The 72,089-nt window shown below is 32.2% G+C and overlaps 2 protein-coding genes across 4 annotated transcripts in view; both read left to right on the top strand.

Moving 5' to 3' along the window:
- Positions 1–10,103, top strand: part of LOC124357676 (heart- and neural crest derivatives-expressed protein 2-like) — a 16,679-nt gene extending 6,576 nt beyond the window's left edge. Inside the window, exons 2-4 of one of the 2 annotated variants that reach the window (XM_046809663.1) lie at positions 2,818–3,070; positions 4,311–4,530; positions 9,921–10,103. In XM_046809663.1, the coding sequence (XP_046665619.1) occupies positions 2,818–3,070; positions 4,311–4,530; positions 9,921–10,001 (554 nt within the window). In that variant the 3' untranslated portion in view covers positions 10,002–10,103. Of the gene's footprint in view, positions 1–2,817; positions 3,071–4,295; positions 4,531–9,920 lie in introns of both variants that reach the window. The other variant, XM_046809662.1, reaches the window with a different exon arrangement.
- A 13,767-nt stretch (positions 10,104–23,870) lies between these two features.
- LOC124357675 (ethanolamine kinase 1) lies at positions 23,871–70,426 on the top strand. 2 transcript variants are annotated; one of them, XM_046809661.1, is made up of 7 exons: positions 23,871–24,079; positions 41,355–41,580; positions 53,070–53,207; positions 53,638–53,897; positions 56,191–56,414; positions 60,972–61,191; positions 62,191–70,426. In XM_046809661.1, exons 2-7 carry the CDS (start codon positions 41,467–41,469, stop codon positions 62,261–62,263), a joined length of 1,029 nt encoding a protein of 342 aa, XP_046665617.1. In that variant the 5' UTR covers positions 23,871–24,079; positions 41,355–41,466; the 3' UTR covers positions 62,264–70,426. The 2 variants fall into 2 exon arrangements, with proteins under 2 accessions (XP_046665617.1, XP_046665616.1); XM_046809660.1 differs by having other exon boundaries at positions 41,350–41,580.
- The last annotated feature ends 1,663 nt before the right edge of the window (positions 70,427–72,089 follow it).

Raw genomic sequence — 72,089 nt, 5'->3', positions numbered from 1 at the left:
GCACTGTTCAACCACACTTTACCTTTTTTCCTTCCAATTAGGAGAAATACATTTTTTTTAAGTAATTTATTACGAATTGAAAAGTTATCCTATTATTTATGAGAAACGGCTAAATACGAATTTCCGGTTTCTCTCCAACAGAGAATTAACAAATGTAGGTATCATTTTTTAAGTAGAATCTTGACTCCTTGAAAACCTTGGGATTGGAATTTAGATGTTTGAGTTGGCGGGGGAGAAGTGGTTTATAATGGAAACATTACTTTTCAGCAGAAAACATAGGGAATGAAATATTATTTGAAAGAGGACCATTAGTTTGAAGTGATATTCACCTCTACAAAAAAGGGGTTGGAGGATCCAAAGATCAGAAGAACCCAGGTTATGGAGTTTTCTGTAGGGCCGTGAAGATTTTAGGCTTAAGACTTGGAGCATACCTCGCCCTCATTACTTTATTTAGTTCCATATATTTACGTAAATATCTAAGTTCAGACTAAATTACTCGTTGTTATGGAAATAAGTAAACGTATTCGTATATCTTTTAGCAGAATTTGTTACTCTGGAAAAGGGTTGCCGTCAGGGTTTTGGGCCACAATTGATAGTATCAATATGCTTGCCAAATACTACTATGGTTATTTCTGGAAGATTTTTGGAGGCAATTAAAATTAATCTTTACTTAACATTAAACTATAATACCATCTTTTACCACATTTCAAAAAGCTTAAACATAACAAATTTGGATTACACTGAAGTAAATAAAATTGTTTGTTTTTGTATTCTTAAAGGGGGGGGGAATAGATTATTCTACCTACAAGCTTTCTAATTTAGGCATTGTACTTAACATTTGTAATTAGGCCTAGTCCTTAAGATATCAAAGCTGGTTGTGCAAGAGGTAGTTATCGTACACACCATAGTCCTTGTAGAGCACCAAAATCTTGTTGAAATCGGTAAATAACTACAAATATGGTTTTTTATCCGATTGCCTATTTCAGAAATTTGACGAACAGTTTGCACACCAATGTCTCCATAAGAACCCCGTAAAATTGATTTCGATCTGTACGAAACTGTCTATCTGGTTTCCTCAGGTAGTTAGAGAATTAAAGTGATAGGTGTATTAAACGCTATGTGTGTGCCAAAAATCAAAAGTGCATGCCTTATCTTTTAGTTAGCATAAATAATTGAATTATAAGGTTTATTTTGCGTACAGTCACATTCTCCAAATCCTGGATTTAGGCACTCAAAAATGTATTACATTAAAAAAAGATTACTTTCTCTTGTCTTCTCTCTGATGTTGATATGACGAAAATTATCGTACGTATAAAATAAGCGCATACCCTCACACATCCACACTGAAAGCTAGAAGGATTTAAAAATCATATCAAGGTTTTAAGAATCAATTCAAGCTTTGACATTAATTCAAGCTTAAAAGCAAATAAATCGAGACGATTTATTTTTTAATTTCAACTATAACTACAGAACAATATTTATAACTAAAATACTTCAGCAACCGTTAAGAATTATACTAACTCTATTCGATTTTTTAGCTTGGTCCTACAGTACGGTTAAAAAACATTGGAACTTTCGCTGTGACGAACGAAAAATTGACATTCCATCAAGATGGCGTGCGGCGTGTAGTAAGTTTTTGGCTCAGCGCCTTCAGAACACGAACTTAATCGTTGCTGAGAATGTCACAGTCATAAGTTATCTCTTATTTTGGATGAGAAGATGAAATAGCATTTGCATCACCTTGCTATTTACGTGTCGTGAAGGCGTTTAGTAACGAGGACTACTTTTCTTCTCTTAAACATTATAAAAGTTTCGAGAGTACAAGGCAAGTTTTTACGAAAGGAAACCGTTGCTAAGTTAAGAGCAAGTGCGTGATAAGTTAGTGATTAATGTGGTGTTAGTCAGAGAGATCTGCATTCATGAACTGTACTTTTCCTTATTGTGGTTGATATAAGTAACGGTCTAAGTTTACAGCCTTTGAGATTGAGAGTTAGTTCTTCTCATGCTTTTTTCTTATTTTGCTCAATAAAATTTGATTTAATGGAGAAGGTGAAGTGCAGGATTTTATAAGTGAAATTATTTATCTATTTTAGTGGCCGAAAAAATGTTAAACAACCGAGTTACATCTATAGCTCCCAAGCCCACCTTCGGAGAAGGTGCATTTGTTACCCAAGGAGTGTATTACAAAATTGAGCCAGATGTAAGGAAGGTGGGTGGAAATATGGACTTGTTTCCTGTCAGATTTCTTGCTTCGAAATTACAGTAGTATTTATAAATTTTATGCTTCTGTGGTAACAAAAAGAAATGCCGCCATTATTTGGGAAGTTGTGTTACATCAGCATAAATTCGTAAATTCAAGTTGAGATAATGGGTGGATTATTTAACTTCTAGTTTGATCATCTAACAAAATTATACTTTTGGCATGTATGAAATTATTTCGCTCGTGTTTCTTTCCCCATTAGTATTATTATCGTATGACTGTTAAAGTTCTAATTTTAAGATCGCTCTCAGATGTTCGGTTTGGTGACATATACAGAGTGACCTAAAGGTTTGTTTGCGGGATATTTTCATAATCTACCATATATGACGAGGACGGCTATGCCAACTCTAGCCCATGTGCTCTAGCCATGTGGTGTGATTGTACTTGTTACATTTACACGTAATTGTTACAGAGGTGATAGAGCGTGGTGGGTCCGAGTACTGGTCAGACGGGGCCCGCAGCTTGTTCTGTGACGAAGACGACTACTGCAACTACAGCTTGGGCTCTATGTGTTTTGGCCTGACTATACTTGCTATATATACTCGTTATTGTTACAGAGGTGATAGAGCGTGGTGGGCCCGAGTACTGGTCAGATGGGGCCCGCAGCGTGTCCTGTGACGAGGACGGCTACGCCAGCGGTAGTCCTGGGTCCAGGTACCTCAACCTCGACACTCCGCAAGGTTGGGACCCAGGATACGGCCTGTACCCCGGGGACCTCGACTGTGGACCCAGTTACGAACTGCAGGACAACGGGTCCCCGGTCATCAGGGTGGTCAAGCGACGCAACACAGCCAATAAGAAGGAGCGAAGGTAGACACCTTTGTTAGCATACATGAACTTGTAGCATTTATACTCTGTTTATACCGTCTATCTTGTTTTATCTTAAATCCGTTGATCCACACTTCACCAGACTGAGGGTTAACTTCAAGGTCTTACCCGAAGTTTTGTTACCTACGAATTAATCGACGTGTCGTTGTGACTCGGCTTGAATTTGTTTGTGTCTATTTGCTTTTGAAATGTGTTTATTAAATTTGGTACTTAAGGATTTGATAGGTTTGTGGACCTTTAATTTTGACTATTTTATGTCGTACTGTTGCACTGTAATATTTAGATACTGAAGCTGATTTACACAAAGTACACATAATATGTAATCTAACCTAACTGTGAAAAACCTCCGACAAAACCGGTGTGTTGCAGTAGCGGATTACTCGATTGTTACTAATCAAAACGTTATTGTAAAAACTTGCTGTTAGGCGTTTCATAAAATGCTTCACTATTTACTTTTTTCACATTCGGAAATAAATAATGTTCACGTATATGAAATATTACAGATCTCCTCCTCATGGGAATTGAATTACTTTTTAACTAAATTTGACGTTGCTGAAACTCGTAGTTTAGGAGCCGAGAGTCACTTTTCACTGTATAAGTGTATAACTGATTTCTGGGTTTTCTTGAAATCGACATAGGATTTTTTGTAAGGAAGAATTGATCATCAGCCTTGCTAGTTTTGGTAAAGGTCGCAATGGGAGGGTATCAAAAGGTATAATAATATTAAAAGGTAATATTAAAACCGACCGGCAAACGCAGAAATAATACATTGTTATATCATCATGAGACAACTAGATAAAGATGCTAAAAATCATCACTTTAAGGATATGTATATCATCAGTTGACGCTGATTTAATTTAAGTTTCTGACGATTGGTTTTCAATTTGTTAAGCTAAGGCAAGTATGGTTTCAGAAAAATATTATCGTTCATGTGTTTAACCCTTTTAATGCCCCTCCCCCCAATTTCGGCCTCCTTAAAAATTAGCTGACGACCAATTTCTTTCTTAAGAAAAATTTTAACTATCGATTTAAAGAAAACCCAGATACCAGGCTTGTACAGTGCAAATTGGCTATTTTGCACATAGACTGTATGTTCATGCCCACCTGTGCAGGGCTCTAGAATATAAACTAATGGTACACTAGATATTTACCAATAGTTGACGAGTGTCTAGTGTCTATTGTCCTTACAATATTATTGTACCTACGGCTGGCCTGGCCGCAGGAGAACGCAGAGTATCAACAATGCCTTCGCGGACCTCAGGGACTGCATTCCCAACGTCCCCGCGGACACCAAGCTCAGCAAGATCAAGACCCTGAGGCTGGCGACTTCTTACATCGGCTACCTCATGGGTGTTCTGGAGAGTGATGACTGCGGTGACGGCTTCAAGGCAGACCTGAGCAGTCATCGGCGAGGTGAACGGCAGACCAGGCCACAGTCGCAGGTGGGCTCTGTTCTTACTTGGATCTTTTTGAGATTTTGGATCATTCCAAATAAGTACTTTGTGAATTATAAACGTAGGAGTTATGGAGAAGAGTGACACTTTTTTGTGTTGCACCGACAGCAAGAGTACAATGGAAATACAAATATAGAAAGGAGTTTTTGCAGGGCTGGATTTGTATATGGGCTATAGCCCAGGGCGGTAAATTTTGGGGAAGTGTGGAATTAAAAAATTAAAACTTAAAGTTCAAAACAAATTGTAAAATGTATTGCAAAGAATCTTTTAAAAGATAGCTTTTAACACGATAGCCAAAAAGGCAGGCTCTTCTAATATCGTGTCTAGAATTTAAAATAGGCTGTTTTTGTGGTTCAATATCATCCTCCTGCTGGCTAATGTACATTATATACTTACTATTACATCGGACCACTGATTAACAACTAATTAACTGGACACTGCGATTATAGTGCAGATTTGGTGAAGATGTTATAGAGAAAGATTTAAATGTTCTTGCGATGTGCGGCCATCGAAACTGTATCTGCTCAAGCGTCACAATCCCCTGCACAATATGCGATTTCCCCACAGATTTCAGAATTGTGCTGAATCTGTGCTGCAATCTCTACGCAATACGACGCATACAGTAGGCCTAGTATATGAGCCCTTGACTAATGCCGCTATCGCAATAGCACATGGGCGGCAGACTTTCAAATCCGGCTATGAGTTCTTGAGGACTCTAAATCTCCTCCGGCTAAGTAGGAGGTATGGTTGCTAGTTTTTTCAATGACAAAAACAAAGATTTTTTCTGATTTAAAAGGCACATTAATAATAAACTATAAGTTTTTGCAGTATCGTAACAGTTGTATTCTTATAAGTTCACACTTCTAAATCATATGTTGCGAAATATCTCCACCAAAAGTAAAAAAATAAAACCGATATAATTTTAATAACCGTATTATGGATTAACTTCAATGAAACCAACAAAACTTAGGTTAAATTTTTGATCAAAATTTCAGATTTGTTCGTACTGTAAAAAATAACTCTTGACTGATAAATTACTAAATTTAATTAATTTTTAAATTGGGAGCCATAATTACTAATATATTTTTTACGTCTAATAAACAAAAATGTTCACTTAAAAAAATGCATAGATAAGATTTGTATTGACTTTAATTTAATTTAATAAGATTCGTTAAACTTAATAAGAGATGTAAACCATAATAATTCATTTTTATTGTATTTCTTTTTGATCATCTTAATTGGACTTATACTGTGCTTGTAAATATATCCGTGTATACTAATTTTTCCAATAAAATAAGTTGTATCTAGTATTTTTTACATTTATTTCATTTTATGGTACATACATTTTACATGATTTCTGGGTATAAGGAGGAAGAATAAAACATTTGAAATTATTAACAAATGAACCTTGTAACTTCCACGATGTATAAGTATGCTATAGCTGCCATACCGTCAGGTCCATACAACATTACGTCAGCAGACCCTACAGTAGAAACCCTTAACCAATCATTCAGAAGACCATAACTCCCCAAATTTTATTAGGTTGTTGGTTTGTTAAATAAAAGCAACATAAAGTCAAAATCTAATTATCTGTTAATTTATTACCAAACGTCGTCCAGCCCCAACACCACACGCCTGGTTATTGGAAGGGTCGGCGTGACCCTTAATGGTGGGCTAACTGCCCCAATTGGGACAAAGCACTTTACTTAATAGTTCCCTCGTGTTATGGTTACATTTGTCAACTTAAGTGAATTGTGTATTCACAAACTATTGCTTCTATATTCTAAATAAAGGAGAACATAAGTCATAATAAAGAACCGGCTTACAGAGGCTTGCACACAAGCCTAACAATATGCTCAAATAAATAGTTGACCATTCGTTAAAATGTAAATATTATAGAATTCAGCTTCAATTGATGGAAGTACTGGTTCAAATAGGGTTTTCACATTCAGTACAGTCGATCAGTCGTTCATTGATTGTAAACAAATACTAACATCGACGACTGATTATGCTCATTTTCCATTCGGACAATTTTAGTACAAGCCATTAAGAACTCTTATAAAACCATAGTAAAACCAAGTTTTTCCAAATAATAAGTCGTTGTTATTCTTAATTCTTTGTAAAGAAATGGAAGATTAATGAAATAAACAAATAAAAGTTTACAATTTTTTAACTATTCTTTGAGTACTGATATCAATCAGCCAGTCATACTTCCTGATATTTTAGAAACCCAACTTTTATTAATTTTTGTCTACAAATAAATCATTTGCTATACATTTTTATTTTAGGTGTAAGGATTATTTGCGTTAGGGAGAGTATTTATTAGTAAATTTAGGTTTTGTGTTTGCATGATCAAAAACTTAACATGATTAAACGATCTACTCAAGTGCGATTTTCGTGTTATATTTTTCAAACATAGTTTTACTTTTTTGATTACTGGAACTAACTTATGCAAATTCAAAAACTTAAAATTAACAAATTATTTATTTTACTTCTGTCTCGGCCCAACTCATTACAGTATTGACAATCACAAAGTGTGTGTTAATTTATTATAAACTGAAACGTATATTTATTTATATATGTACAAATGCATACAAACACGCATTTTTGTACATATTATAGTGAAAATTACCCATCCTAATGCATTTCTTCAATGCATGGCATTTATATAGATCAATTCAGTTATTATTTTTAACTAACATGTAATTTTCTTAAATTGTTTATGTGTGTTTTTTTATCATCGAGTATTTAGTTCATGATGTTTTAAATCTCATGGGTCTCGCTTCGTTCTTCAACTATATATCTCACCAGTTACAATACGAGAACAAGTTGGATAAAAATAAATCAACGGTTTTGTTTTCTTGAAGTAAATCACGTTGGCATATCCTTATTTTACTGCAATAGTAAATGCATGCAAAGCACAAAAATAACACATTACTGTAACATAACAATTTCTCAAATTTATAAAATAATGAATTCAATTACTGGCATTAGAGTTAGTCATCTAAGTGTTGGCAACTTAGAGCCCAACAATATGAGAGTCAAGTAGCCAGATGTTGCGTAACTCGATTGTGTAAGGGGGAGGATGGCACGTGAAGTGATAAGGGGGTGACAGGACTACTCAATCCCGTAATATTATTATTTGGTCATTTATACCCTACGCCTAATTAATGGTGTTCATTTATGGTGGTGGTTATTCAGTTTTGGGTTGGAATAATGCTTTTTATTATTTAATGAAAAATTTGGTCTCTGCATTTTAAAATTGAATTTCTCAAGGCAGAAAAAAAACGTTTTATTATTCCACCAGAAGTAATTTGAATAAGAATTTTGAGACACATTACAATCTCATCCAAATAACCCTGTTAAATTTCATTACGTACATGGAAGATAACTGGAGGGCGTTAGATAATTTGCATTTACAAATTGAATTTCCGAAAGAAAGATTTTACATTTTCTTAAGTTATATTTAATTACAAAACTTTACATACAGTATCAATTTCACATGTTTTATCTTCACAGCCGGATTTATTTGTGCCTGATTAAGAAATTTCCTAAAATACCTTCTTCAAAAATGTATATTGAAAGGCTATAAATTTAAAAAAATTCTCGACAAAAAATAGATTCCACGTTCAGGTACCGGTATACAATTATTTTTTACAAAGATATTAAATTATTAATGAGCGTTATTAGGTTTTTTATAAGCTAGAACTTTTTGGGTGCCGACATCCTTTGAATAAAGGACCGCCCTCTTTAGACACAACAAACATTTGGCAAGTATATTCTACGACTTTTGTGGGTTTAAAATGACATTGATGGACACATTCCTAATGTTGTGCCGAAAGCGCTAAAACAAACTGGAGCCTTCGATTCCCCGAGGGGCGCAAGTCGAAATCAGTCCCGGTTTTGGGTGTCAGGAGCCCGGGGGGCGGACAGGGCAATCCTTTATGGGCGTTTTTGTGTCATCCGTGAGCGAAAGTGCGCCATGTGTTGACCGGGACGATCCAGGGTCACTATGTCTTGTCAGGATCACGTGGCTGCATCCAATAAATATGCCCTCAAGAGTCTTCGTCCAGGAACCTAAAGAGTGCTGCAGTTTTCCCTCACTTCGATGTCTAGGTTCTCCAGTTCATTTATATCGAACTATAAGTTCCTTATTTGTAAAAATGTCTAAATTAAAGGGTTTTCAGTCAAAAGTGGTTAGTTCAGGGAATATATAATAGGAACTATAACTTGAACGTACATACTGTAACAATTTCAAATTTTTATCTTCACAGCTGTGAATATAAAATGATGCCTCGTGGAATAATCAAACTATTTTTTTCTATTATTCTTCAGAAAGTTATTTAAAGGGCTATAAATTATGAATTAATTATCGATGAGATTAGTTTTAAAACAATATTAAATTATTAATGGTCTTCTTTAGATCACTTGCATATGACATTATTGTCACGTTTGGCACACTATTTTATGTCTGTCTCACCTGATATCCTGAGATAGCCATTGCCTACATAATTTTTACTTATTCAGTTTAAAAAAATAGGTGTTTAATAACTAAAGAAATAAAAATTAAATATTCAAGGTGAGCGATGCCGATTCAAGTGATCGATATTGCTGATTATATTACTGCTGGAAGTTCATAATTTTAAAGTAAATTGAGCATTTAATATTGAAATTACAGCTACGAAATCTAGTTGTTTAATATTGTGAAAATTCTTATAATTCTTATTGTAAAAGCTTGATAATTCGATATTCTTATTGACTAGATTGGTACATACAAGTAAGCCTTTTTGAAGTCCGGCAGTCGATAAAGTGCAATTTAGAATTAGTAGGACATTTTACCGAACTAAAATAGGATTTCTCACAAACAAAATGTCAACAAACTATCTGTTACTAATTACCTTAATTTAACGCAGAGATATTTCATCAAAGTTTGGAGGAATACTGTGGTACCTAGAGGTTATATTTTCGTATTCATGTGACAAAAAGGGTTTTTTAGCCACAAAAATATGCCCCGACCGTCCTTGACATAAATTTTGGAACACTCAGCATATATGCGATCCCAATGGAAATATAGTATAGGATAAGAGAAACATGCTGCAAGTATAATATTATATTAACGAGGTCTTATTCCATTTTATTAGATCTAGAAAACGAAATATACATTACAAACCGAATGTTCAATGACCCTCTCCTCAAGTACTATCGAGTACCTCGCATTTGTAACTGTAGAACACTAGAACACTAGAACTTCAAAATCTTAATGTTTCTTACTAGAGAATGTGTTATAGACGAAGCTAGTTAATTACCTTACCAACAATTTTCAACTTCCCTCATCTCCAATTTTCCACAACCTTGCTCAATATACCTGTATGTTGCAGGTGGACCCAGGAAAGGCCAAAGGACGCACAGGATGGCCTCAACACGTCTGGGCATTGGAGCTGAAACCGGAGACCGTCTAATTCTCCCGAATTACTTTAAGTTTTGTATAAATATTGTAATATATATATATCTTGTTATACGGATTTAATATTGTATGTGTTAATAAAAATATCTGTGTCTTATTGTTGTCATTACTTTAGAATCCTATGCACAATATTTGTATCATTATTACATTGCAAAAGCTAATTTTTTAAACTCTGAAGGTAGTTAGTACATTATAAAGAAAGAACTCTGAATCATTTCCTTAATCTAATTGACGTCTTTTTAAGTTTATAACAAAATATATTTAAATATTTGAGTAAAAGCTACTAACAAATATTAATTCATAATAATTGTCATGTTACTTTTGTTAAATTACAAAAAAGAAATTACAAACACAATCCTAATATTTTTTAAGCTCCAGATCACGGAATTTGGGGATATTTTTGCTATATTGTGTCAAACATTTAAGGTATGTCAGTCCAAAAGACGCTAAAATAATCAAGAAATTCTTCAAATATTTAACAAGGCCATTCATTTTGCCTGTTTGATCATTTGTTATATATTTTGATGTCCTTAATACATATTTGATAGTTATATACAAATGTTATTCACCATAATAATAATATACATGCTTATAATAATCTTTATACTATCAAGAAAAACTAACAAAACTTTGTTGGAATAAAAAAACAAACTTTTATTTTGAGATACGTAATGTACAGATAAAATGTGAATAAATCCTGCAATGGCATTGAGCCTGTAAACAAGGTCATCCACATGACTGAGTGAAAAATATTAGGATATGCATTGTAATAAATCAATAAAAGAGTGGACTAGGTTACAATTAATTTTAAATTATGAAAACTTAATAAAAAAAGTCATGAATATTTGTTGACAGATAACCATCAAGAATTTATGTGTGATTTGGTTTAAACTTTATATGGTAAAAACACTTAGAGTTTGGACTAAAGATGAATCATATGTACATTACATAAGTGTTAATTCTGCAGCAGGGTTTCAAATACCCTCTGTAATGCTTTTATTTACGAATCTAAGTCCGCCATTATGGATGTGTAACAGGAAGATCAATTCTGCATAACGATATTATTTTAACGGGAATTAAAGCAATTTTGGACACATCAAGTCTGATCAGTGAATCAAGATTATTGTTCAAGTATACTTCAAGTAGGTATGTTGTATCACGAGTTATATATTAAAACCTATTTTTCTTGTACGATAATTTATCACAAGAAATAAAATTTAAACATTAAAAGTTAACTTCCTTATATGTCAATCTTGTTTGTAAATTTAACGTTAGTCCTGCTACTAATGTGTTTTATAACACACAAAATATTTTGGAAATTAATTGATAAACCATCTCGCTTGGACCTGCACGGTTATATTGAAATGCAAAATAGTCGCTTAAATTTACAAAAATAGGAGAGCCATCGATATTGTACCAAAAGGAGTGTATAAAGTAAGGTGTTTAGATCATTAGTTTGTTGTTGTATAATGTGTGCGCTGCCGTGTGTGTCTGGTTTGTTTCTACTTTTGTTTACACCTTCCCCCCCCCCCCTCCTACACAGCTCTCCAAGCACAACTAGACAGAGGTTTTTGTGGTCACTGATTTCTTCGCAAAAAAGCATTCCAAGTGTAGGCCAATATTCCATGACTATGGTCCCTGAGTATTTTACTTATTGTCGTGAATACTAAATCAATTCTTGTTGCACTGCCTTAAAATAATATTTTATCTTCTATATTAAGGGTCCGATATGTCTTGATGTATCGTCCTGTATTGGACATGTTCAACCATACCACTGTCTGTTTGTGCGGTGAAAGAAACTCTTGAAAGAAATGTCCTATAAACTTGACTTTGGTACATAGAACCCTTTTGGTTCAAGGTCAATAGATGTTATTGATTTAGAGGTCAAAAGATAAAAAAAACCCGAGAAATCACTAACCCAAAGAAGATCAAAATGAAAGGTAAAATAAAAATTCTTACATTGGTTTTATGCGTAACCATTATCGCAACGAGAAAATCACAGATTACACAAATTTGAAGACAAACTGAGTACAATCGTTTGATCATGTGACATAGCACAAACAAACGATTATATATAGGTTTGTTTGTCTGTGGACATAGTAACACATACACGATGAAGTTATTTTGTTGTATAGGTTGGTAAGACTTACGTTACGTTCTGTCAGTTCCTTCAATACTGCATTGTATCCATATTTTTTTCTAAAAAATATTTAAGGTCTAAAAGATTTAAAAACAATTTATTTCAGTTAAAATTAATGTTAAGTGATACATTATGTAATTTTATTTTATACTATCGTCTTTATGTTGAAGAAAAACCATTCACCAGTTATCCGTTTAGGGTTTAAGGAAGGACCTTTCCTTTTTTACTACAACCTTTGATTGTTTTAATTACATACAATCAAAGCTACAACTAGTCAGAGATATCAGACACTGGTCAGATACATAATGACGATCATTAGATATAGTGTCATACAAAGAACAGGTATGACCTGTACTCTAGGGAAGTTATAGCATGACCGGTGGGATGCGCGTGAGGAGTGGAGGAGTTGAGCGCGTGGGGGCACAATCTAAAGTAGGGGAGGGAATACGGTGCTACTAACCCTACTGAGAGTTTTCGGCTCCCGGCTCATAGTGGTGGCGGGAGCCGAATATTGTAGTGTTTACCAACATTTCTAGACCCTTATGTTCTTACCACGGTGGTCTTTTATGATGAGCAATTTAGTATAGGAAACCTTGAGAATATTTGAACATTTCTAGACTCTTTTGAAGTTACGGTGACGGACTTTTATGATGGGGAATTCAATACAGGAAATCTTGGAAATATTGGGACCGGATGTACGTGATCTTAACAATGACTATGTTCTGCCGAAATTGTGTTCATAGCTCACCCTCCTTAATGAGCTCGCAGTAGAGATACCTGGTGGTAAGAAAGGGTTCTCATAAATTGGGAAAGGGTAGGAATTTATATTATTCTTGATCTCCAACGACGACAACAGTTCAGAATTGTAATTGTTACGCTTTGTTAGCCATTAAAATTCAATTTATCATATACTAACCGTGTAAGCTTCAGGATTTACGATAGTAGATACAATTATACACTACAAAATTTTCAACTGACATAGCCTAGCTGCTAAATTAAAAAATAATATAAACCTGGTTAAACTAATTTGTCAATATACACAGTAGAATAAGAAAAAAACTCAGTTTTATCTACCAACTTGTATCAAGTTAATTTAATGATGTATACTTTAAATAACAATAACGCCAACGATACACACGCAATAGTTAACATAATAAAACCCCGTTGTCAATGAAAATTATTTATTGTTCTTCGAACTATACCCAAATCAAAATTGTCCAGATTACTTTTAGTATGTTTGCGTTTTCTTACTTTGTTGGGCGTACTAAAAAAATTGCCAATTGGACTTATTTTTTTCCTCCTTCAAAATTCGTCTCAGCGTACTTTCAGAAATTCCAGTTGCCTCTACGACACGCTGTTGAACTTTCTTCAAATTTAGAAGTGTGTTGGTTTCTGCTTCCCGTTTCATAAAATGGGAAGCACTTCTCTTGCTTGGCCGTGTATAACCTTTCTACCTCCAATTTTACTTTTTACATTATGATCCATCTCAAACTCTTTACAACGTAATGAGCACAACGCAATTAATTCACAAATTGTATTACAACTCGTGAATTGGCACAAGCGAATGTTTTTTGGGCGGCGCGTATAGAAGACTGGAGACCGAAGTTCACAAGGCTAAATACGGCAACACACTGAGCCGCTCCACCCCCCACCACTTTAGTTCCGTCTTTGCCTACGGCGCATCTCGAAGTCACCGGTCATGCTATAAATTCTCTACTATACAAAGTTATGAACGTTGAGTTTAGCTCCAGTTCAGCTTCCTCTTAGTGTAGCATCTTAGAATCTGACGCTCTCACATACTTGACTCTTGGAAAAGTGTCATGTTCGTCTGCAGAGATAAAAAAAAACGGTGACGAAGAAGCTCAAAACGAACTCTATTCATCGTTTCGACATCAGAGACACCTAGAATACGAAATGTAAAAATGTAATGAAATCTAGGTGAAGAGGCATTCTCATCAGGTCACACTGTCTTAGTTTTGGAGCTGGAACTGGAGCTAAACTGAATATTCACAATGAACCAACGCTTCCCATGTTATGTGTTGCTCCACCCAGTGGCGAACCCACAAATCTTCTCTGGGGGGTTGTCCGGAACACCGCCTAGTCGAGGGTATGGAAAACCCTCTTGATCAGTCGGGGGGTTCGGAAACCCCATTGAAATAATAAGTACTAAGGTCATAGTACTTCTGAACTGATAAAAAGAGGGCAAGGATCATGGCAGAGTGTAGTTTACAGTCAAACCGCTCTATCACCAATCATGAAGTTTATACAAGGATAATTAATATCTTATGTAACAAATATAGTTTATATGAAGTATATTTAACTAAAAAAATTAAAATATAACATCATCAAAATGTTTAACAAAATATTTAAGCTTAAATCAAATTGGTCATATTTAAGACCAAAGCCAAATCTTAATTTCTACTCTCGGATCAAAAAGTACAGGTATCCGAATTCGAAAGATGGCCACAAACTAACTAATAGAGGTACATTGACGGGAGTTTTTAGAATGTAGCTTGCTTATTTCTGCGTTTCGAAAAAATTGTTTACTAACAATAAATTTCAGTTTTATGTCGTTAACAACCGGTTTTGGGAGCTGTTCAATAATAATAAAAAATCAATTCATAACTCGCAAACTTGTAATGTGATTAAGACCAAATGTTTATACAAGTGAACTGTAATTTGAGTATGTAATTTTAGAATTACAGAACAGCATGAAAATACAGTTGTTATTAAACTCGTAGCATGTTTGGAGTTCAGTCGTAGGTGGTTGGTAGACGAATTCAGACGTATTTTGACCTGTATTCTGTGGTTCAGTTTTAATGATTAGAGTTGTGTATAGTTTTTTATTAAGTGCATGTTTAAGAGATACTGAAGTTGACACACAACATGGTGGTTGTGATTCCCGACTTAGGTATGTTACAACGATTTGGTATGATTTTTTTATTTTTAACCTAGTTTGTAATAATTATGTATTACGTTAGCAATTTACCTGAAGAAGAGATCAGATTGCAGATCTCGAAACGTGGTGTTACTGATTTTTTTTGTTTCACTGAACGATGGCAAATGACCGGAAAATCCTGTTTCCTTCATCTATCGTCTTAACTTTTATTCTTAACCGGGTGGACCACAAGATTTGGCATAGTTCACCGTTATGGAGTGTTTACTCTTTCTGAGCATGTAACTTTGTAAACCAATATTTAAAGCGTTTAATTTTTAACACAGATTAAATTAAGTAAGTTTTGTTAATTTTCTATAACCAGCAACTGTTCCTTTAACGCGGTAGGGTGGTGTTGCTTCGTAGTGGCAATGAATGACACAAACTAACGAAGTACAGTACTGCTCAGAGCTCGGCAGCTCACTCACTACTATGGCAACTAGTCACGTCGGGACAGCTGTTACAGATATTTTATATCAGGTACTCGTCTGACTGCAAACCGAAAGTACCAGGAACAGGTTACTGTTGCAGGTACTTTTACGATGCAAGTACTTCACACGACTACCGCCGTTCCCGGTACAAATTACACGGATTCATTTAGCAGTAACATTAACTGGAACATGTAACTGTAATATTTTAGGAGTATTTAATTCTAAATCAGTACATTTTGTTCTCAGTTATTGAAAGTACCCGGTAAAGGTAGAAACCACAAGAAATAGTGAGAACTAACCTCACTTTCGTAGTTGCTGCGTGGCGTTGAAATTAAAATATTTAGCACTTTGAACAAAATTGAATTATTATATGTCCAGAGCCGCGTATTTCGTAAATTAAAATATTTATAGTTTGAATTTATGTATTACATTATGATTGATATCAAAGTTCAAACATACATATTATTTTTAGTCAAAAATACACTACTAGGCAATAGATTATTTTGAAATAAAAAGCTCTTGGGGGTGAACAGTTCCCGTTCGTCATCTCCCCCCCCCCGTGCACCCCTGGCTCCACCGTGCTTAGAGATCGTGCCAGTCAAAAACATCGTAGTAGGCTCAGTTGTGCACCTGTTGAGACAATGAGAATAACTCTTCACCTAGGTTACAGTATATTGTGTATTTTATGTGTCTCTGATTCCAAAACGATGTATAAGTTCGTTTTTGGCACCGATTTTATGTGGAATCTTTAGACGAACATACACCATATTCCAGGCTCATGTCTGTGGCATCGTCAAGAGGAAGCTGAATTGGAGCTAGCTTCAAAGTTCACATAGAATCAACCCTTCCCACTATAGCCATGTTATTGTACAAAGTGTGTATTAAAACTGATGAAGCAATACATGAACCATTACATATTAAAGAAATGCTCTGTAATAATTCGCACAATGTGTACAATCCACAATATTTAAATACTACTGCATGTAGAAAATGACTTAATTTTATATTTACAAATTCAACACGAGCCAAATTCTTTTATTCCTCTCTGTTTTGTTTCATTTTTGTTTATACCTTAAAATTAATTGACAGTTTACACGAACAACTTATTCATGCATTACAACAACAAAAATACATACAATGACTATATAAAGACTTTTATTATATGCTATATATGTAGAACAACACAATGCAATGCAAACGCTGTGCTCACCCCAGTCCTTCACACGGTGTCAGTATAGTATATTGTCTATTGTTGATACCTGCGATCTTCTCAGACCCACCTCAAGTGTCCGCGATTGTCACATATCCGTCAACAGATACGGGAGAGTACTCAGTAACTAGTGATCCGATTAAGACCTAATGTTTATACAATATAGTTACAGTGTACAGTTAGTTTTTGATACGAAATTTTATAATTATAAAATAATTTTCATTAAATTACCATCTTAAGAACCGGCAGTAGAGAAATCACATTTATTTTTTCCATAAGAATATCAAACCTCGTGCAGTGTTATTCCCTTATTTTAATAAGGTAGCGTTATAGGCGATGTTTCATGTAAAATATATAATTAATACGCGTTCAATAAGTTTTTCTTTTTTTAATGTATAGATTTTTATTATTTGAATGGAATTAAAACAAAGTTTAGATTTGTATTCTGAATAACCTATAAAAATATGGAAAATCTAAACTCGTTTTTAAGCAAGACGTCTTCTATATAAAAAATATATCCCAACATTTTATGACTAAAAATCAAACCGTGAATAGCTCTTTTTTTAACTGGATGGTTTCAAAAGTTTGGCATTGATCTCGTTATGGATTAAGAGCTCCATATTATAGTAGTCATTATGGTAGTGTAATTTTGTAAACCACTATTGAAAACCTTTAACTTTTAACTCCCATATAATTGAGCATGTTTAGGTAATATACCTCGGCTGACGCCTGCTCGTTTGAAAGCGCAAACCGCAAGACTAACCATGGAAAAGTTGCTCTGGCATTCTGTTGGTTTATTTCAGTGATATATTACGTAAGTATTTAATTTTAAGCAATAAATAAGGCAAGAACCACCTATAATAACTAATGAACTATTTTTATATTAATTATATTTTTCTATTTATCTAGAAATACTAATGTCGAAAATTAAGGAGAATTCTTGGTGTTGATTAAAGTAAATGTAGAATACTTTCCAACTCATTGTTTGTGTTTATCACGGTCATGATCGCTATCGACCTTCTGTAGCGAAAACAGAAATGTTCGTGTTAACCACGAAATAGCACCCAACAATGGTGAGCACCCAACACCCAATTAAGCAGTCCCACCTTAACTGGAAAAAAACTCGTCATCACTATATATAGTTCTAGGGATGCTAAAATTTATTTTATACAAGTTCCAACCACTTTGAGGGATGGAGCATTTTTTACAGAATTTGAAAAATTGTTGACAAAATGAATTCTTGCTTACGACGGATGTGTTCATAAACTGTTGTCCTCTATCTCCCAGTGCGATAGTTATCCCTGCATCTAGTTTCATACTCGTACATGTCATACCCCCTTGTGGAGACACATTTAGACAGACAGTAAAGTGTTGTTTGAAAAACATAAAGGCAAGGTAAAGTCAAGAGTCGCATTTTTTTTAACGTTGGTTTGGATGAGTCTATATCCCTGATATAAATGTCTGGGAATAAATTTGAACATACAGAACTGATATGAACACCCCAGGTCAAATCTCGATCAAGGTTTATTTCTAAAATTTAGCTTAATGGATTTCCTCAACCATGGTGCTATCCAACATCGCATAGCTGCTACACAGTCAGGTACACAGAGTGCAGAAGAAAACTGATAAAGTTTGTTTTTTGCAGTGTTGGTTTTTGGTATCAGTGAGATATAGATGGTATCCTTCAGGGTTCAGTAGATATACTGGTTCAAGCCGAAATATTCCATCATTGACTTCGTTTGGAAATGGTTTAGTGTTCGAAATCATACATTCTAAGATGAACCAATTGACACGGGCACTCTTCTATCTAAACCAAAATATTCGTGATAAGTACTGTGTTTTATAAAGGAAATAGAATTTTCCGGACATTTTTCCACAGTTCAGTGATACTGGACGAATCACTGAACGATGGCAAGTATCTGGAAAATCCTATTCCATTCACAATCTTTCCATCGTCAAAAACAAACTTCAAACTGTGTTTTAGTTCATCAAAATTGTATGACTTTAGGCTAGTGAGAGAACCAAATGAGCGAATGAATGGTTTTGAGTAACTCTTTTGCGAAATATCTAAGAAGTCAAAAAGTAGTTCAAGGTATTGTATAAATTACCATGTAAATTATCATTGAAGTATCATTATTTAAAATTAAACAAATATTTTAATAGTTGAACAACACCATATACAAAAGTTTAAATACATTTTATAAGCTTTTATTCGTATTTGCTCTAGAATATTTCACTTTTCTCTTTTTATTTCTATTAGTAACATAAAGATACTTGTTGGTACCAGATGGAGAATCCAGAAGACGCTCCCTAGAGACACTTTTTAAATACAACCTCGAGTCAAACCTAATGGTGCTAACTCTCTTAATTTTAAATTTAGGATCAAACATTTGACTCTCATTTAAATCCGCTAAAAAGTGTTCCGCTCCAGCTCTCAGCTTCCATCTGTCTTGTTTATAACCTCTTCTCTTTCCAGCTTCCTTTGAAACTACTTCTTTGACATCACTCTTTACAGTGCTCTTTTGAAGGTTGTTTTTTACATCTGAACCACCAGGTTGTATGACACTCTCCTGTTCTACTTTTTGTGGTGAGCGAGAATGATCTTTTGGTCTGTAATAGAAATTACTTATCATTTTCCCATTTCTTTTCCCTTTCGCTTTTTTAACATCTTCGATAGGTTCTTCGTCTTCAGATTCTTCTTCATCATCTTCGAAGTCATTTTCTGTTATATCTTCTTCTTTCGCTTTTTGGGTTTCGATTACAGACTTTTCCTTCTCTTCTGACCAAGAAACTGTCTTCCTTAAGGGACCGCCTAAAGTAGTTTGAGTTTGTTTAGCTACAGACTGTATGACGTCTCCCCCTTTAGCCATGTATAACACGTACGTCACCTTCTCGAAATCTCGGCCAGAGATGTCCGGCTTCTCATGATACTGACTAAGGTGTGGGAAAGAACCATCGCCCACCTGACTCTTTCCTAAGACTACCCAAAGGAAGTGGTTGCTCAGGGTGGGCTTCTGCGATGGTGACAACCCGGCTTCGTACTCCAGCTCATTGTCAGACACAGATGTCAAATTGAATTGCTTTTTCAGCTTCTGGCGACGCCTTAATCTCGCCTCCTCGTTCCGTAAACCCATAATTTTGAATACTTACATAAATTTTAAATTTATTAAACTGGTATTTTGATTGTAAAAATGACGTGAAATGCAACATGTGATTTTGTAAATAAACAAAATATTACAAAACATCTGGTACTAAAAAATCGGCTGCACACTACTTAATACCGCGACAGAAATATAATTTCCGCATGCGCAATCTTTTTATGTAACACTTTTCTACATTAATTGTTTCGTTCTGCTATATCACAATTTCTGCCAAAAGCCTACGTCTTCCTAAAACATTGTAAAATGTTTTAAAATCCAACAGTACCCCTGCAGTTTAGGTTAAATTGATATGTTTTAGTTGAACTTATCTAACTATCCTCATGTTAGTATTGAAATACACCAAATTCACCTGAAACCCTAAATCGCCAGTTTCAAGCCAATATTGGGCAATATATTGGTTTTCCAGCTTCAGAGCGGAATACACTATGTACTACAGCAATCCTAACTCACCATCCTCAAGCCACTATAAAAATGTACCTTTCCCCAATCTAGATCTCCTTTTAGTTGTAGACTTGGTAATATGAACGACGCCCTTGGTGCGACCTTTGATAGATATTGTAATACCAAAGCTTCAAAAGAGAGAATAAAACAAAGTGATGACAATGGTAAGCTTGGTGTTCTGTTAATTTCCGGACTTTTATATGTGGAACATATCTGTGAATATATCAATCTAGGGTGTGAAAGTTGAGAAAAAGTTATGATGGGAAAGCTCAGACATGAAAGTTCATAAATGTAACGTTGAGAAATTATTCTATTTCTAATATGGTACCATCTGTGAACACTAAATAGGGAATAATGAAGACAGAAAACACGAAGAGCGAGGAATATGAGTCATATCGAGACAAAGGGATATGGTTTGGAAAGCGTTGGTGCAGCATAAGAAAATATAGATTGCATCTTCTTCAAAGATGTGTCGATCAAACAAACCAGTCATCTTTCAGTCTTAGCAAAGCTAAATATAGATTAGACGTCCTTCTTTTAGACATCTCAGAATACTCTGAAATCTTCACTGGCTAACCTAAACGTGAACAGCTTGCCCAATGTGTCTTTGTATGAAAACATCGTTTACAAGTTTTCTTAATAGAGCGTCATTCTCTTTATCAGTTCGGCGAACGAAGATGTAAACACAATCTACATTATATTGTATATCGGGCTGTTAGAGTATCTTGCACTAGTATATACCAAAAGCCTTTTAGTTGTGCATTAGCCTTACTTTGTGCTTTTGTCAGAATTTACAATTTCTTGCATGTGTGGAAACATCTCTGTAGAATCTCGGTCAATAGTAATTCACGACTCTTCCTTATTCATGTTTTCCTTATTCCACAATGGCCAACGGTAGGTCGATCGTAATTCTCTTCGAGGACTAGTTCTTGTTGTTCATTTGGTACATAAGGCTTTCAACTTTTATTTCATCGTTATCTACCAGTCTGTACACTCTCAAATTTCTGACAGTGAATTCAACGTTTTTTCTTTTATCGTATAGTATCTGGTACCATAAGACTTTAGCGTTACTTATTCCAAGTAGTTCGAAGCTCCTTGCTTTGAGATGTCTTCGATACGAGGTGAGTGTATGGTTTACTAGAACTCGCTGTAGTATTTATGTTTGGAACATTGCTGCTTGTTATATCCTGGAAAGAGCCTCGATTACTAGTCTATATTTACTACTCCCTTCCTATGCATTATTATATAATGCATGCATATATATAATGGGGAAATGGGGTGTCTTATTTAAAAAGACATTTGAAATCCTGGTGATTAGTCTTTGCTATGTGATCCTAGGTTTGAACGGAACCTTTTGACGGCTCATACGAGATCATCTCAGTCGCCGAAATCTTTGGTTTGTTTAGAGAATAAGAACGGTTATTGCATAAACTATGCAATAACCTGCAATGGAAACCTTATTCCTTTTCATTTTCTTTTTTGTGTGTTTGAAATGTCCTAAAACGCAGCTCGAAGAGAAAACAAATTCGAAGTAAGCCAATGCAGGTGCGGTTGTCAGTCTCCGTTTCAGTTTCTTGAATGTGTTTTTCCTGGGATACAGTCCACTTCTAGCGGGTTTTCTAACAGTTTCATTAGAGGAAAAGTAACAGGAACAAGGTTATAGAAACAAACAGTCGGCACCTACACAAATACCAGAAAGCATCTCAAATTAGTTATGCTGGTAATTCTTGAATATTCTAATATGGTTCTTATTTTATCTAGATCGGGTTTTATTCTCTGTTCAATCAATATGTGCATAAATATTCCATTTCAGTCCAGTATAATTTGTACTTTTTCAGTTTTAATTTCAAACCACATTCCTCAAGCAGTTAAACACTTTCTGGAGCGTTCCAGCTCGTAATAACGAGTCTCTGAAAAGTTGCACAACCGCTCTGGAGCCATAGTGGTATATCTGTAAATTGTTACAGTTCTTTACTCGGCACGTTAAAAGTTGTAAAGGTCTGCTCTCTCGTGATAGTGTAATTGTCATAAGCCGATTTAAGATGAATTAATCCTAATAATTTCTCACCTCTTGATTTGTCTACTACAGCGTTTATATAGGGCTAAGAATAAACGTTTAAGTACCTGAAATCGATATAAAATCTATATAGAAGTGACCGTTTCTTTACCAGTATAACCAGTGAACTCTAAAAGTTATATAATGGCTCGATAATACAATGCTAACGCATAGTTTCTACCTCTTTTCCGACTGCAGCTTGAATAGCCGAGCTTCTTGGTTAATATCCCTGTTGTATTGGAGTTTTTGTTTTGAGTCTAAGCGTGTGTTCAACCACAACACTACAACAGTTTCCTTCAACAGTTTCGAGTTGATTCATAAAAAATAAAATATTTTGTAAAGCTTCTTGCTCGTTTGTGATATTTTTAATATTGTTCCTACGCATTCACTTCCAATATCAGTAGCCGATTAAAAAAAAATAAAATTAGATGGATCAAATTTGTTGTTAACGTTAACATTCACAGCACTAAATTTTTTCACAGCACAGTCAAAAAGATTGTATTGCACGTTACTTACTGTTGCCAAAGTATAAACTAAGAAAGTTATTAGCTGTTAAGTTGAGTCGGCACGTTTTAGAAAGAAATCCTTTCGTATCGATGGTGATCCGGAGAACGTTTTATGGCATTGAACATGTGTTTGGTTAACAGAAGAACACAACGTGTAGTCGAAAGTTCTAAATATTTATACACAATTTACATTGTATTATTCTATAAATTGGGTCATGTTGGTAGAACATATATTTAGAACTACGTCCGAACTACTGCCGAACCGTCATGTGTCAAAGACACTCGTAGTTTTTGTTTATTGCTGTGAGCTTTGAACATATTGTGTTACTCTATAATACCATGATGGACTTTGATTCTTAACTGCATAACGGTAGAGTAAAACATTAATATTGAACTATCACCAAGGGTTGGTTAGACCATGAACCATGTGGCCTTGGTTATAATATTCGAGCATACAATTGAACACTCGAAGCGAGTCTAGGTACAATTTTTAAACCAGAATTAGTCTAAAATTCAGTTTTAAGAGACTGAAATCATCATTCCAGATTAGTCAGATGGTTGAACCAATTATTATAGAAGATTATACAAAGGATAAGAGCGTGATTTGCGCAGTGTGCGAGTAGGGACAATAGCTCATAATTATATAACCTAATGATTAAGTTATTGTAACATGTGATGTGTTGAATCTCACAGTGTGATGTTTCAATTATAGTCTATACCACTGCTGATCACTGATCATTCCCAATCTTACCTTCTTATGAAAATAAAGAATAAAAGTCTAGAGAAAGAGGTATGAAGGTAAAAAAATAATACAATAACATATTGCACCACAGTATAAAAAATCATAGTATTTTTGATTGTACAAATTTTGTACAGTACGAGATATCATACAGGCGTAGAATCTATGCTGGTACTAGCCGAGTCCTTTTATCATCTGCTGATCTGCTTCTGCTAGACCGTTGTTATAGTGCTAGACTCGGTCAGTTGTGCATGATGACATGAATGATTGAAATTGACTGCCAAGTGCCAATGTCTTGTTAAAGTGTCAGTCTGTTAGTATTTGGTTTGTCGATTCGGATGCCGACATATAAAAAATTGTATTTGTAAATATTGAGTTATAATTATAAATATTACTTTGAATAACTGCACTGTGGTACTTAAGCTTGGAAATTGAAAATATAATCTTCGTTTGGGTAAGATCAAAGCTTGATCAGTATTTCATGGATGTGCGTGTATTTAGGTTAATTTGATTAGAACCCATGCATTTAAACATCACATCGTTCTTATTATGCTGTAATATTGTAATTCGATGTAGCTTACTTGTATATTCCTAAAACTATTTGTATTATTTACCAGTGCTATAGTAAATTAAATTTAACGAAATATTGTATGCATTGAATAACGTCAGTTGATTAACCTCAAATATTCACTGTTGGTTTAAACTGATAATGTAATATTATTTTACTTTTTTTTAGTGTTTTGAGTGTTTCTCAAGTTTGTCTGTTTAATTCAATAGCAGTTTAGGTTAATTAGGTTTAGGCATCTAGACACCTAAATAGCCTACCGTACCATATTAAATTAAAATACAATTTAGATATTGAATATGACCTGCCAAATATATTCAGAAATATTTGACTTTTACTTTAAATGTACCAAACAAATTGGTAGAGTACATTTGATGAGCAATATTTGTTTTCTTAAATATCCATATGTCCCCTAGATAAACTAGAATTTTAGGCCATGTAACTACCATATGTTTATTTATAGTTGGCCACTTTGTTACTTGTACAATGTTTATCACAAAATTTGATAACAAATATAAATATTTAATGGTTGATAACCATCATTCAGTGTTTGGAGGAAATTTTTAAAAATAAAGAGAAATATTCTTAATGTAGGTATTTACCTATCACAAGTAGATACATTTTGACTGTTCAAATCTTTGTATATGCATAAATAATTGTAAATATTATTACAAATTTCATTATTTGGTACTTGGTGCTTCTTCCAATTAGCCCTTAGGCAATGTAGTCCACCAGTTCATCCATTGTCTGGTCATACAAGGCTGTACAATCCAGTTGTAAATATTCCAACTGTAGTTGAGGGAGAAGAGGGGTTATTCCTTGTTTCTAAGTATCGCACCAACAAACTCTAATGAGCTATAACAATGTGGGTAAACTATGATAAGTGGACCCAGTTTTTATATCGGTTATTACAATAGTGATATTGTATATATTGAATAACAGAACTATACAACTTATATAAAATACGGGTACGGTCCAATAAGCGGACCCGGTTTTTTATATCGAAGAATATAATCATCGATACCTAATATTCGCATATCGAATCATAGACTATCAATCGATATAAAAGTAATAACAATCATATGTTTAAATTAAAATGTGAATTTAATGATAACAAATAATAAATGAACATAACCAAAATCAGGGAAACTCATAACTTTAACTAAATGAAACAGAACGAAAACGTTTTTACTAAAGTTGTGTCCACCATTACCTTCTTTTTTTGCATCTGAAGACGACCATGTTAGCTCCTCTGACAGTTACATTTGTTACCTTTCCACAAATATCACATAATGGATTCATAGGTACTAACCCAACATCCTGAAGCCATAAAAACATATTTTATCGTCTTTTAAAGCAATTTCGTGAAGCTTCCTAAGATTGACGGCCATTTTAATACACAATGTTACGTGAAATTTAAAATATTACCTTAATTGTATTATTTGAAAGTGTTTACAGCTGTTCATATAGATTATTTAAGTTGTTAAAAATAATTCATCAGTATCGATTAATTATATCGATGGTTATGATTAAGTAATATCGTTTGCCAATTTCCATATAAAAAACCGGGTCCGCTTATTGGACCGTACCCTAAAATACTAAATTAGTCGCAAGTTTCAAAGTAATAGAAATAGTATAAACAATTAATAGAAATAGTAATGTCATAAATAATTAGAAAAAACAAGCATTAATCAAATAAAACATTAAGACAAGTGACATGAAAAATGTCATTTAAATAATAAAGAAAACGTAACAAACATCTTGAAACCGAGGAAGACACAGTAAATTATCGGTATCAATTTATAATAACGTGACCATGGAAAGTTATGTTCATTTTTTTTCCCCTGAAAACAATAGTGAAGAAAAAATTCGTCGGCAACGAAAATCAAAGGAGTTACGATTTTTTGAAATCCTCTGAAAACTCTGTTTTTGACAGTACCTCTGGCAACACTATCCATATTTGACAGTTTGGTATTACTCCGCAGCTCTCTCAAATAAAGAAGGGACGCCATTTTGAACTATTTTGTTCCTCTGTGTCTATTCTTAACCTCCTAGTTCAGTAGTGGTAATGGCACACCTTTGTGTTGGATGTTCATTAAGGTAAGTGATAAGTTACTGAAATGATGCTGACCAGTACGTTAATCCTGTCAAAGATGCCTGCCCGCTGCGCAGTGCTGTGCACTGCTTGCTCTTTTAGAAAAAAAATTAACTCGAGCTTGCAAAAGTCGAATCCCAGATCACGTGATGCCCCTGCTCCTTAACGCAATAATGCCCGAAAGGCATCAATATAATACAATAATATACTTTCCCCCCAGTTTATATGCAGCTGTGATAATAATACTTGGCTATAAATGCCCAACCCATGAAAAAAAGTCCATTTTCCATGGTCACGCTATTGTAAATAAATACCAAATTATCTTTTAGTGTTTTGCATAGTGTTCTAAATACGACTATTTTTTTTATTTTAAAGAAGTTACTTATAGAACAAATTGTCTTTAGAATATGAAAATGTGTGTAGTTATTGCTCAAATTAATTACTATTGATTGAATATATTGATGGGTATAATAATTAAATAACTTTTGATATAAAAAACCGGGTCCGCTTATCGTACTCTACCTAATAATGCTTTCAATTCACTTTTGAAATACACAAATTTTTCGGGGATCTTGTTTTAATAATAGAGCCTGATTTGTTTATTTAAAAATTCATGGTAAACACAATTTTATAGCAGATAATGTACAAAGTGGCAATATATAAAGAATGTAATATATAATAAAATTTAAGAATGTAACAAGGAACAATTATAACTATGCATCAAGCATTAGTGTACACCAGCCCCAAACCCAAAGAGTAGAATAAATAGACTACGCAACATACATAAAAAACAACAAAGCCGTAACAAAATAAAACTATAAATATAAACATAAACATAAACCGGTACTTTGGGATTATACCGACCACACCCAGACATGAATCGTTATTTGACATTTTGCTTCTACTGATTACTAGATTAGCGTAGAACAATATTTCGTCAATATAAAACAGGAATTTTCTTATCACAAACTCCTCCCCATCCTCAGACAGAGGTAAAAGTCGAGCGGTCTAATAGATAACGTGATTGCAGAGTCTCGCTGCCCGTTCAGCTGGTGTGTCGCTTTGTTGTACTTCCGTGTTTTACCCTTACATTTTTTCCAAACACAAAAATTCAACAAAAACAAAAATTACCAAATAAAAACTAAATTCTTTAATGAAAAAAACACACAAAACTTGTTTTTATTCTTGATCACACTCCGCCACCCAAAATGCAAGTGCCTCTGACCCACCGAAGGTGCTGCCCCGCGCTGATGTCGACGAAAGAAAAACATCCCTCGAGATAGTACAGCTATCAGTAAAATATCAAATTATAGAGGGGCTGATCAGAAATATAAATTGAATTGTAATGGAAAGGCAATTATGTACCGTGCCAAAAACCTAAATAATCATGTGATGCCGTGTGGCCTGCCGTAATCGGGATTCTCGAGAAAGATAAGATAACAGCGACAACAATACCGATCACAATACCTGGAAATGCTTGTAAAAAAAAAAAATTTTGTAATTAAAGAGTTGTTTTTTTGTTCTATTATGTTTGTTTCTATAAATTTATATTTTTGTGTTCTTCATACTGGTGTGGTCGGTATAATCCCAAAGTACCTATAAATCAAGCAATGATAAAAACTTGAAAAATAAATTAACATCAAGTTTTCCATTCAAAAATACATGCTTAAGGAACTTTACACTTTCGAGAAAGAAATCATGTGATTTATTCATTTTATTTCCGGTTCTATGGAGCTTTGGGATGTAACCATTATATAAATATGACATTAAACTGCAGACACAAAGGAAGAGGTCATTTGAGCAGTTGGATGTTGGCACTCTGAAATCAACTTTAGCCAGAAGGTCCGGGCAGTCAACATCGTCAGTTAAAACTTTCTTGAGGAAGATCACATCCGCCTGTTGTCTCTAATAAATCTTCAGTCCTATATAATTTTTGTTTTTAAAAGTTGAATGCTGTAGGTTTTAGAAGTATTTTTAAGTCTGGTGTTAAAGTTGTGTTTTGTGTTTTTATATTCAGATGGGCAGTTTATTGTATAAAGAAGCCATTAATCACCACAGCTAAAAAAGGTCTGATGATGAAGGAATAAAAACCTCAGGTCAAGACGTTTCATATTAAGGTTGTTTCAAAACAAGTTAAAAAATATAGAATGTCTTAAAATAAAGAATATAGAGTTAGGCCTACTGAGATGCAAACTTGATGTATTAAAGTCCTACTGACTTCATATCGTGGAAATCAGTCTCTGAGGTTTGATAGTAAAAAAATAAGTGAATGATGAAATTAATTTGCTTTCACGAAAAATATGTTAAAAGTAGAAGTGACGTGTTGGTGCTGGGGGCCTCAGTGATGCAAACAATCGAACTGTCTACTGTTAATGAACTTGTTAAAATTGTGGGTGACTTTTCTGTGATAGGCAGACATTTTATATTTACACGTGTAAGTAATAATTTTGCTGCAAGTGTAAAACACCATTCAGGCTTAAAAATGACAGTTGTAGCCACTGTACAGATTCTTTGTTCATCGATTAAAAAACTCTTTAAGCCTATCAATTCCTTAAGGAATTAGCACACAGATCCTGTCCGGCTGAAGACAAATGCAGTAACGCCAACAGATCTTACCCCTACTTTGTCCAGTTTGGGAATAAGACTCACGATGGATGAGTTACTGGAAAAGCAAAGTTTGATAGAGGCTGGACACATTTTTCACTCTAGATACGTGTTCACCATTACAGTTTTTGTGTATTCCAGAATATTTAATATATAATTTAATTGCTGAAAATTAACTATGAACAGCTATAATTGAACTTAAAAAAGAAGTACTCTTTATATCTTAATAAGTACTTCTCTCATATCTTTTATGATACAACTAATGTAATCTGCTGGTGACAAAGATAGTTGGCAGGCTATAGCAACATTGTTGAACAGTACAGGTTTTTTTAAAACAATTACGTCTTAGTAGTCCTTTAATTTTATGTCATATTTTGTAGGAAATTCTCTCGTGGGATTGAAATTGTGTGAAACCTGGTGTAACAAATTGTCTTAGTTTATTAGTTAGGAAAAGATTTTTTGAAAACAAAATGAGTGTTATAATAAGATCTCGGATCTGTATTGCCTGGGGCTTGGGAAATAAATTATTATACTATTACAACAAGTAGAATTGCATAAATGTGTTAATAGTTCAAAACAGAAAATCTGTCAATTTAAGAAACGATTCAAACTTTAAAAAATAATTTCTTAATTCAGCTTGTGCAAAAGCTGTGTATCTTACTGCCAAAGAATGACATCCTCTACAGAGTTCAAAATAAAGTGTGAGTTGTTCTCTCATGTCAAATGCATCCCTCTGGTAATTTCTGCCTATCCTCTGTAATCACCTAGTAAACTGCAGTTTCTTCCAGCTTGCTGGGTTGTCAATAATAGTATTGATAGTGGACACAGTATTTACTTCTGTCTCTCTTCACTCTGCTCTGCCTCCAGTATGCTGGCAAAAAAAATCAGTTCTTCATTTGAGTAGAATGAGGAATTCAATTTCATCGAAACAATAAAATAAACAGAATCATAACAAATGCATGTAATCTATTCACAATGTTTAGTCAAACATAAATTGGAGAAGGGGGGGATTGACGAGCAGGGCAGCCCATGGATATGGATGAGACTGGACAGAGCATTGTCTGTGTACCAACAAGAGACATATTTACTTGGTATGAAACAAATTCACCATACCTAGGCACACTTAAGTGCTTAAATGAACTGATTTTAACAAATTGTTTGATTTTAGTATGGCATCAATTTAATAGTTAATTAAAACATAGTTCTAAGCTATACGAGGTGAGTTCAAAAAGTATCGTGAATTTTGAATTTTCGCGGGTTACGTATATTTGAATTTCGATTTCTTTGTAGCGTTATGTTGGTACTATGTCTCTCACTTATGTTGACAATTTCGGCCATTTTGAATGTTCAGTTAATTGTTGACAGCTGCTTTGCTTGCACGTGTTTTGGTTCGTCTTCGATTTTTACCTATTTAAAAAAATGGAACAAAGAACCTGTATCAGATTTTATGTGAAAAACGAAATTAAGTGCGCGGATGCATTCCGAATGTTGACTGTGGCATACGAAGAAGCTACTTTGGACAAAAGCAACGTTTATTGGTGGTACAAAATGTTTTCAGAATGCCAAGAAGATGTGAACGACGAAGAGCGTGCCGGACGCCCGAGCACTTCAACAACAGACGAAAAAATTGATGACGTGAAGAAAATTGTATCGGCCAATCGTCGAATCACCGTTAGAGAAATTGCCGAGGACCTAGGTATATCGATTGGCTCGTGCCATTCGATTTTAATCGATAATTTGGGCATGAGACGGGTCGCCGCAAAGTTCGTACCAAAATTGCTCAATTTCAATCAAAAACAGCATCGCATGAACATTGCTAATGAGATGTTGGAATCTGTCCGCGACGACCCGAATTTGCTCCAGAGGGTCATAACTGGTGACGAATCGTGGGTTTATGGTTATGACGTGGAAACCAAAGCTCAATCATCTCAATGGAAGCTGCCGCACGAACCAAGACCGAAAAAAGCACGCCAAGTTCGGTCGAATGTGAAAGTTTTGCTTACAGTTTTCTTCGATTGCAGGGGCGTGGTGCATCATGAGTTCTTGCCACAAGGTAGAACAGTGAATAAGGAATATTACCTGCAAGTTATGCGCAATTTGCGCTAAGCAATCCGCCAGAAACGCCCGAATTTGTGAAAAAACAAAAATTGTCTTTTGCACCACGATAACGCCCCTGCTCACACATCGCTGCTTGTACGCGACTTCTTGTAAAAAAACAAAACACTAATGATACCGCAGCCACCGTATTCCCCAGATCTGGCCCCCTGTGACTTTTTCTTGTTCCCGAAACTGAAGAGGCCCAAGAAAGGACGACGCTACGCCACGATTGACGAGATAGAGACAGCATCGAAGGAGGAGCTGAACGAGATACAAAAAATGATTTTTTGAAGTGCTTCGAAGATTGGAAAAAACGTTGGCACAAGTGTATAATATCCCAGGCCGATTACTTTGAAGGGTAAAAAATAGATATTCACAAATAAATAAATAATTTTTGAAAATACACAAAATTCGCAATACTTTTTGAACACACTATGTAATGCCACCTCAAGCAAGTGTTCTAGTTCCTCTCAATGAATGGTTTTGTAATTGCCTAAATTTAGATATATCAATGCGTTATATATAAAACTACAGACACAGATACTTATTTGATCACTTTGTTTTGATGTGCAGAATGAATTGCATCAAATAGTAATTATTTTAAATAAAATATATGACAAAAACAACAAAATAATAAATAAAAGTAATATAAGATGGCGGTGGCTAAATAAAATGTTCCAAACCTTATGGTCTGGCTCCTTCCAACTAACATTTCTTGTACTAAGTTTTGTGCACCTCCGTCCCAGACATCCAGTCATTTGTCTGGTGACTTTTTTCCAGTCACTTGAAAAAAAGTCAGAGTGGACAACGACTACAAGGAGGTCTAGACCAAAAAGACATTTTGGGCCGGAGGCAACAAAGTCTCATAAAGCTGCTTCTCTGGAACAGATTTTCCGCTCTTTGATCTGAGGACTTAGCTAGTAACAGAGTACCAAGGAACTAATCCTAGATTATGAACCAATGAAGCAACTGATATTAAGTGGATCAGTACTGCCCTCTAATCTGACTGGGCCAGAAAACTGTTGGTTTAATATTCTAAAAACATACATAAAACCAATAAATTAATGAATGGTATATTAGTGACTTTCATTGCCGTAATTTATATACTCATTCTTGGGAGAAACTGCCAAGTTCTTCAAAAAAATACTTGAGAAAATTTACTGGAGGATAGCATTCTCATTCTGAGATCATTAAAGGAAAATGAATGTGTTGTTCTTCTAGCTGGAACATACAACGTTCCCAACTGCTGTGAAAAGATTGTAATACCCTCAAGATTTTAAGATAATTGAGACTGACAACATGTTGAATTAATATAGTCGTATCTCGGACATCACTATAATTATAATTGAGAAATTAAAACATGGAGCATTGATTTGGGGTAACAGAAACTATTTGTTAATGCTTTGAAGAATTGAGTAGGCTGTCTCAACAGAAGATATTATAGTACACTAATCTTTTAGCAATGTTGTATGATATTGCTTTGTATTATTGTTTGAAAACTGTAAAATTTTATTCAAAACTAGAAGAAATCATCCATAAATATATTTCAAACTACCAAACCTACTTAAATACTACTGCAATTACAGGCAACATTTTTATTTGCTTTTTTTGTCATATAAATTCATATCCCACTACAGGAACTATACAAATTAACAATCTCTTTAACACTTGCATTAGCTATTTTATTAAAGGGAGCTTACTTCACAGATAACACAAGAATTTGATAAAAATAATGATCATTGCAAATTAGTTACAGCATTTTTTTATTTAATATATTGTTAATCCTTTAAATGTTAAAATCAGTTGTTACTACTGTCACACTATGTATTATAACATTATGATCTTAGAGATTCCAATGAGCTTAGTTCCTTATCTGTGTTGTAAGAAATATTATACATATGGCCAATTGTAGACTTTCTCATAGTTTTCAAGAGAAAGCATCTCTTGAGTCTAGCGGGGCAATTCATGTCTCTCTTACATTCATCAGTGTGCTCTCTTTTGCATACTGGTCCTGTGGCCATCCGTATCTTTCTTCTGGCACTTACTGGATTAACAGCAACAAATATCTGTGCTTTCTCTTTTAGCTCACTTTGTTTGCACACGCTCAAAACATTAGAACCTTTTGATATAAGTTTTAGAATAGCTGAAAACTGTGATTCAGAAAAAATTTGTACAAATAATACTTCTTAAAAACAATATTGTTAAGTGAACAGATTAATTAAATGACAAACAATTTAGTTTAAGCATGTAATTATTTCAACCGTAATTAAAATTTAATCAAATTTTCTACTTTACACAGTTTTGTTGAGTAACATGACATAGGCATATTAATAATAGTCATTAAAATATGAGCAACTTTCATCAAATAAAATTAGGCTGCTATCTATTTTTTTAAGTAGGCTGAGTTCTGACAAACATTTTTATGACTTTGTTATCATAACATAGTATTTCTTATGACAATTTCAGTAATGCTTAACAACACTTGTCATCTATGTGCCTAATATAGGGTCTACGAAAAAGAATGCTGGTATTTTGAATGGCCATTACTCCGCTAACTAGGTTTTGTCAAAATCAGTATGATTTTTGTTTACAAAGGTTTGTACGGCCCTAAAAAATAAAGCAGTTGAAGTGGTAATAATATTTTTGGATAGATTATTAAATTTGTTATTAAAATTGCCTTTTACATTTACACAGATATGTAGTAGCTTTCATCAATTACTGTGACAAACATATTTTAAAAATCAATAATTGAGAAAGCAATTCTTCTCAGAAAACTATAATCTTCAGTTTGATTAGAGATTTAAAATTTTTCTGAACAAATAACATCTCTATATGCTTCTGCACAAAGTGTTTTATTGCCCATTTTTAGTAGGGGTGTCGCCCCCTCTTAATTCACCCATCTTCTAGATGTGTGATACTCAGTACCTGACCCCATGCTACTCCTCCAGTTTTGGTAGCAACCATTTAATTAAATTTCGTATGGAAGTTACTGAAAGCACTACTTGTGAGATCCAAATTTAACAAGAACCTCCCCAATCGTCTATTTGTGTGTAGGATATTTCCATGGTACAATAAACACTAAAAATAAACCATAAAATACCCCAGGGCAGATTACATGCAACAGCAACATACAGTAGCTGCCTGTACTGTGTCTACAACAAATTCACCCAGGTGCAAACACTCATGGCAGACCAAGGAAGTGCTGACATCTAGTAGAAAATGCCAGAATGACTTGCACAATGTCACAGAAATTTGTGCAACACTACGGTAGACAAAAGAATAAAACAGGAACTATATAAAAATGTGTAATATTAAGTCAGTGGCACACTTTTATGCAGTTGCTATGAATGTAATTAACATCAGAAACTATGAAGGGGTGAATGAATTATTGATCACTTTTGTAATTTATAAACCATTTAATGTTCAAATTTAACTCTTCATTGGATTGCTAACAACACAAAGATTCCCATCTTTTTTACAGCCTATGAAATGTAAAATATTCATCATCACAAAATAATTCTTGATATGCAATCCAACCAGCATTTGATCATGCACAGCCACCTACATGGTATACATGGTGATGTGATACAAAATCATGATGTTTAAAAAGTTCTATGGCAATTTACAGCACACACTCAGCAGTGGATGATTCTGGACAAACAGATGCCATTCTCTTCTTCTAAGATATTTTCTAGTTGGAATGAAGTTTAGTTAAACACAATCTCAACGTGGGATTTCAAAAGACTAGAATTCATAGTGCATGCTCGGATTAAGTATAGTAAAAAATAAATTAAAGATGTCTTATTTTACCAAGCAAAGTCAAACACAACCTGAGGACCAACGGCTTAAACTTGACTTCTGAACCACCATCAATGGCTAGGCAGGCGGGATGCTTGCAAGGACAGGATCGCTCAGCTGTCACCCATCTACCCCCTCCCACCCTCCCTCCAAATGGTGGAATAGTATTTGCAATTATTCCTGTGACACACAATGGAGTGGAGTGAATCACAGCACATGTGTTGGCAAGAGTATGATGTGACTGTATAACTTTTATCAATATTTTTACTATACAGGTTGTCCCACAACAATTTACCTAAAATTATTACTAAATTATAAAGGTATGCCACACCACATGTCGCGAAACAGGCTTCACTGAAATTGCATGCACAATTTCTAATCTATAACTCATTTAATCCTCGGGATGCCCTGCGGACAGATATACAGGTACACAATCTTAGGGAAAAGAAATTTATATAGAAATTATGTTCAGCCAAATTTGATGGTTGGATATGCACCATCATAGCACACATTTTTGTTGTATTATGTAGAAATGACGTTTCATTCCAAATTTATATTCCACGGATGAAATCTTTCTCAAGATATCTTGCCACACGATACATTTAAATTTTTTAAATTAAGTTAGGTTTCTTAGCAATTTTCAAATAATTATAAATAAATAATAAAAGTTCCGGTGACACGCTAGGGAGGGTACTATAATGCAAGAATGCACTGAAATCAAATCTTGTCACCGACTTTTAACATTGACTTTCCACTCGATTATGTTTTAGTTTTACTTTACTCACATGTTGAGATCATATACGATTGTACGCAATTTGTCTACAAATTAATTTATTCTTCTATTTTCTAGTTGCCATCATGATTACCCCTAAGACCAATATAAAAAGGGATTTACTAATTCTTAGCCAAATCCCTCAAGTGACATGCACCATCATCGAACACAATGTCTTGAAAACAAAATTTCAAGCCTGTAGTCATTTCGTTTTTAAGATATCGTGTAGAGTGCCAGACAGAAATTAAACTTTCCCACCCTCTTGAGTAATAGACTTTGCTAAAGCTCAGCCAATAAATATTTTAGTTGAAGATGGTTATCCAGCAGTTGTAACTCATTTGTAAATTGAAATCCGTATGTTGGGAGGTGGCAGGATTAAGCTTAAATGCACGGTCATTGTGTTTTGTAAGGCACACTAGTGCTTTATCAAGTGACATGCAGGAGTTAAAAATAAACTCAGCTACATTCTAGATACTTTGCATAACCAATAAAAACATGATTCACTGTATTCTAAAATCTTTGATGTTTAGCTCCAATTTTAAAGCTACCTACGTATTGCCAACAAGCGGTCCAGCTTCTGCCCTTTCCTAAGAAATATTTAACATCTTTACTGTGATTCTATGCTCACTTGTGAGGACAGTGATTAAGCCGGTCTAAAATTTCTGCCACAGTAAACATGTTAAACTACTATACATACGTTTAGCTATGATATATGTAGTTATACATCTTGACTTTGGCTTTGTACCCAGTGGAAGTAGTGAGGACAGTGACTAAGCTGCCATAATATCTGCTACTACGCTAAACAGACAATCCACCTCATTAAGGTTAATAGCCAAGACCTGTCTATAGACTTTTCTAGCATTTTCAAAAACCCGTCAATGGTGATATTGCCTTAAGGTTGCACTGCGAAGTTGTTCAAGTACAAGATCTATGTTTTCTCTTTTCCATACTAGTTACTATTTATGTCTTCCTATAGTTTAAAAAGCTTTATTATGACTATATTTCTTGATGGTTAGTGTCTATTACCACAGCAAACATGTTATGTACTGACAAAAGCTTTCATTACAAATATTGGAAAGTCATACATGTACCTAGGTAGTTTCATCAAGGTAAATAGCTTTTGCATTAATAAATAATGAGTGAATATTAATTAATGAGGTCACAATAGTTCCAGTTCACTTTTAGGTTTTAAAACAAGCTCGTATACGAATTAATAGTGGTTGAAGGTGGGACAATGATAACAAATATGTAAATTATACTGAGATATTTTACAAGAGCTAATGAGGTTGCAGATAAATTTGTTCATCTCTGAATCATTCACTGTATTTGAATTCCAGGCTGAGGTCTTCAGCTTTGGTGTAAGGAGGTTAGTAGAGGTGGTGAAGTTAAAGCTCTCCAGATTCTGGTAAAATTAAAAATTGTTTTGTTTAAGATGAATTTAAATAACAGAGAAATTGGTTGTTGCTTTTCTGGAACAAGGCGCTACATTAAACTTATTCCAGAAAGTAGCAGTTCTGAATACCAGTCTATGCCTTATTTTTCATTTCATTGATTTTTTGTTATTTTTTATTTAAAAATTTTTAAAAACTTAATTAGTTGGAGATAACTAATTAAAAATCAGTTGAATTGGTTAAAGGTTAAAAACCTTTTTTAGGGTCGTAAAAAGATTTTCTGGACATTAGCTAAGAACAATATTGTATAGGCATGTTGTCATAAGAAATGGGTAAGACTGTTAGGGCCTATCTAATCTTTGAAGACCTACAATGTGAACTTAGCATCGGCTTGGTGGGCCTTCATATAGCACAAGACTGAGTAACCACTGCAGGTCACAGAATATCTTGTGTACATTGTGGCCTGTGTCTCAGAGACCAAGCACAATAATTGTCCAGTAGACAGTGAAGTAATGCATGCCTCACTCTGCTTATTATTAATTTTTAGGGCTGCCTGAACACTTTCAGAAATTTTTCACTTATAAGGTATGTCATTGTAACAAGAATTTTGTTTATATATTTAACAAGTAATTGTTACATACTCATAATAATTTCCCCAAACATCAATTAAAAATCTACACATTGAGGGAACAAGATAAAAAAACTGTATTTTACTTTTAATTGCCCAATTGAAGGTGTCTGGTAAATGGTTTAAATGACAAAAAATTAACAATTTAAATAATTTTAGAGTAATAATGAGTATGTCTGACATTTACAAGTTTCCCATCCAATAGATCATGGGGGATGTGAAAGTCCTCTCCACGCCTAAAATTGTATTCAAAATACCTAGTTTGTGACACATGTAGTTTCCCTTCTTTCTAGACTGAAATGTGAATCAGAAGAGGGGGAGGGGGTGTTTGAAAATACACCTAAATAGCCTCTATCCAAGAAAATTTAAAAGAATTATATTTTAAACACTTTTTTGCACACCTGAAATATTATTTGATATTCTTGTCTTTTTATATTATCCAATTAAATGTAATAAGAGTATTATATATTTTGTAGCATGAAAAATTTATAATAATGTTATCTTTGTACGCCAACGTTGGTATGCCAACTCAACTAATTTGCAGTCATTATTGATATTAATTTAGCAAAAACACCTAATAAAACAATGAAATCACACAAATAAGTATAACATTTTATTATTTTTGTTTTATTCAAATAGATTAGAATTAAGGTATTCCATTCCCTATGCAAATAAATATATGCATATTGCTCAGCCACTACCCTGAAACTTTGTATTGGTCGATGCTGGTTAACGAACTTATGAAAGACTTGTAAGTACTATCCCTATACCAAGTTTAGTTTGAAACAATAAAAATTTACAGTAGTTGTCATAATTACAATCTCACAATATATTGTATAGGCACATATGTATCTAAATTTTTAGATAGTGGTGGTTTTGTGTTTTCGAGGCCATGGTGAGCAAAAATACAAAAATGTCAGATAACTCCACAATGTGTGACATCAGCATGATTGCAATATTTAGCAGTAGGTGTCTATAAAATGTAACTAAAATGCATTTTTCCATTACTCAGTGTTCTACCCTAAACACAAACATTTAACTCATTTTCTTCTGTAAAAAATACTGTATTGATAACATAATACAAACCCACCAACCAAGATGGGAACACAACAATCAGCATGGGAACTACTAGAAAAGTCAAGTGTTCTGGTTGATTAGAAGATATCAAATGGAACATAGCCAATATTAGAATTTAGTCAGTCTTATTAATCATCCCGATAACAACACGGTTCAGAGTTCATGCTAAACTGTAGTTATCTGTTTCTAAGGGTCTATCAAATTTAACATACCTTCACTGCTAGTCTTTATTGAGTGAAACTGAGGAGCCTCGTACTGCCTCTTTACCGCAAGACACCTCCCACAGTCAACATGTTACATGAACTCAATGGTACCTGTAAAATTAAACTGTACCTGGTACACTCACTAATTCTACTTGTCTTTCATCTCATTCATCCATAGTTATTCCAGTATACTAAAAGATACGTTGCAAGATAAAGACTCATTTATAAGAATTCACTACGGGATAAAATAGAAATTTCCAATGTTAATTTTAGAGTAAAGTAACAATTTAATGTTACAAGTATTTCGAGGTAGAACAAATATAAGTATAACATCTACATTTACTGGTATTCATCTTGATTTTAGTTTCATACAAACAATGTTAAACCTCAAAACACCAGTACCCTGTTTTCAGTTGTATATATATGGAGGATATTTCATTTTAAGGATATAAATAGTACTCATCTTAATAATTTTTAAATTCTTCCAATATTGTTTTTGGTTATTCAGGAAAATAATGTTTAACCTTTATAAACTTCATAATTTAAACATTAAACCAGTTAACAATTTACAAAAAAACTAAAGTGATGGAGTAATAATATCTTTAAAATGAGATATGTACATAATCCTAAAATAAAAAAAATAAAGAGATTAAATTAAACATTGTTCTTATAAAGTAAATTCAAGGTTGTTTTGCTATAGCTACTCTCTTGAAGACCTGTTTGGAGTAGTTGGTTTCTCTTAGTTAGTCCATCCCTATGTGTACTCGTAAAGGCCATAATGTTTGAACTGCAACCTGTTCTAAATTTTGCAAGAATGTTTATTCACTAAGTAAAGGCATCAATTGGTTTTATTGATTGTACCTTTTTGTGATGGAATAATAATGAGTAATGTTAAAAGACTGCCCATGTTTATGGCATGTAATGTAGTAATACTACTAATTTCTGTAATTTTATAATTAATTAATGCTGAGTACAGAGTTAATAAAAATAAAAAATCTGAAGATTTAGAAAAATATTTTTAAAATATTGTTTCAAAAACGTATCATAACTTTGCGTGGTGATGTATTTTGAGTAACAAAATATCCCAAGAATACTTTTTATTAATTGGTGCCAATAATGGCATTCGGCACTTCCAACTTATTTAAACTCTAAAAGAAGTTTTAAAACTTCATGTAATGCTGTATAATATAATATATGTTTATCTTGAAATTAGAGTATACTTTTGTTGTACTCGTGTATTGGTTTTGCAATGTTTCATATTGGGGAAGATAAAAAATATGAGTTACTAAATTCTTAAAAATTGTATTAAATAGAATATGTATTGTGGTATAACTAAGGGGGAGGGTTGAGGTAATAGAACCTTTCCTTCCCAAGAGTTAGAGTATAATTAATATTTGTATAGCAGCAACCCGTCATTTTATGTATAACAGTTAAATGTTATAGTAACAGTAAAAATGACACCATTGCAATAATATAAACCGGTGTCAAGTATTAAACTCAACAATAGGACACTGTGCAATTGGAACAAAAGTTCGTTATCTGTACATAACAGTATGGAATCAGAAAGAAGCTTTTCAGCAAAGTTCGACGATCTTTCCACATTTGCGAATTGACATAGTGGACTAAGTCATTCAATTTACTGTTTTATAAATTTGATTTCAGCTAGTTTGAAAACTCGTCTAAGGCAAGGAATGTTTCGGATAGTTCGTGATAGTGAAGCGGTACAGCCAATTAGTGAGGCGGATGTACCGTCGAACACAGCCAATCACAGATAAGAGGCTACCTGAAATTATTTAACAGCTATAACTAGAGCTCTGTTATAAAGAGTGTTATTTTTACAACATGCTACATTCTTTCTAAAAGAATTGACTGCAAACTGATGAATTCACTATGGTGAAATTTGAAACCAGGTCCGGGCCCGTGTTTAAGTCGTGACGATCTCCGCACAGTCGCCAGCCGGTTATCGCTATATTATTATGTTTACGCTATAGTATATGTACAATTAAAAACCTTCATTTAACTTTTAGTAAAATGAAAGTAAATAAACCATGCCGTACATTGTAATATTAATTACTACAATCTCAAAATTATAATTTTTACTAATTCATGCAATTAATAGTTTCCGTAGTTCTCGAATTATTTTCAGTACAGTTGGTTTAGGATAAAAACTTGTTCTAATAACTGAAAACAATATTTTGCTTTCCAAATATATGCTCGGAAATCGGAATTGTGCTCTAAGCCCTAATATTGATATGGCATGACATGTTATTTCCATCTACCATCCTTGTAGAAAGGTTCTATTTTTGCCACTGTAGATGTTCGTTCATATAATTAGGGCTGGTTGTTATTCCATTGAATCTGATAACAATTCTTGTCATACAAAATTTATTAATTACACTTGTTTTGACTTACTTGTGCTTTAATTGTTTTAAATTACTATTAATTAATTTTCGGAATGGCAAGGTTTACAATTTCTGCGCGGTTGTGTTGGCAGGGCAGGCGCAGGTGATAGTGCGCGGGCAGGAGGTATGACGTAGCAGCGGCAGGGTGAGGAGGGGCACTGTCAGCTGTTACAATCAGTCAGCTGTGCAGCAGTGGTGGAGTGTGGACAATGGAAGCACCGCATCTCGACGTGACTATTGCCCAAGACGATCTACAAGCAGGCGCCGTACAAGTGTTGTCCACTATCAGGCCACACTGGCGCGTCAACACTGTCGGTTTCAAGGTAATTCGCAGAATTTAAAACTTTACAATTTTATGATGCATCATAGAATTTTCCACGTATCAAAATGTGATAACATTTAGGTTTTAAATAATTGATTGAAGTTTACTGATATTTGGAAATCGTAATGGAATGTATAAATTTTAATTAGTGTATTTTTACTATTACTATTACTAGTCAACTGGATTAAAGTTTTAAATCGTTAAAATAAAAATATTTGTCTACAAATATAGTATATATTTATTTAATATATTTCCCCCCAAATTTACATTTTTTAAACTGCTGGGTATTATTTTATTGAAAAATGTAATATTGTAATAAGGAAGTACTGTAAGATCAGTACTGTAATTATTTTTATGAATCTCAATTTCATGTAATCAATAGTAAAAGTTATATTATTGTTAAATTGTTTATGACAAGACCAGTTTTTTTAAATATTGTTATCAAATACACAATATAAAATTGACCTAACAAAAACCTTAGTAATGCTACTCTCACAATGTTTATTCTCTCTCAAAGTTGATATTAAGAAGTACGGAAAACATATTTATTTTGTAGTTGGTGATTATTATTACGTTATCTACATTGCTTTAAAACATATTTTAATGTAACTGAACTCCCAGCTTTCTCTTTATATGAAATATTTGTAATTTCACCCAATTTTTTGCCAAAGTTTTATTTAGGTAATCTGATTACAGCAAATTTGTAACATACAAAGTTTTAATTTACCTGTTTGATAGTGTTTCCTAGTTCCACATTCTCACCTCATTAACCTGTCTAGGTCTAGTCATACTTTCATGTATTGAAATGCAAAAAGCTATGACATTCAAGGCTCCTCAGTCATGGTAGGACTTGTTCCACATTTCATAAATTGTCTCTTAAGCTTTGATTATGGGTTTTTGTAATACATTAACTTTTTTGTTGGAACAGTAAGTTAGGAAACTAAGGCACAGGGGTTAGCCTGTGATAGAAAAAAGACGTTACTTTGGCAGGAGTTCTCAAGTTTGGTTTTAAATTTTGTTAATTTTCTTTTGAGTTGTTTTTTAATTATTTAATTAAGTAAGGAGACCAAGGTGCATGTCACTATGACATTACACGTTTTCCTTGTTTAAAGTTTCATATAGATTATAGACTATTTCAAAGGCTAAAAGGTTACACACATTATTGTATAAATCTTCCTCATTGTATAAAAATATTAAATGAATCAAGAAATATAATCTAGATCATCTGACATACAAATGCGTGCCTGTTCAGCATATTATGTGCAATGTTTACTTCATTTGTTAACGTATTTTATACGTATTATATTTTATGATTACTCCTTTATTTTGTATTTTACAGTTATTAAACCAGACTATAAATGTAACAATGTCAAACTGTTAAGAACAAGCAAGAGTGATTGCATGTCAAACCAACAAGGTAACCAACCTGAACCATTTCAGATTTGGTTGAAACTTTGTGTATTGAACTCAAATATATATTTTTTAAATTCTGTTTCTCATAGATGTTTAGTTGTACATTTTTTTAAATCACAAAATCCTATGTTTTTTTAACATGCACTTAAATCTAAAATCTGCTATAACTATAGTTCCATCAGTGCTAGAGAGCTGAGATATAGCTCATTTTAAAGAGGGTTTGATGGGCATTAATTAATTGGATATAAAACTAACACTTCTGACAAAAATATTTTTTTTTATTTAAAAAAAATTATAACTAAAAAACTGTGAGGGATACAATTAAAAAATTATTTGAGTTTAGGATGCCATAGAGTATAAATAAACGAATCTGAAATGGTCAAGTTGAATATTATTTTTTATTGATTCATTTGACATGGAATGGCCTGCAATGTAATGGACTATAAAGTAAATTTACATAAATTTATTCCAATAGAATGTGAATTGTTGTCAGCATGAATAAATTAATATTACCAAAATTAAAATAAAATAAATGTTTTTTTATCTACATGAAACTTGGAAGTTATTTTTGAGCGCTTGAAACTTTTACTTGCTCTCCCTCTCCTTATTGCTTCTCAAAGGGCCTTAAATTTATTATAAAAATGGTTTTGTCAACACAGTTTGATTTTAGCGTTAAAAATTCTTAAACTTCTTTTCAGGCCAGTTGGGCATAGCTGTTAACTGTCAGGGAAACTTGTACTTAAGTGAGATAATGATCATAATTTTTGTTTGAATATTCATATTGAATAACCAAATAAACAAATGTTGTGTCTTAACATTTGTGCTTCAAGAAACCATTCCCATTTTGTAGTATTACACAATGAATAAGTGAAAGTGGCGATGTTGCATGACCATCCAGTACTCGCTACCATTCATAACTCCGATTAGGGCTTTCTACTTCAGGCTCAGTTTTCTATTGCAGGACCAAGAATATAGTTTTGTATATAAAATTATCACCAGGTACCAAACTTGTAGTATTTTAATAAGACTAAATTGATTTAGTTTTTTTTACAAAACAAATTTTGAGGCCTTGTAGTTCTGAAAAGAAGTATTTTTTAATTGGAAAATGTTTTCTTCTATAAACTGCACAATCTCAATACCTCTTAAATTTTTCTAAATTTTAGTTGTACTAACACATGCCTACTTATATATAAAATAACTAGATACAGGCCTAATTAAGAAATTGTGTAAAATGTTTTCTTAATAAAATGTCATAATATTTTATGTCTTCAGATTTGGCCAATTATGAAAGACAAGTTTAGAAATATGATAAAGTTCTTTTTAAAAAGACAATGTGATTTATAAATAAAGCTTATTGCCTTTCTATTTATTATAATTTTATTTAGTTCTCAAGAAGACTAATGAAATTATGAATATTTTTCTAAACACTAATCATATTTCTATTTCTATACTACCTATCAATAAAAGGGTGTTTTTAAGTGTGAATAAAAAATATCTGGTTCTCATAATGGTAAATTTTCTTAGAAAGTTCTGGTCTCAAAATATTATTTTGAGGTTTGTAATAACAAATGTTCATAACCACTGTTATCAGTTCATTACAACTTCACTGGTGGCAATCGTGATTTTAGTTCCATAAAAACAATGTCAACACTTTTACAGGCTTATTTTTCATTGTAAAAGTATGGGAAATGTTTAGTTTTTTAGTTGTTTCTACTTGTTATTCATAAATATTGTCAAACTTTATTTTGTAAATATTCTAAAAGTATAAACTTTACACAAAAATTAAAAAGCATTGGGATACGTATTAATCGTAACTTTTAAATGACACATCTTCCTGTCATTCTACAACTAAAAGTAAGGGGTGAAAGTGTCTGAAGTTTTAAAATTGTTCTTCTCAAACAAAATAAGACTTTTCATTATAGCCAAATTATTTAGTGAATTGTTGGTGAATTTATTCCAAATACAGTATGTATTACATTCAAGTGTATTTCATTATACCATTTCATTTATGTTTTCCTCTTGTTTCTTTTTGAAAATTGTTTAATAATCACTTTTTTATAAATTATTTTGAATTTTACATGACCTTATTACCAAATTAATAATATAGATGAATACACTAGATGCAAAATGCACTTGGATGCCCTTGATCGTGAGAATATAGTTGAATCTGAAACGAAAAAATATGTATTTGGTGGTGAAAGATTTTTAGGGTAAAGTTTAGACTCCAGGAAAAGCCTTCATCAATGTCAGTTATGGAATAATGTAGGTCTTGCAATTAACCTTGGCATCATATGTGATTACAAACTATGTGTTATCCTGTTAGCCATTTTCTTTAGCCCTATCCTCATGATATATTCTGTATTATGTGGTTTCCTTATTTAGCCAAGGCTTATGTCTCGTCACTATTTCTAAAATTAAAAAATTTCATATAGCAATAATAAGAAACAATTTAACTGAATCGTACCAGTTTATGCTATATTCAGTGTTTTACTAATTTAATAAGCAATAAGCAATACACAACATATTTAATCTGAAAGATAAAATGATTATAATTTTAGGTTAAGCCTTTTTTTAAAGGATATAAATCTCTCTATGGAATATTAGAGTTGTAAGTGTCTAAACTCTTACATATAGTGGTTTATACAAATTAGTAGGTTATACTAGTAGTAATAGTTGGTTATACAAATTATTTTAATTGGTACAAATTGTTGTGAATAAGACACAAGCTGATCTGGATTTTTAAATATTTGTTTGTTAGACATGAACAAAGGCCTTTAGACCTTTCTTACCTTTCTTCATATAAAATACAATTGTATGTTAACTTAGTAACTTGAGGATTAGTTTATGGTGGAATATTTTGAATCAAAGTATTGACATAAACAATTAATTTTATAAGAACTGGACAATTTTCTCAATAAAGGAATTTAGAAGTTTACATTCATCTGAATAATGTAATATAATAACATTCTTTATTCAATATAATAACGTTTTAAGTCGTGGATAACAATTCATGTCAAGAATCACAATGCTTTGTCTTGAATCAGAATTCTTCTACAGTTGACTTTTAGTAAGTTATCTGTATAATGAAAATTTCTTATCTATATTTTGTGGGTTATAGTTTGAACTATTGTCTACTTACTTCCTAATATAGCAATTATATATGCTTTATACTCTATAAAAATTGCTAATGAATTAATCATCGAAAATTGCTCTAATTACTCTAATAGCTCTACATGTAGTATCAGCTTGTGTAATATATCATGTGGCTCATCATCAAGTAAAATTTTGCAACACAATGAATCATAGAAAAGGAAAGTTTGTAAGAGTCTCAGATTGTTGACAATACTCTGTGGAATTGCTAGTTCTAAACAATCAGCTGATTTGTCAGATAAACTACTCTTTGAACTGCTGACACAGTGTGGATCTGTGCTGCCAAGGGAATGCATGCCTAGTCAGTACTTGAGGTTGACCTAGATCAATAAACCCTCCGAAGACAACTGTCGTGACCATTTCTAATCGGGTCACTTTTAATGTACCGCAATAAACTTAATAATGCTATTTAATCTTCTTCAATTTTGGAACGTTTACTTAATATTGAAATAAACTGTTAGCATGTAACTACCCTTGGTTTCTGGCACGCATTTTACAGTTTACTTTTAGCGAGTAACTACAACATGCTATACTCAATTGAGATTCATAACTCATGATACTCTTTAGTTGTATACCCATTGAATATATTTTGTTTATTGTACATTTATAGTGGAGATAAATGTATATATAAATAATACTCTTACATATAGTGGTTTATACAAATTAGTAGGTTATACTAGTAGTAATAGTTGGTTATACAAATTATTTTAATTGGTACAAATTGTTGTGAATAAGACACAAGCTGATCTGGATTTTTAAATATTTGTTTGTTAGACATGAACAAAGGCCTTTAGACCTTTCTTACCTTTCTTCATATAAAATACAATTGTATGTTAACTTAGTAACTTGAGGATTAGTTTATGGTGGAATATTTTGAATCAAAGTATTGTGACATAAACAATTAATTTTATAAGAACTGGACAATTTTCTCAATAAAGGAATTTAGAAGTTTACATTCATCTGAATAATGTAATATAATAACATTCTTTATTCAATATAATAACGTTTTGTTTTAAGTCGTGTATAACAATAATGTCAAGAATCACAATGCTTTGTCTTGAATCAGAATTCTTCTACAGTTGACTTTTAGTATAGTTATCTGTATAATGAAAATTTCTTATCTATATTTTGTGGGTTATAGTTTGAACTATTGTCTACTTACTTCCTAATATAGCAATTATATATGCTTTATACTCTATAAAAATTGCTAATGAATTAATCATCGAAAATTGCTCTAATTACTCTAATAGCTCTACATGTAGTATCAGCTTGTGTAATATATCATGTGGCTCATCATCAAGTAAAATTTTGCAACACAATGAATCATAGAAAAGGAAAGTTTGGGATGTTAAGAGTCTCAGATTGTTGACAATACTCTGTGGAATTGCTAGTTCTAAACAATCAGCTGATTTGTCAGATAAACTACTCTTTGAACTGCTGACACAGTGTGGATCTGTGCTGCCAAGGGAATGCATGCCTAGTCAGTACTTGAGGTTGACCTAGATCAATAAACCCTCCGAAGACAACTGTCGTGACCATTTCTAATCGGGTCACTTTTAATGTACCGCAATAAACTTAATAATGCTATTTAATCTTCTTCAATTTTGGAACGTTTACTTAATATTGAAATAAACTGTTAGCATGTAACTACCCTTGGTTTCTGGCACGCATTTACAGTTTACTTTTAGCGAGCGAATACAACTACAACATGCTATACTCAATTGAGATTCATAACTCATGATACTCTTTAGTTGTATACCCATTGAATATATTTTGTTTATTGTACATTTATAGTGGAGATAAATGTATATCTCAACGGTGTTCCTTATCTTACAGTTTTCTAATAAACTTTAAATTTGTATTGTTGATTTATACAGGGTTTCCATGAATTACTTTATCCAACTTCACCATTTGATTTTTCAGGTCAAAATAAGTAACAAATGTTGCGTAAAGTATAGTCCTACGTTATTTAGTTTACTGACTGTTAGTATGTTTGTGTTGTTTTAGAAAAAAATTTAACTTTAAGTTTAATATGGGTATAAAATTCAAAATTGTTAGTTGTGTCTGACTATGATGTCTATTGATGTCAATGATGTTAAGTTTTTGGGTGTGTTGTTGCAGTCAAATATTAAATGGGAGGCTCATATTGTAAATGTCTGTAATAAGATTTCTAAAGGTACCTTTATGATTAGAAGACTGAAACAATATGTAACTCTAGATGTATTATTGTCAGTATATTATGCATACATACAAAGTCATTTATCTTATGGAATCATTGTTTGGGGCTGTGATAGTAATATAAAAAAACTTTTAATCTTGCAAAAGAGAGTTTTAAGAATGATGTGCAATGCTAGCTGTAGGACTCACTGTAAGCCTTTATTTAAAGATTTAGGTATTCTGACTGTTACATCATTGTATATACTACTACAGTTATTATTGTATGTTAGGATAAATTTAAATGTTTTACCTACAAATAGTTCAATTCATGATCATGATACTAGACAAAGAAACTTGCTTAGAATCAGGCAATGCAATTACCAAGCAACCATTAAATCAACATATGAAATGGGGATTAAATTTATAATATGTTACCTAGGGAAATTAAATGCTTAGATGACAATAAATTTAAAATTAAGCTTAAGTCATTGTTGATTGAATTAAGTATCTATGATGTAAAAGAGTTCATTTTATATTGTACTAATTATTAAATATATTTATTAGTATCACTGTTTAAATATTGACAATGTCATACATGTATACAATGTGTTTATGGCAATAAAGAATTTGACTTTGACTTTGACCAGTTTTTAAAAAGGGTTTCAGAAAATTTAATACCAGGTTTCAAAATGATGACCATAAAAAATATTTCAACCTGTAATCATTCAAAAATTGGAGTTTTACAAACATTTATAATAATAAAGAAATATGAGGTACTTGTAGACGAACATTTTGATACAAAGTTTATTTTGCTATGACAAATATTTACTAAGTAGTTTTTTTTTTACTGAGCACCATCCATCACTTATAATACACTAATATAGTTATTAATGTTGCTTAATTGCTGTTTAATAATCAATTTTTTTTGTATTTAATAGCTGAAATTACCTAATCATTGTTGTCATTTTGCACACTCTTATACAATTTATTTGGATGCAATAAATGTTTTTTTGCCGAATTGATTTTTAATTTTATTTTGATTAAAATTTGATTTTATGAATTTAATAAATATAGAATTTATTAGTGTACACAACTTTATCTTTGTATTTTTGTTTGACTGAAAATGAGATTAATTACTAATACAAACAACATCTAGTAATTTCAGCTTTTAAATATATTAATCTAAGCTCAAATTTAAGTTATGAAAGTTTAGCTTAATTGAATTTCCTTATTAAATTTAATAAATCAACTCATTTAAATCTTTGAACCCCATAAGTGAGTTAGTTTGCAAACTTTGAAATCTCTGTAATGCCCAAGGCAAGTTATTCCGCAAACTACGTTTTAAAATATTAGGAGAAATTATAGTTGTTGAATTTGCCACTAGATGGCAAGGCATCTCAATTTTGATGACTACCGCCATTTGAATGTCCTAATTGAACATCCAAGGCGTACTGACCGACAACAGCTGTTCTTTTGTTTTGTTCCCTGACGGCTGTGATTCTTGGGGCGACTTATAATCTAAAATAAACACAATAAATTGTTAAAAAAAAGTCCACCAATAATCCATCAAACAGTGTGTTAATTTGTTAAATAAACAATTTAAACAAATAAAAAATGGCTTTACATTAAAAAACATTTAAACATTGTGTAATTTGGCACTAGGGCAGTGTCTAAAACAAAATTTTTGCGTTAAAAGGGTTAAAATAAAAAAACTAAGAATTCAAACATTTTATAAACTAGTTATATGTTTAAAAAGTGGTATTTGATTAGAATACACCAACAAATAAAACAAAGTTTACAGATCGATTTGGCAAAACAACATATAATGCATTCAAAAAAATACCATAGCAAGTAAGTGTATAAAATGAACTCAACTGTTTAATACAATAATCAATTTGTTAAAGTAACAAATCACCTCATGATCAGTTATACCTGCATATTGTAACATTTTTTTTTATTCCATATTAAATGGAATATCATTCATTACTACTATGCCCAAGCTGTCATTTTGTGTTGTTCTGAATGGGCTGACAAACATGACGCTAGAACGATAGTAGGGTCAGAGGCTTTAGTAGATAGCTCAGTAAGCAGCTATTAGAGACAACATGACATAATAATCCTGTAACCTCCTTATCCATCATTGATCTCATAACGTTGCTGCTCTTTCACATTGTGTGTTTAGTCAATAAACTTTGTTTCAAAATTCCACACTAACACGTGTTTATTTATCATCAGAGGATTTATTATCTTTTTAGTACTTTAAGTTGTCTACATCTTTCAATTCAGTGTTATATATAATAAGTGATTATTTTTTCCTAAAATACTTGTAAAAATAAACATTGTACTTAAATTTGGTTTTAAAGCATTTTTAAATATACACAACTTATTCTAATGCCATAGTCAAATAAAAAAAATTAAATATATATTATATATATATATATATATATATATATATATATATATATAATTTCAATAAACATTGAATCACAAAAAGTACCTGTTCCGCCGGGACTCGAACCCGGATCTCTCACTTGCCAGGTTAATGTTCTACCATTACACCACAGAGGCCTTACTTTTTACGATTCAATTACTTTGTATTTGGTTGTATCTGTCGCATATATGCGTTTTAATAACCAAACTAACACATGATCGGAAGACCAAATACCTGTCAAACGACTTTTATTTACATTCATTAAATTTGTATAAATGTCAACAGCCGAATTATAAATAGAATATATGTATATATATATATATATATATATATATATATATATATATATATATATAAAACAAATAAATGTTTGCTTGGAGAAATTTCAAGGTACTTTTACTAAGATACCTGCCATGCTTTTCCCGCTATTCAAGCATATATTTTTTCTAGTACCTACTATACTAGTGTACTTCTTGTCTTCTAATAAAACTACCTAATGGGATAAGCAATGGTGAGGAGGCTTCAGATTGCCCAAAATCTTCCATGTTTTGTGTCATATTTTGTGTGCTTTAATATAATTTATTTTGTTTTTGGGTACAATTTTGTATTTAGGCTGTGATTCATATGTTGATGCAACAGAACTCCCTCTTCCTCTCACCATAAAAGGTTTTTAATGTCATCAAATGTTTTACCAAATTTTTATCTAGGTTTTCCGATAAGTGATAGCTGTTAACAGGTGATCATGTTTTATGTTAATTGTGTGACAGCGTTTTACTAGTTCCACAATCTAGTCTCATTGAACTTATCTAGGTCTAGGCCATAGTTTCACTTGTTAAGACGTAGAGGACATTACACCAAGGCTTCATTGTACTGGTCCTGCATACTACTAGTCCCATATTTCCTAATTTGTCTATCAAGCATAATTTTTTTATTTTCTTTACTCAAACTACTTAAAGTATTCAATTTGTTCTTATTTTGAGTTTCATATCCATTATAGAGATGTTAAAGCATAAAAGCTCAAAACTTTAACGGTTATGTCAAAAAAATTGAATTATGAAATTGAAATAATGGGAATTTTGGTGTATCTCTCACCTAGAAATCCTAAATATGAGTATAACTGTAAAATAAAACTAAAAAATAAAGAAACAGTGTGGAATATTTGGATTAAAAAAATGCATTAATAAAAAATCTATATCTGACTGCACTGCCATATTGCGGACCTATTATAATTTGGCAGACTTTACAGTGTTTATGTTTAGCTCAAATGTTTTTTTTTTTTTAATTTACAGTGTTTAGTATGTAAATTTAAATAAAAGTTACTTAATATAAAGTATTCTAGAAACATCTAATATAAAATATGTAATGATTAGAAGAAGTGGCTGGCAGAAGAAGCAATATTTTATTTTATAACACTCTGACTGTAGTAAACAATATTATCTTATCATTTGCAGTCAATGACTACTTTCATTTCCTAAACAACATGATATCAACAACCTGTCATTGTGTATTTTATTGCTTTATCCATAATTTTGACTTTTCACTAAATTATAACATGATATATGTGAAACAAACACGTGTTTAACTCAGTAGTTACATGTCCGTCATCATAATTGTTGATAACTATCAAATTCTGGCAATTAGAATAATTTGTTTGAGTATGTTGTAATGACTGGTGTGTAACGAATACTACAGGCTTGGGTACACATATATGGCTTATTTCACACATATTTCACTTTTGTCAGACAAATAATTAACACCAGTTCTCAACACTAACAAGAAAGTAGATGGGTTTACTTTCATTCAACATCTGTCCATACTGTCATTCAGCTTTACTTGTGGCTGTTCCAAATGGTATATTACTAAGAATCGTCAATATTCCCAAATAGAATACTTCTGATAAAAAACTTTGATAGGTTTTATTTTCACTATTTAACCCTTACAAATTTTTATGAACAATATTTTTTATATTCTGATTTTGAACTGTACTATTAAACATATTGCTTCCACATTAACAATGATTTTAATATCTTTGTGCTGTTGTGACAAGGAAAACTGTACTGGAAACATACATTTGAGAAATGTACGTGTGGATTGATCCTCCTTCTATTAATCATTATCACATTGGGTTGTTTAGAATTGTGATGACAACAACAATAGAGCCTCTTCATTAGGAAGTGGTAACTTTCCACAACAAACATCAACTGTCATCTCTCTTGTACTCAACTTTGATATCAGATGTACATAAAATTTGAAAAACTTCCATTGAACAACTGTAACAGTTGGGTAACAGCGTTATTTCGTAACTGACAGATAAGTGTGAATATGTTGTTGTTATTCAGATCTTCACTGATGGTATCACCAACAATCTGATAGGCTGCTTCAACCCAGAATGTCCCACAGATGTGATCCTGGTCAGGGTGTATGGACAGAACACAGACCTGTTGATAGACAGGAAGGCCGAGACGGAAACAATCAAGGTGAGCACTGTACACACAATTTATCTAAGAACATTAAAAGATTTGATTGTCGATTTAGATGTCATATTTGTATCCAAAATTTAAAATAAAAAATCTACATAACTTAATCATAAGTACTTATAAATCATTTCTTTTTTGTGCCATTTAGTTAAGCATTTAGTTTACGACAAATGGGAAAATATTTTAAAGATTGATCTAAGCTGTTTCTAAAAAATTATATATTTGACAATAGTCATATTAAGAGAGAAAATACTATGTTTTGTATAATTCATAGTTGGGAAAATTTGGGGAAATACATGTTTGAATATATTTTTCTATACAACTCATTTGTTAGTCTCAGGGTATTTGAAAATAAATATTTTTTTTAAATGACCTTTTATAGATAAAATATAATATTATATAGTAAATATTTTATTGCTGTACATTATAGGTGCTACAAGGCGTAGGTTTCGCCCCACCCCTGTTTGCAACATTCAACAATGGGCTGGCATACCAGTACATTCCTGGAGAAGTGTTGACTGTAGAAACCGTCTGTGCACCGTCGATCTATCCCCTCATTGCTCGCAAGATGGCACAGTTACATAAAGTCAAGTTCCATGACTCCCAGCCACAGCCAACCCTATGGGCCAAAATCCGCAAGTTCATCAGTCTAGTCCCAAATGAATATGCACCATCAGAAAAACAGCAGAGGTAATGATATGTTTTTCATTCCACTTTATAAGTAAGAACTAACATACAATACGTATGTATGTTGTATGTTCGTATGTTTTCTAATATTAAGGAATATTTCATTTTCGATTGTTATGACAACATGGTACAAAAAAAATTGAAGTCGTAAATTACTAGGTTTTATTTGTGTTTTGTAAATAAAGAAACCAGCACAAACAATAATCATTACTTACTCTTACCTGTAGTAAAACTACTTGTTTTGAGTAACTACATTTTTTCTCAGTATTTTTTAGATTAACTCAGAACATACGAAAACCATTAATTATGTCATCATAGACAAAAACAAAATTTTGCATTCAGAAAATAGATATGGTTTCTGAAATTGGTGTAACATTTTAAAATTTTTAATTTAATGTAAAACGTATACTTAATCTTTACGTACAAAGATTGAATTATGATATTCTTGGTGTAGAGAACATAAGGAGAGTTCTTAGTATTTCTTTCAATGTATTCATGCAAAATTATATGTGTAACCTTTTAAAAACTGAAACACATTATTAATCACTTAAATGGTTACTGTGTTGACCTATACAAAATGTTTCAAGTATGCTTGGTATTAAACAGGCAACTTTATCAATACAGTGTTCAACTGTGTAATTTGGAAATGTTATTTTTGTGTAGTCCATCTTTATTAAACGTACGTTGCACTGTCAAACTTCCAATACATAAAGTATTTTAGTTTGGTGTTGAAATGGTTATATTCAGTTAGAAACAGTGTAATCTAATGATCAGGGGAGAATTTTGTAAAAATTGTATAAATGTGTAGTAAATTGGCTATCCTTGAATATAACCTAATTTTATCCAGTATATGTCTTTAGTTTAAAAGACGTTAGCGTTTGGAGTGAGTTCAAGTTGCTCCAGTTACTGTCAGGGCAGTATTGATAAGTAACAAACTGGCAAAATTATTGTTTCCAGAGGCAACAACACACTAACTTTACTGGAACTCCTTGTCAACCTATATATATGTAGTCACTTGCGTTTTACCGACAAATTATATCTTCCTACCAGTATTTGTTTCTTACCCTCAAAGACAAATCAATCAGAAAATATTACCTTTGTTTTATTACTGTAAAACCAATCCTATACTGTTTTACGTATAACAAGACAACTTCAAACGCAATAAACTCTAAAAGTTTCTAATATTTATTTCTAACAGTATAAAGTTATTTATATTGATGTGCCTCTTGTTTTTAGTTATATATTATAGAGACTATAGTTGGATTAAAACAGCACTGTTATTGGTTATAAAATTCGGTTACCATATTCATTGAGTTAATTTTAGTATCTAAATATAAAATAAATCATAAGTCATATATTCTACTGAAAATATATATTGGCTACATGTATACCTACAGTAAAATTGTATTTCTCTTTTGGAGTGTTACCTGATGAAACAAATACTAATTTCAAAAGCTATTATCCAAATTAGAGGAAAATTATACGAAACTGTTTGTTATTTCAATATTAGTATAATATGGAATAACTTCTAGTTTATATAAACTGTATGTGTATTGTAATAACCTTTGTGAGGTCATGTGATCCTCTTTATGATTAGCTCTTGTGTAAGATGTGTTGTACTCTATAACATGAGTGTTCAGGAAAGTCATACGTCGTGATGTTTCTGAGATTGTATTGTGGGAGATCTCCTACCAGCACGGTCCCAGGATGAGTATGACTTCTAGCACAATCGTAACGCTATTCAGCATATTCTTCACCACTGCCTTTCTCAATCTGTGTTTTCCTGCTGTGTTATTATTTCAAGGACATTAAAAACCATTTAAGAACATTAAAAAGGAATGCAAAGTGTTGAAATATGGGAGAGAAATTGGTCTGTAATCACGTTTTATGTTTGAAGTTTTGTTAAAATATTCATAACAAAATGTGAATTCTTATAACTATTTATTTATATAGTTTTAGTTTAATCATTATATAAATACTACAGTAATTGTTATTAATGCTCTCGGTTACTTAGTACTATAAAAATAATGCATTTATTCATAGTAATTTTAAAATGGCATTAAATCACCAAAAGGTTAAATATTGAACCATTCTTGAAAATGCTTACATATTCAAATAATTATTTTGTATACTTTTAATTTTCCTTCAGTCGTCGCATTTAATTTTGTAAAATTTCTGTTGTCCTATGTAACTTTGGTTCAAAATTTATCGTTGATTGCATATTATTGGAAATAAGTTAAAACAGTCTGAAACTGAAGTGATGATAACAGCACTAAGGTGAGAGTATTGTGTGCAGGTATGTGTCTCTTGTGGCAGGGGGAGCGGAGATGTTGGGTCGTGAACTGGAGCAGCTGACTACGGAGTTGAGCTCGCTTGGCTCTCCTGTTGTCTTTTGTCACAATGACCTGCTGCTGGCCAACGTCATCCACCAGCCGGGCTCTGTCAACTTCATTGACTACGAGTATGCAGCGTACAACTACCAGGCTTATGACATCGGTAACCACTTTGACGAGTTTGCCGGTCAGTTCACACTCACTTAGCTATTTGGTAGTGTACGGTTACAATAGGACTTGTCTTATCAAGGATGCATTAGTACTTGTCTTATCAATAATGCATTAGTATTTATGATGGATCTGATAAAGGGATAAAATTTGATAAGATATTAGCTTATCATCAGAAGTCTTTTAATTAGGACACATGATTCTGTCTTTCCTCTCAGTTTTTTTCTTTCTTCATTTTGATTTTGAAGCACTCATTATGAATACTAGATTGTAAAAGTATATATAAAAATACAATTTATAAGACATCTGCTTTGAATACAAACTGATCCAGATATAAAATATTTTCAGCTAAGGAAAAGAATTATTTATTTGTAACTGTATAGATCTATTTTGTTTTTTACATTTTTTTACTAAGTTTGACATTAAGATTTCTTAACAGTTTGATGACATTAACAGTTCTTCATTAAGATAGGTATAGTCTAAATTTATCAGTTGCTTTCGAAAATTTTACTTTTGAACGAATAGGCCGATTTAAAAATAAGATTGGGGTTATTATATCAGAAAAATAAACACAAGTCCACGAACTAAAATAGTCAACCACAAATTGTACTGTGGTTGAATTTATTTATTTATTTACTCTTTATTCATTGAATATACGTTTAATAACTTCATAAAAATTACTTAACTAATATACTTATAAACTGAGGTTATACTTATACGAGGTTATAATGTGATTTATAGCGACCAAATATACATGAATTACAATCAAAATTGGACTACATATCTATTATTAAATTCTCATAATTTTAATATTAGAAAGAACTTATTCTTGCTCTCGGTGACATAAGGCAGAGACTGCAGTAGGATCTTCCGAATGATTCCGTCACAGCGGGCGTTGAAAAGTTAACAAACCGGGAGTTGTCACTTATGAATTGGCTTTTAATAATCTTGCTTGGATACCTATTGCAGTCCACATATACAAGGTTAGACTGGAAGTTGTCTCTTATGAATTGGCCTTTGAGGAAGCTTGGTTAGATACCTATTGTTCCACAGATACAAGGTTAGGCTGGGAGTTGTCTCTTATGAATTGGCCTTTGAGGAAGCTTGGTTAGATACCTATTGTTCCATAGATACAAGGTTAGGCTGGGAGTTGTCTCTAATGAATTGGCCTTTGAGGAAGCTTGGTTAGATACCTATTGTTCCACAGATACAAGGTTAGGCTGGGAGTTGTCTCTTATGAATTGGCCTTTGAGGAAGCTTGGTTAGATACCTATTGTTCCACAGATACAAGGTTAGGCTGGGAGTTGTCTCTAATGAATTGGCCTTTGAGGAAGCTTGGTTAGATACCTATTGTTCCACAGATACAAGGTTAGGCTGGGAGTTGTCTCTAATGAATTGGCCTTTGAGGAAGCTTGGTTAGATACCTATTGTTCCACAGATACAAGGTTAGGCTGGGAGTTGTCTCTAATGAATTGGCCTTTGAGGAAGCTTGGTTAGATACCTATTGTTCCACAGATACAAGGTTAGGCTGGGAGTTGTCTCTTATGAATTGGCCTTTGAGGAAGCTTGGTTAGATACCTATTGTTCCATAGATACAAGGTTAGGCTGGGAGTTGTCTCTAATGAATTGGCCTTTGAGGAAGCTTGGTTAGATACCTATTGTTCCACAGATACAAGGTTACGAACTGAAAAGCTCTGCACTGCCTTACTGATAATATGGCCACCACAACTTGTAGAGTTCAATGTTAAATTTTAGTATTACTGTAATGAAGAGTATAAAAGCAGTCTTGTTAAGGTGTTTTTAATATTGTTGCTTAAAATTCAATTTTTAAAATTTATCGACATGTAATTGATCTTGGAAGTTTGTTCTTTTAAGAACGTTATTCATTTTATTGTAAGAAATGAGTACATAATTGTGTTTTGTTTTTGCATAATGTACAAGGGCTATTCAGAAAGTAAGGAAAGTTCTGGAATTTAAAAACCCAAGTACAAGAAAACATTTTATTAAATATATGTAAAAGAGGGACTACAATAATAATTTTATACATAAGCACCATAGAAATTCAGGCACTTATCATAGCGGTGGACAAGCTTTGAAATTCCTGTGTTGTAGAATTCTGCCACCTGTGATCTCAGCTACTCAGTTACGCGTACCTGGAGCTCCTCATCTTGTCTAAACGCTGTGTTGCTAGCTAGGTCTTCATTTTCTGGAACAAGTGAAAATCACTTCAAGCAAGTTCAGGACTGAAGGGGGATGAGGAAAAACATTCCAATTTAACGAGTTCAAGAGTTCTTTTACACTGTTTGCCGTCTTGCAAAAGCAAAATTTTTGATGCCAATTTTTATTTTCGCTTATTAGGGGAATGTTCCCCTAAAAAACATAAGTGTGTTCCCTCACTCCATGCACTATAATTTTATTTCACAATACACGATTCACCCAGGTTTTGTCTTCTATTCGATTTGATCCAGTAGTGCATCATCATGACTGTGGTAGCCTTCCAAAAACGTCAAAGCTGCCACCATTTGTTGTTATTTATGATGATATGTAAGCGTTTTTGGCACCCATGTTGCACAAAATTTTTGGTAGCCTAACTTCTGTGAAACAATTTAAAGCAATGAAGTCAGTGAAACTTGTGGGAAACTCAGTTATTGTGAATCAGCGGTTTTCACAAATCTTTTCATCAACTTTGGTAACCAAATCGTCAGTCACAATGCTTGGAGGTCCACTCTTCTCTTGATCATGAACGTTTGTTCTGCCATTTTTAAACTGAATGCACCACTTCCTGACATAACTTTCAGTCATTACGTTGTTCCTGTACACTTCACACAGTTCCCGATGAATTTCTTTTGGTTTTAACCCTTTTAACCCCGGCCATTAAATCAAGTGATGTGCCAGAAATCCCAAGCCATTTTCAGACAAAATGTAAGGGTTTTGTAAAAAATTCATAAAATCAGTTATTTTTTAAGATATTTAGGTAATTCTTTTTTTTTTTGCTTCTTTATACATGTAGCTAACAGAAATATACAAATAAAATTATTATTTTGAAAGTAATTTTTTTTACATACATATACATATATAAAAAATAAATAAAAATGAAAACATTTCAAGTTTGATCATGGAAACCATATAGATAAAAAAATATTTGACACAAAAATACCCATTTACTTTATGGTATATTTAATCCTTAATAAAAGGAAACAAAAATTATAGGCCTACCTTATTTACAAGTGGAGTAACATCATTTTTGTAAAGCCGTGTAAATTTTTCTTTTTGCCATTTCTGGGCAAGGCAATGTAACAAGACCTTTGAAATTCACAGTACTTAAAATAAACATAAAACCAAAGTTATTTCTGACAAAATAACTAAAACTGTTCATAATCTAAATTTAAAAAAAGTTTTAAAACAATATTTTCAAGACAAAACAATATGTTTTCAAGATATCTATCACTCAAATCGTCGTCACTAATCACATCCACACCATTTGCAACTAGGTTACTAATTAGTGTATTTTCACTTGCGGGAGACTTTGAACATGTCTTTTACTCATTTTGAAATCAAACAAATAATAATCTAAAACTTTAACTGCCGTACTTTACACTGCTTTAACCTAAAACTGTGAAGAAAACGGAATATTCACAACCACGTGATGTACAGCTGTCTGCAACAAGCGTGAGCAGTCAGTCGAGACGAACTGCAATTGCTCAGTTACAGACTGACAAAATACGAAGTCAAACCATTACAAACTAATATATTTCGATGCAAAATATCTTTGTGCATAAGTCTGTGAAATTTCAAAGCATTTGGTGAAATAGGTGGCCAGTAAAGTAATAAAAAGTGCACGTCCGCACTATACGGACGTCGGGAGTTGACGCCATTTTTACGACGTCCGTATAGTACGGACGTCGGGGTTAAAAGGGTTAAGTTTTTTTTCCAACAAACAATGAATAATAGACCGCACTTAAAAACTGGCGGGACTGCAGCACACATTTCAAATTTGAATATAAAAATAACGGGCAGTGTGGAAATGTTCGCTTTGTCATGGATGGATGCTGACTGAAGTGCCACCAATATAAAGGATGTCTATTATTTTTAAATCAACAATAAACCAAATGATAGAATAAATCAGTACTGTTAAGTTTTTTAAAGACTGCTCCAGCATATAACACTGTCAGCTTAGGTTTATTGTTTTTTTTAGAGCGACAAGCAAATTGTTGGATTATTTTACTTGGAGATAATTTGGTAGACCTTATTAACTAGTAATAATTGTGCTACAGTAACTCTTTACTTATCAGAAAGCGAAGAATATGACAAACAGTTTATTCTAGATACAGCTGGGAAAATATACTAAATGGATATTTATTAAGTAACAGGTTAGAAGTTTATTATAAAAGGGTACTTTTGGGTAATACTTGTGGGAAAAAATATTCTATATTTTATATTCTATTTTACCGAAACAAATACTTTCTCTTCCCAGTAAACTGTTTACAATCAATTAATTTTTACCATTATAAATGTATGAAAATGTAAGGTGCCAAAATGTGATGAAATTGTACCATTGTAAGTGGGTGTGTTATAGGTGTAACAGATGTAGATTTCTCCCGGTATCCCTCTCAATCGCTGCAATGGGACTGGTTGAGGATATATCTGACAGAGTACACTGGCTGTCCACCCTCTGACGACCAGATACACTCCCTGTATGTGCAGGTCAACAAGTTTGCTCTTGCAGCCCATTTCCTGTGGGGCGTCTGGGCCCTGGTGCAAGCGGAACATTCCAATATTGATTTTGATTTTCTAGAGTGAGTTTCTGTTTATGTACAATAATTTAAACTATTCATTTACAATATTATTTTCATCATTGTTGTCTGATAAGCAGTATTAGTTTAATCAGATATGTAAATTGCAATCCAAGAAAATATTAGAATACTTACATGAACGTGTTCTGAAGTATTCCAAAATGTTGCAGACTCACTTTGTTGCAAAGACAACTAATTGGTTAGCCCAGCTCACTGTTGTGTCTACAGTGTTCGATCACTGACGTGCCAAATTAAAACCTACAGTAACTCTTGACACAAATTTAGAAAAGAAATACAATTTTTCTGACTAGATATTTAGATTTCTGGACTAATAGATTGCGGAAATTGTAATTTATAATAACAAATTAGCTAATTAATAATTGGATTGTGTGTATAAATAGTGTTGTCTCATGATCACAAGCAAACCTTGTGCATTAATATTGATTTTTGTCATTTGTTTACCTGAAATACAGTCATATCACTAAAAACTGAATTACAGTGCTGTACATACATAAGGAAACTAACGTCATAATTTAACAGGCTTTGGTAAAAAATTTTAAAATATTTAATAGAGTGAATTGGTGCAAAAATCTCTTTCAAATGTCAATCACAGCACTACTCCATCCTAAAGACACATTAAACGTTGCTTATAAATAGTTTGATTATTTCTGTAAAGATGGCCATTTATTTTTATGAGCAGTTACAGTTATGTGTTCTTATTTGAAAATATTTACATACAATTATCTAGTCTTGTATTCATAATTTATTATGGTTTTAGATGGTTTTTGCCTTTAATACAAATTAAAAACGCATGATCAATAAGTTTTGAACTATTCACTATTAAATTTTCTATTTGTTGTTTATCAGTAAATTGTATTTTTTCCAACAAATTGTAAAAATTATTCCGATTTTGTTACTATATAATGCACTGAAATATGATATAAGCTTTCCTTATTTTCTCGAAATGGTATTAAATACTATATTTGGACATTTGTGTTTCAGATATGCAGGCCTTCGGTTGAATGAGTACTTTAGCAAAAAGGAGTCATTCCTGGCAATGAAAATGCCAAGGTGATATATGTGCCAAACATTCCCTACAGACAAGATTGCACTTGACTGTTACATGGTGTTACACAGGATCCCCTCCCCTTTCCCCTTACCTTCATGTGGCAGTTGTACTGTTGTACCCGACAGGTGTAACTCCAGGATAGCAAACTGTACATTCCAATCAAAACATTCCAGTAGAAGAATTGAACATTTATCTAAAACTAATTGAAAATCACGCTGTGTACCTTTTTAATATTGTTTGTTGTATGTTTAAATAATGAAAAACTTGTTATTGATTTTTTCAATATTTTCTATTTATACGATTTTGTTAAAAACTCTATCAGTATTTTAAATTGTAGATCGTACACATTTTTTAAAATAACACTTGCAGTAAATGTAGAGTAGATTTTGTTGTTGTAATCTTTGAGCTCATTTCAATTTCATGATAGGATTTTCTGATAAAACAAAATTAATTAATTGAAATTAATTGATGAAATAATTATGAATTATGTGAGAATTTTCAAATGGTACAAGGTGGCTTGAATAAATTCTTTGATTTGAGTGATAAATGTTTTGAGGGTCAATCAAATTTAAAAAAATTGTGTTTCCAAACTTGGTGCAAACAGATAGTTAATTCATGTATAGTTAGTTAAATAAGCCAATGCAATTAGGAGTTTGGTTGGCAATTTTGAATCAACTTTTTAGTGACTTCCTACACTCAGAATTAATTTTTTTAATTCAAAAAGTTTTATATTAGGTCAAGATGAACTAAAAGAATAGAGTTTGCCCACAAGTTAACATAGCTAAAAAAAAAAATATATATATATATATGAAACATTTAGCAGAATGTCCTCAGAAAAATGTATACAGTTGAAAATCGATTCAAGAATTTGTAAATTAGAAACAGTTTTACGATTAAGGCTGTTTATTATGAATCATTTCTGTCCCTAGTGGAAGTTGTGAGTTAGCACTCCACTAACTCGTAAAATGCAGTATGGATTGAAGCTATTACAAGGGTATTTCATTTTTAATTAAGGCAATTTGGTTCTTAGTGACAAATGTTTTTAGTGTGATGCTTTTATTTAAAGTTAAAACAGTTAAATTTGTCTTCAAGGTCTTAAAAATATTTCATCAAATTTGTACTTAAAAAATTGAAATCATGTTTCAATTAGGTTTTTAACAGTGTTTACTAACTCAAATTTTGGAGTACATCTACAGTTAGTATAACATTTGTTTGAATTAAAAAAACTTAAACTCCTTTTTAACTCCTTGGTGTGAACTTGATTTGACTGTCGGATGTCACAATATAGATTTTAATATTCATATTTTTTAAATGCTTGGTGATCAGACACCCTAAAAATATTGAATGTATTGCATAAAGTTTTATTTTTTAAATCTTTGAACATAATTTTACTAGTTTTTATCACAGAATAAACCTTAATTAATATATAAGTTGAAGTGTCAAATAAAACCGCTTGTATTATATTATGTTTACTTGAACATCATGTTACTTATTTACTTGTAGTTACCATGTTGTGTTTAGAACTGAGTAAACAATTGGCTAGTGATCTGCTTGTTTTATGTGTTTTTACTGCAGTGATGTTTTACCTTTTGCTTTAAAATTTGTGGGATTAAATTATTGTCAAATGTGCTTAGGTTTTATTTTAAATGTTTTAAAGTGGTAGTAATAAATCAAGTTTTTTTTAATAGCTAAATAGATTTAAAGCATCTATGTTACCTATGTACAAAGCTATAAGGTTTATACTATAAGGTAGTGATTAATATAGTTCAGTGTATTAAAATAAAATCATTATCCAACCAATAATTCTAAACATTAAACAGTTTAAAAGAGTAAAAGCATTTAAATAATTAATATTTTCTGAAACTGCATAACTACTGTATTACAATATGTTCATTTCATTCATCACCTTTATTTTTGTAAAGTTTATGTGTTCTCTTTGAAAATAAAATAATTAATTATTAAAATGTACCTATTTGATAGTACCAATATTAAACTGTAATAGTACCCTGATTTATGTGGGGATTTTATTGTTGTTTATAGGTTAGTATATGTTTTTATCCATTTACGTACTTTTGAGAATAGTCATCTTGAGTTGGCCAATTTTTAGGGTAAGTAGTGATAAATGGAAAAAGATATCTGGAGATATGCTCTGTTATTTTGAAATGGGATTTCTTCAGTTATAATCATTATGCATACTATAGTTTTGATTTGTTATTTAAATTCATACACATATTCCATGTATATTGAAATTATTTAGAACGTAATATTGTTTTAAAATCAAAAAGTGGTAGATTATGATTCTCAATTCTGAACTCAACTATGTCCTATTTAAGACTCATTTCATGCTGCCAAATTCTGGTATGTTAAGTGTTTAATCCTGCTCTCCATGTCAAGTTAAGTGGTCACTGATGTTTAAGGAAACGGTGGCAACAATAAATTAAGGAATAACTAAGGAATTACTCTAGTTAATTATGTAACTCCTGAAGAGGTATTGTGATGCAATTGTATTTAGATGAGGTAAGAATGCCATTTGATTGTTTCTTGTTTGGGTTTCCTTTTAACTGCAGTGAAATCTAATAATGTGGTTCAAAATGATGTACTTGATTTTGATATAAATTATTGATGTCAAAAGTACCATTGTAAAGTTGTGTCATTGTACAAAGGCTATATTTTCTTATTGACCCCAACGTCACATCCATTAGGAATTGAGTTTTCTAAACGATACTATGACACAATAGTTTAACCCTCGTAGGACCAACTAATGGTATATCGGTAATTTGGATTTTGACACAATTAGATAATAATTCACTTCACTATTCAGGCACATTTCTACTATGACCCTGTTAACAGTTTTTATATCATTTAGTTGCACAATTGTCACCAGTTCCGGGAACTCCTGCCTCCTGAAATGATTGACATTTAAGATAGACAACTGCCTGATATTATTTTGAGTTTGTATCACAGTAAATTATCATGTAATGGTTAAGATCAACAATAATATGAGACTACAACAGACACCCAACCCTGCTGGTTGCTTTTTTCACAAATAATACCCAAAATCCAAAATAACTTACTGTTAAGTTTGTTTATAGTGTTGTTTAGTATGTTTACAAAGAGTTTAAATGTTTCACAATTATTTAAAGACATTTGAACAAAGATAAAATAGCCAGTCAAAGCTAATTTTAACATTTTTTTATTGTTTCAAAATTTTATTATTATTATTTATCCTCTTTTTTCAGTAAAGTTTTGATAAAAATTGTTTAAATAACTTGCTATCTCCATTCAACTAATTTATAAATGTATATACGTACTAAATCTCACTCCAACATTTTTTTATCTTTCCATTCAATTTGTGTAATCAAAATATTCATTTTTGTAACAAAAATGTTGTTTGTGGGTCAGCGAACAAATTTTTCTCTCCTCAAATGACAGCATTTATGTTTTTAAATGGTTCCCTAGTTTATGCAAATAAAAACTGTCAATGATACAATTCTCATAAACCAGTACAATTTAAAAAAAACCGACATGGAAAGGTTCTAAAAGGGCTATTTTCAGATAAGACATATGCCAAATCATACAGTCACTGAACCCCTTTCATCAATTTCACAACAGCTTTGTTATTGTCCAATTTACATCTCAGAGCTTACTTCCACTTCGTAAGGAGGCAGGAGTAGTCATGCTTGCTCTAACATTCCAGTTTCCTTCCACTGCGGTAAAATACAATGCAGTGACTTTAAATTGTGTTGCTGCAACAGTTTAAATACATATAATTTTTGTTGTAACAGTTCTGTAACCATTCCAGTAGTGTATTGTAACAATGCAGTTACATTTACCTCTAATATAAGTCATATTAATGGTAACTGGTAGCTGATTAGTTGATTATACCTGATCAAGGCCCTTTTTACACAAATTTTACTGCAACAATTCTTGAAGGGATGGTGTACTGCATCTTTCAAACAAAATAATGTGAAGTGACATATAAAGTTGAATGAGACAGACAGAAACTGTTATGCAGATAATCCTTATGATACTGGTGAGCACTAATCCACCTAGTACTGCAAGTTCATTTTAAACTCAATTTGGACATTTGTTGGATAATTTTAAAACAAGTGTATAACCAAAGATTTTTTATAATAACATTAATGATACATACACAGATAGACTACGCGAAATAAGGAAATATTGGCTATTAAATATATTAAAGAGTTACAGAATTGGTTTTTGTTATTAATATTTAATTATTATTAAATTACAATTCTTAAATAATAAGTTAGTTTTACATTAATCATGCTACATAGAACAACATCAACGTTTGTCTAGGTACATTGCTAAATATTTTTTTTATTTTGTGGTAAATTGCCTCTTGCAATCTTTCAAATAAGGTTTTATTTACATTTTGCGAGATATACAGAGTCATATTATAACTGGTATAGCAAGAAATTTCCTGTGCAGCAAAATTACTGGAATGTTTTTATCAGTCTAGGGAAATTGCTTGAATAAAACATTATGTATTTGCATGTTAGTACCTTATTGTATGTTATTTTTTTAAAAACAGCAATAATAAAGTTTACGTAGTGCACCGAAACATTTTTAGATTATGTAACGACATTTCAGTGCACTATCAATCGAGTGATATTTTAGACAAGACGATCTATCTAAAACTATTTTCTTTGTGCAGTTTGATTTAAAGGTACTTTTCTATAAGACATTATTTGATTAATTGTACTTGTGTTTCATTACTGTAATAGAACTTATCTGATATTTTTGTTTCACATATATATAGCTTGAAACAATCATGTTTTTTAAACATGATATTTATTGGCAGATCAATATTAAAAAATGCTGTCCAATGCTGCATGCCACTCTTCTAAGTTGTGTTATTCTATTTAGTATTCTATTAGACCTGGACATGCTTACTGACATATATAGTAATTTAATAAATTACCTCCATCATACATTCCAAATTTGTTTCGAGTTTACATGTAGTCCTCAAGCTTTCATCAAAGAACAGGTCAATCTGCAAAGATGGTTTAGACGTTAAAGAATCACACACACGAACTCAAATTATATCTTCTTACCCTTACAGTACGATGGACATATCCATTTTAAATGTTTTATATGTTTATCTTATTGTTTTTTTTTGTTCATGTGTTTTTGTTTTTGACGTGGAAGCCACCTGGTGAATTGATCTGTTCTTCAACGTAACCCTGAGGATGATTTTTTAACAATGAAACATGTACAAAATTTGGAATGTAATAAATTAAATTAATATTTCTACGTCTTATTATTCATTTAAGACTTATTAATTATTCTAAAAGCATGGTGTACTCAATCGCAGTATCATGCTTCTTTCCAAATATGCGTGTTAAACACTGTTCATGTGACTCAAAAGGATCATGCATCTTACACCTCAGAACTTTCACCCATTAATTACATTTGTTTATTCATTCAGGTTGCTGAATAATAATCAGTGCTTCAATGACATGATTATGTTATGTCATAATCAGTTGCCATCACTTGCTGCTCTTCCTCTCTATGAGAGAAAATGAACATTTTGCCTTATAAGACAAAAATCCACTAATAGCTGACAAATATAGATTAAGATTTTAATTTATGGTAAAAATAAAATATTACAAAATTGTTAGTTCAGTAATTGTTGCGGACAAACACGTACTTACTATTCAGACGTTCCTAGTTCTTTGTTTTATAGTAAAGATTTAACCGTTTCTTGAGTCATAAAGACTGTGGTGTAAGTAAGTACTCCATTGGTTGTGTAAGAACCATACAATAGCTTATAAATGTTGTAGTGAAAGTGTAAACCTATGTTAATTTGAAATTACAGCATTTAATCAATATTAAAGTTAAAACTGTACAGTCTGTGTACATAAATTACTGTACCTGTTTGTGTCAATGTACACAATCATTTATATGTAGCTTCCTCTATGTACAAGGGCATATACTCTTATTATTTTAATATATACATTTTTTGAAAGCTAGTCATATTTGTAAATCATTTTCATTTTTCTTTTGTGATACACTAATTTATATATTTATTAGATGATAATTGCAAGACGATGTGATTGTCTATTTTATTGTTTGATTTACAAAAATAAATATTCTTTGCAACGATAATGTGATAACTTGTTTACCATTTGTACTTAATTTATATTCCTATTATTTATTTATCATAAAAACAAATTTTAAATTAGAGTGAAGTTTTCATATTTTCTGTATAAATAGGGAAGTATTGAATATGATATTTATTGTGAATGTTTTCTGATGTAGCTTATTTATATCATTAAGTGAAAGTTACTCCCTGACTAATATACGAGGGTTATCCAGAAAGTAGATTACGTTTTGATATAAACAATAAATTATTTTATATATATAATATATATATACTGTATATATTTGAAAGTGGCACTAATATACTATTTTTCAATATAGTCGCCATACAAATTTAGGCATGTATCATAGCGGTGAACTAGTTTTGAAATTCTGCCGCCTGATACTTAACCAGGTAGTCACACCCTTCTGCAGTTCCACGTCATCATCAAAGCGCTGCGTTGCAAACCAGGTCTTCATTGCTGAAAACAGGTGGTAGTCAGGGGTTGCAAGGTCCATACTGTAAGTCGGATGTGGAAACACCTCACACTGAAATTCATCCAGGACTTCTCGAGTCTGATTTGCCATATGTAATCGGGCGTTGTGCAAAAACAAAATTTTTGAACTTAACTTTCCACTGTGCTTGTTTTGTATTGCTTTACTTAAGTTTTCCAAGGTTTCACAATGGTAAAACCATAAACTTTCAGAATTTATGGTTGGGCTACGTTCTAAGAAATCAAGGAGAACTCCTATCATGTCCAAAAAAACAGTAACCATAATTTTCCACGCCAACAGTGTTGTGTGCATGCACTTCCATAGTTTTTTAGGGGAGTGTGTGTGCCCCTAATCCATAGGCTGTAATTTGGTTTTCGCAATTCACGGAAGTCTCGTCCCCCTGTAATCATTCAATCAAGCAGTGAATCACCATCTTATTCGTGTCTATATAAGCCATATACTGGCTGGATAGTCATTGAATGCAGAAACGCCCTGACATCAAAATGGCCACGATAGTAACTACCTTAGCAACTACAGAGCGAAACGTAATCTACTTTCTGGATAGCTCTCTTAATAACTATTTCATTATAACTAAATTAAAATAATAATCAACTTTTAATGACATTGATATATTTTCTAAGATGAAACTAATGTTTAAAATTATTACTGAAGTTGGGCAGTTCCTCTAGATGAAAGTTTTATAAAAAAAAAAACTGAGAAGAAAACTAAGCATCTATTGTCAAAGGTATGTTGAGAATATCCACTGAAAGTGCTATAGCAATATTTAAAGTTATTGCTGACAAACAAGAAAACTGGTTTTGAAAATTTAATGCTGTCAATGTATACTGATGTAAGAAAATACATTAACACTTTAAAAAATTGCTTTTTTGTAATAAAAACATCTTGTAATATGTTTTGTAACATATTGTTATAACCTGTTGGTCCAAGTTCTACACTATCAATTCCTTTTTGTTAGGTCTAGTACTGATAATAAGTGAAACATCATCTTATATTCATTTGTTAAAATTTTTTGTTGTGTGCAACTCATTGGCAACTTGGTAATTAATACAGGTTTTGTACAAATTTTTGATAGTAGAAAGGTAATTTTGAAACAGTTTAAAAGGGAAAACTTAATGATCACTCTGTAAAAGAGCAAGTCAATTTTGTTTGCTACTCCAAAAAGTTATTTTAAATTATCTCTTCAGAGTTTATAAAATTGTGTTCAAAAACTAATTTAAAACGTATAATATAAATATTGTAATATTATGAATAGCCCAATTTGTTTTAAGACTACTTCTGCAAATTAATGCACATATAATTGAATTAGTATTGGTAAAATTTAGCAAATAATTTAAAAATCTAGGTGTTTAAAAAGTTGCTGATGGGTTAGTTGGTGCATTTATTTATTTTTAGAGTAATTCAAAAGGTGCAATTATCAATATATTTATTTTTAATATTTTACAATGTAGTTCTTTTAAAGTTATCAATACAAACACTGAACATACTTATTTTGTTGAGTACTTGTCCATTATGTACTATTGTTGTAAAATAAAGATTGAGATTGAAATATTCCAGTTGTTTCATTTACATTTATGCTCTCATAAAATTATTAAGCTGCTGAAAAATATTATGAACCAGGATAGATGAGTATAATATTAGAAAACATACGTTTGCATATGAAGGCAAAATAGTTTAACATAATTCTGTTTAAAAATTAAAACAACATTAAATTATTCAGTACATTATTCAGTTAAGCCTCCACTATTGTGTATAGGTTTCTTGTGTTCCTTTATAATATAGGCTTATTTATAATAAATTATTTAGAAACATTACTCCATGTGTTATATAACAGGGTTTGCTGAGATTGTATGCAAAATTTCAAGTCTATAGCTCGATCATTTCATTCTCGAGTTGTCCTGAAGATAAACAGACATACATCGTATATCAAATTAATTTGTAAATTTCCCCTGCAGACAGAAGAGAAACTCTGACAGCCTTTTGAGTCTTTGATTGTATTAGTTACATAAGAGGTAACTTATCTTATGCTATAAATCGAGGCACAGAATAAGTGAACACTCGGGCTGACCTCTGTGGTGTGAGAGGTAGTAACAATCAAGTTATGTGGCGCAGCCCTAGTGTCGGATCTCAGAACTAACTGAAATAATCCTGTAAACTTCAATATACCTTGCCAGTATGAATGATATACCTTCTATGTAATACAATTAAAGGTGACAGACTTCAATGATACTCAGCCAAATTTCATGGCTGGACTTGCACGATCATAGACTTCATTATTGTGTATGTAGAAATGTTCTATGCAAAATTTAAAATCTGCAGGTGATCTGTATTGTGATATTTTGTCACATAGTACATTCAAATTTGTTTATTAAGTTAGGTTGCATAGCAGCGTATTAAATAAAAAAAGTTTTAGGTCAGGTATCATGGGTACTACAGCGCAAAAGTGCGTTCAAATCAGATTTTCTTGTCAAATTTAAACATAACTTTCTATTAAATTTTGTTTTTAACAATTTCACAATAACATCAAATTTTTAAATTTTTTCATATGCTGTAGAGAATTTTTTGATTAGTTTACCTGCGTTTATGTTTCCAGCTTTTAACTTATTTATTAATTATTGTTATAATGGTTATTGGTTAAGATAGACAGGAGTATACTTACTTGAATTACTTTATGAATTGGTTATCAAACAACAGTTTCGAATATTTCAAAATTAAAATTGCCATTCTATAAAATAGTCTCTATAATATTGCAAATATTTAGATTTAATCTCCAAATTGCTTATAGGACCACTTATCCTTATCCAAGTGTTCTCATGAAAAGATTTTTGTTGTTATTATTAAAATAAATTATATTAAAGTTAACTTCTTGGCTCAAAGTTAAAATCGAATTAAAATTCAACTTTCTTATAAAATTCAAATAACATAATTTTAAAAAACTTAATTCAAAATAAAATATACTTTTACTTTATTACAAGCTAAGCTATATAAAATAGAAACATGTTATTTCTGTCTGTCTGCACAATATCTCGAGAACAAACTAATCTATAGATTTGAAATTTTGCATGAAGTTTCATTTCTGTATAGGGAAGTTCAATGATGGAACATGTCACTCCATGAGATTTGGCTGAGCATTATTGAAGCCCATCACTTAGTTGGCAAAATTTCTCTTTGTCTCCTGGGTGTATGTAAAATTGTTCTATATGGTTGACTGTCT

This window comes from Homalodisca vitripennis, chromosome 3, assembly GCF_021130785.1.
Source record: "Homalodisca vitripennis isolate AUS2020 chromosome 3, UT_GWSS_2.1, whole genome shotgun sequence".
Lineage (NCBI taxonomy): Eukaryota > Metazoa > Arthropoda > Insecta > Hemiptera > Cicadellidae > Homalodisca > Homalodisca vitripennis.
This window is presented reverse-complemented; position numbering and strand designations above follow the sequence as displayed.

Coding starts and splice junctions, on each gene's coding strand:
- LOC124357675 (XM_046809661.1), top strand. CDS start 41,467: ATGGAAGCACCGCATCTCGACGTGACTATTGCCCAAGACGATCTACAA. Junction 53,898..56,190: donor CCATCAGAAAAACAGCAGAG/GTAATGATATGT, acceptor TATTGTGTGCAG/GTATGTGTCTCTTGTGGCAG. Junction 61,192..62,190: donor ATTGATTTTGATTTTCTAGA/GTGAGTTTCTGT, acceptor TTTGTGTTTCAG/ATATGCAGGCCTTCGGTTGA.